At 37.6% G+C, this 70,367-nt stretch overlaps 8 protein-coding genes and 1 pseudogene across 8 annotated transcripts in view; 3 read left to right on the forward strand and 6 right to left on the reverse strand.

The window, feature by feature from the left end:
- Positions 1–6,237: 6,237 nt before the first annotated feature.
- On the forward strand, positions 6,238–7,594 carry LOC126620678 (uncharacterized). Its single transcript, XM_050288905.1, has one exon. It carries the CDS (start codon positions 6,429–6,431, stop codon positions 7,398–7,400), a length of 972 nt encoding a protein of 323 aa, XP_050144862.1. The 5' UTR covers positions 6,238–6,428; the 3' UTR covers positions 7,401–7,594.
- A 9,130-nt stretch (positions 7,595–16,724) lies between these two features.
- Positions 16,725–19,811, reverse strand: LOC126620676 (galactan beta-1,4-galactosyltransferase GALS3-like). Its single transcript, XM_050288902.1, has 2 exons — positions 18,493–19,811; positions 16,725–17,310 (listed from the first exon to the last, which is right to left on the reverse strand). The coding sequence occupies exons 1-2, from the start codon at positions 19,713–19,715 to the stop codon at positions 16,965–16,967; spliced, it is 1,569 nt and encodes a 522-aa protein (XP_050144859.1). The 5' UTR covers positions 19,716–19,811; the 3' UTR covers positions 16,725–16,964.
- Positions 19,812–25,680: 5,869 nt separating this feature from the next.
- Positions 25,681–27,954, forward strand: LOC126620679 (40S ribosomal protein S4). Its single transcript, XM_050288906.1, has 5 exons — positions 25,681–25,847; positions 26,307–26,384; positions 26,499–26,679; positions 26,846–26,943; positions 27,322–27,954. The coding sequence occupies exons 1-5, from the start codon at positions 25,845–25,847 to the stop codon at positions 27,754–27,756; spliced, it is 795 nt and encodes a 264-aa protein (XP_050144863.1). The 5' UTR covers positions 25,681–25,844; the 3' UTR covers positions 27,757–27,954.
- A 2,105-nt stretch (positions 27,955–30,059) lies between these two features.
- LOC126620677 (uncharacterized) lies at positions 30,060–32,650 on the reverse strand. Its single transcript, XM_050288903.1, has 5 exons — positions 31,755–32,650; positions 31,597–31,654; positions 31,277–31,360; positions 30,816–30,951; positions 30,060–30,553 (listed from the first exon to the last, which is right to left on the reverse strand). The coding sequence occupies exons 1-5, from the start codon at positions 32,371–32,373 to the stop codon at positions 30,281–30,283; spliced, it is 1,170 nt and encodes a 389-aa protein (XP_050144860.1). The 5' UTR covers positions 32,374–32,650; the 3' UTR covers positions 30,060–30,280.
- A 6,499-nt stretch (positions 32,651–39,149) lies between these two features.
- LOC126620675 (uncharacterized) lies at positions 39,150–44,384 on the reverse strand. The gene is made up of 7 exons (XM_050288901.1): positions 42,680–44,384; positions 42,393–42,523; positions 40,998–42,056; positions 40,291–40,885; positions 40,056–40,194; positions 39,680–39,773; positions 39,150–39,570 (listed from the first exon to the last, which is right to left on the reverse strand). The coding sequence occupies exons 1-7, from the start codon at positions 43,838–43,840 to the stop codon at positions 39,453–39,455; spliced, it is 3,297 nt and encodes a 1,098-aa protein (XP_050144858.1). The 5' UTR covers positions 43,841–44,384; the 3' UTR covers positions 39,150–39,452.
- Positions 44,385–45,926: 1,542 nt separating this feature from the next.
- Positions 45,927–48,045, reverse strand: LOC126620681 (uncharacterized; annotated as a pseudogene).
- Positions 48,046–54,083: 6,038 nt separating this feature from the next.
- LOC126620673 (disease resistance protein RGA2-like) lies at positions 54,084–59,749 on the reverse strand. The gene is made up of 4 exons (XM_050288898.1): positions 59,521–59,749; positions 58,287–59,435; positions 54,470–57,512; positions 54,084–54,333 (listed from the first exon to the last, which is right to left on the reverse strand). Exons 2-4 carry the CDS (start codon positions 59,415–59,417, stop codon positions 54,281–54,283), a joined length of 4,227 nt encoding a protein of 1,408 aa, XP_050144855.1. The 5' UTR covers positions 59,418–59,435; positions 59,521–59,749; the 3' UTR covers positions 54,084–54,280.
- Positions 59,750–62,480: 2,731 nt separating this feature from the next.
- On the forward strand, positions 62,481–65,036 carry LOC126620682 (uncharacterized). The gene is made up of 3 exons (XM_050288908.1): positions 62,481–62,647; positions 62,770–62,907; positions 64,768–65,036. The coding sequence occupies exons 1-3, from the start codon at positions 62,557–62,559 to the stop codon at positions 64,782–64,784; spliced, it is 246 nt and encodes an 81-aa protein (XP_050144865.1). The 5' UTR covers positions 62,481–62,556; the 3' UTR covers positions 64,785–65,036.
- Positions 65,037–65,775: 739 nt separating this feature from the next.
- Positions 65,776–70,367, reverse strand: part of LOC126620674 (LRR receptor-like serine/threonine-protein kinase GSO1) — a 4,680-nt gene continuing 88 nt past the window's right edge. Inside the window, exons 1-2 of the mRNA XM_050288899.1 lie at positions 66,695–70,367; positions 65,776–66,572 (exon numbers count right to left, since the gene is read on the reverse strand). The exon at positions 66,695–70,367 is cut by the window's right edge and continues 88 nt beyond it. Of these exons, the coding sequence (XP_050144856.1) occupies positions 66,202–66,572; positions 66,695–70,097 (3,774 nt within the window). The 5' untranslated portion in view covers positions 70,098–70,367 and the 3' untranslated portion in view covers positions 65,776–66,201. The remainder of the gene's footprint in view (positions 66,573–66,694) is intronic.

A 70,367-nucleotide genomic window follows, 5' to 3' on the forward strand; every position in this document is an offset into this window, starting at 1 on the left:
GGGCTTGCTCTTCAATTCGGTTGTGCCTTGCAAAAACTCAGAAGTATTTTGTGATGCGGGAGACAGTAGCAAGTGTGTTATGGCAAAAATTGGAAGACAAGTATATGACGAAGAGTGCAGAGAACCGGCTACACTTGAAGAAAAAGCTCTACCGCTTTTAATACAAAGAAGGTACAAAAATGATTAGACACCTTGATGCTTTTAATAAGTTGATTGCCGACTTGTTAAATTTAGATGAGGATATTAAGGATGAAGATAAGGCCTTAATATTGTTGAATTCCTTGCCGGACTCTTATGAGCATTTTGTTACCACTATTATGCATGGTAAAGAAACTGTGAAATTTGAAGATGTGTCAAATGCCTTGATGAATTATGAAATGAGGCATAGAGATAAAAATCATGATAGTACCTCTGAAGCTTTATTTGTTAGAGGTAGATCGTCGGAGAGGAAGTCATCTTCTAGTAGGAAAAAATCACACTCTCGACCTAGAGGAAATTCTAAAGGTAGAAAAACCTTGGAAAGGGATGAATGTGCCTTTTGTCATAATAAGGGTCATTGGAAGAAAGATTGTCCTAAGTTGAAGACCAAAGGAAAAGAAAGTTCTGAAGCCAATGTTGCTGAGGTTGAAACAGATGTTTTTTATTTTGCTTTAACCACTTCCTCATCATTTGATTGTGCTACTAAATGGGTGTTGGATACGGGTTGTACTCATCATATGACTCCTCACAAGAATTGGTTTTCAAGCTTGAAAGAGTTTGATGGTGGTGTTGTGTTCATGGGAGATGACAATCTTTGCACAACAAAAGGGATTGGTACAGTTCGTTTAAAGTTGCATGATGGCATGGTTAAAGAATTGACAGGTGTTAGGTATGTACCGAATTTGAAGAAAAATCTTATTTCTTTGGGTACTTTGGAATCCAAGGGCTTCAGGTTTCATTCAGATGGACAGACATTGAAAGTTACTTATGGTGCACTTGTTGTGATGAAAGCTCCTCGATGTGGCCATTTGTATTTATTGTAGGGAAGCACTGTGACAGGTGAAGCATCTGTAGTCTCTGAAAATATGGGCACATCTGATTCAGATACTACTAGACTGTGGCATATGAGATTAGGCCATGCCGGTGAGAAAGCTCTACAAGGGCTTGTGAAAAACGGTCTTTTAAAAGGTGCCACGACTTGTAAGCTTGATTTCTGCGAGCATTGTGTCTTGGGGAAGCAAACTAGAGTGAAGTTTGGTACTGCTGTACATCAGACGAAGGGCATTCTTGATTATGTGCATTCGGATGTTTGGGGTCCTACAAAGACTCCCTCTTTGAGTGGTAGACATTGGTTCGTGACCTTTGTTGATGATTATTCAAGAAGGTCTTGGGTCTACACTATGAAGCACAAGAGTGAGGTGTTAAGCATTTTCTTGGGTTGGAAGAAAATGGTTGAGAACCAGACTGGGAGAAAGATTAAAATTTTGAGATCTGATAATGGTGGTGAATACACATCCGATCCTTTCTTTAAAGTTTGCAAAGAGGAAGGAATTGTGAGACATTTCAGTGTTCGGGGAACTCCACAACAAAATGGAGTTGCAGAAAGATTGAATCGAACCTTGCTTGAGAAGGTTAGATGTATGTTGTCTCAGTCGGGTTTAAGCAAGTCATTTTGGGCAGAGGCAGTTAATTATGCATGTCACATCATCAACCGGTTACCCTCAGCTGCTGTTCAGGGTAAGACACCAATGGAGGTATGGACTGGAAAACCTTCTTCTGATTATGACTATATCCGTATTTTTGGTTCACCTGCTTATTTTCATGTGACTGAAAATAAACTTGATCCTAGAGCCAAAAAGGCTATCTTTCTTGGTTTTAGTAGTGGTGTCAAAGGTTACAGGTTGTGGTGCCCAAAGATGAAAAAACTTGTAATCAGCAGAGATGTGACATTTGATGAAGAAAGTATGTACAAAATCTCTGAGAAGAATGTGAAAGATGTCCAACAGGTGGAGCTTGAGAAAGTTGCTTCTGGTACTTCAAATCCTATTTCCGCTGATGTCGAAGCCACTATAAGTGAAGAAGTTGGAGACCATGAGGATGTTGAAGAAGTTGAACTTGAAGATTCTATCCAAGTTGAAGAGCAAGTTTCACCTCAAGAGTCTATTGCCATGAACAGAGGAAAGAGACAAATTACCAAGCCAGCTCGGTATAATGACTATGTTTCTTTTGCTCTTCTTATTATCACTGAAGAGATTCCATCCAATTTCGAGGAAGCCATTGAGAGTGAGGAGAAGGAGAGGTGGTGCAATGCCATGGGTGATGAGATGAATTCTCTCTTGAAGAACAAGACTTGGGAGTTAGCTAAATTGCCTAAGGGCAAGAAAGCTATCGGTTGCAAATGGGTGTATGCCAAGAAGGAAGATGCTGATGAGAAAAGCAATGTGAGATTTAAAGCAAGATTAGTTGCTAAAGGGTATGTACAAAAGGAGGGCATTGACTACAATGAAATATTTTCTCCGATTGTGAAGCACTCCTCAATTCGTATTATGTTAGCTCTTGTTGCACAATATGATCTTGAGCTTGTGCAACTCGATGTGAAGACGGCTTTTCTACATGGTGATTTGAATGAAGAGATCTATATGTGTCAACCGGATGGGTATATAGTGAAAGGGAAGGAAAATTTGTTTTGCAAGTTGAAGAAATCACTTTATGGCTTGAAGCAATCTCCAAGGCAATGGTATTTGAGGTTTGATAAATTTATGAGAGGCCAAAATTATTCTAGAAGTCAATATGATCATTGTGTGTACTTCAAGAAGTTGCAAGATGAGTCTTTTATTTATTTATTGATATATGTTGATGATATGTTGATTACCTCAAAGAATGTTGAAGAGATTGAAAAATTGAAGAAGCAAATGAAGAATGAGTTTGAGATGAAGGATCTTGGTGAAGCAAAGAAGATCCTTGGCATGGAGATCACTAGAGATAGAGAGAAGGGTTTGGTCAGTTTGAATCAAAGACAATACCTTGAGAAGTTGATTCGGAAGTTTGGAGTTCATGATTCAACCAAACTGGTTAGTACCCATTTGGCTTCTCATTTTAAATTGAGTTTTCTACAGTGTCCTAAAACTGATAAAGAGAAGCTGCAAATGAAAAATATACCATATGCAAATTTGGTTGGTAGTTTGATGTATGCAATGGTATGCTCTAGACCGGATATTGCTCATGCAGTTGGCATGGTGAGTCGATATATGCATAATCCAAGTAAAGAGCATTGGCAAGCAGCTAAGTGGATATTGAGGTATCTCCATGGTACTCGAGATGTTGGTTTATGCTTTGAGAGAGATGACTCTGGTATTGGTCATTTTGCAGTTGGTTATGTTAATTCAGATTATGCAGGTGATCTGGATGGAAGGAAGTCTACTACAGGCTATGTGTTTACTATGGCTAAAGGGCCAGTTTGTTGGAGGTCCATTTTGCAGTCGTCTGTTGCCTTGTCTACAGAGGCTGAATATATGGCAGTTGCTGAAGCTATAAAGGAGGTCATTTGGATACATGGGCTGATTAGAGATTTGGGGTTGATCAGAAGCAGGTGGAGGTACATTGTGATAGTCAGAGTGCCATTTATTTGGCTAAGTATCAGGTTCATCATGCGAGGACCAAGCACATAGATGTGCGTTATCACTTTGTTCGTGAAGTTGTTGGTGAAGGAGAAATCATTCTCCAGAAGATTTCAACTAAAGATAACCCCGCTGATATGTTGACTAAGGTTGTTGGTGTAGCCAAGTTTGTTCATTGCTTGAACTTGGCTCACATTATGCCTATATAAAGAAGGCGTTGAGCAGTAGGAGTTTTGGAGCATTTGGCTCGGCATGAGTTGTTCTCTTGCTAGTGTTTGGGAGTGATGTTGTGTGTTAATTGTGTTGGTTGGCTTATCATGGCGTTTTTCGGAACTTGGCCAAGGTGGAGATTGTTGAATAAGTGGCCAAGTGGCCAAGTGGAGAACAAAAATATAAAAAAAGCTTTTGGCTATTAAACAAATCAAAAGAAAAAAAAGGACAACATGATTATGTTTCCTTGTTTTGTGGCTTGTTTTGTGGCTTTTTCAAAGCCATAATTATGGTTTTTTTTTCGGATAGAAGAAATAAGGAAGGGAGAGCTCATTGTCAGTAAGGGAGCTCATTTTCTGCCGAGAGCAAGGAGAGTTGTAGAGAGCCCAAAAGAAAGAAGAAGTTGCTGCTTCATTTGGTTAGTAATCATCCACCAAAGTAGTTGTTGTTGTAATAGCTTTGAGCTATAAATTATTCATTATATTTCTTTCTCTATTTGTTTCTTTGGTGTGTGAGAGTTATTGGGTGTATTGGGTTATTTGGGTTGTGAGATTGCCAACACTTTGTAAACTTCCATTTGGTTGATAGTGGATTATTAGGTGAGCTCCTACTGCTCCGAGGACGTACTCCAGTTACACTGACTGTTGAGGAACGTCGTTAAAATCTTGGTGTTCTTTTATATTTTGTTCTTGCATTCCATTTGATATATTTCCTGTGGGTTAGCTTGAGTTGGTTCCATAAGGTTTGGTGCTATCCTAGCACAACACCTTGATGCTTGAATGCACGCCAGATACAAAGTGTTGGAACTTCGGAGTTTGATTATTCACATAGGTGACCCTCTCCTTATGCTAGATGAAATGATTTGCGGAGTGACCCTATGGAAATTCTTATGATTTGTTCACATAGGTGACACTATGCAAATTTTCTTCTTCACTTGCTATGCTTCTTTACTATAATGAAAAAGGAAGGTTTCAAAAGTATAAAAATGATATGCAGAGTGCCCCTAATTTATACAAATTGTACGTTATGTCATTCCAACTCTTTGCTTTGATATTTATACCCTTCTCAAATCATGAGAGTGGAAACTTGGTAATAGTTGGAAAAGGTAATTCTATTATTGTGATGCTAATTTGTGATTCTGTGATTTAGGTGAATGAAGGAAAAATCCCAAAAAATCGACTTGCTCTTAAACTGCTGGCTGCCGAAATGAATCAATGGCCTAATCTAGAGGTATTATTGTAATTCGGTATAAAATGATTAATTTTAGAGATGATTTTGATGTGTAAGTGGAAAAACAACATGAAGCCTAGGATAAAACGCCAAGCTCTGAATTCCAATTAAATAGCTTGTAAATCTTAGACAGCAAATATATGAAATTTTCCTTAGATGAATCACCAAGGCTTTTTCACCTTTATCTATGTTTCTAACTAACACTGGATATCAATTTGCTCATCTGTTCCTATGTTTTGTTTATGGTACAGGTTCAGATTACACCAGCGAAGAAAAAGCCTGGTAAGTCCCTGTATGCAAGAGCGACCGACACTGGTATTGATCTTCAAGAGGCTGCTAAGAGACTGAAGATTGATTGGGATACAGCTGCTGAGATTGATGATGGTGATCTTAAAGATGAAAATGAAGTGCCGTCGGTTTTGGTTTGTTACCTTGGCTTTCTTGTGATAAAATGATCTTATCAAGTTCTTGCAATTGTCAAATATGTGCTGCTAATTATTTTATGATTTTACACTAAATGCAATCATTTTCTCTAATTTTTCATTCCTTTCAACAAAAAAGTAAGATGGAAAAGTGTATCACCATTGTGATAAGTAAATAATGTTTGTAATTGCAATCTATCATTCAGTACTAAAATACTCCGAAAACCTTAATCAATACAAAGGCAGAAAACAGCTCATAGTTAATTGTTTATCTGCCTTCTGCAAAATGAATGCTTGATTGACATGCATATATATGTGAGGACCTTGTCAAAGTACTCATGAATTACGAGTTGCGAATAGTTTTCTGGTTTAGCTAATCCTCGGGTTCCTGATACGCAGTTTCTTATCTCGCAGGGCTATGGAGCACTGTACTTAGTCACAGCTTTCCCCGTCATTATTGGTGTATCAGTGGTATTAATTTTGTTTTACAATTCACTCCAGTAGAAATCTTGTCTCGCCGTCATATTTCACTGTAAAAATATCATTCCTTGCAATATACCGAATACCGTTCTGATCTTCACATGAGTTTTGTACGTCTAAATGCTAATTAGAAATATCAAATATCATGTAAGAATCTTGTATCTGGTGCTATTGTATATGGTGTTATGCAAGCACATCAGATCTTGTAGTTTATTTTATTTTATTCTTGTTAATAACTCTCTTTCATGAAGATTTACATATATTAAAACCGAATTATCGTATAGATTAGCAGCTTAAACTATTCTAAATACAGTATTAAATTTTGCTGACCCTTGTTTATATGGAGCAATTCGACATGGATATCACTACTAGGTTTGGATTAGTGGAGAATATGCTGATCACGTCTAAGTTCATATAAGTCTTATTTTCCCTCCTTTTTAAGTAGTCCAAATCCCAGACTTGTTCCTCAGGATTTCTGCTTTTCTCTACCATGGATTATCCGTTTTCGGGCGATATAAGTGACTACTTTACTCTTGGAGATCTAGAAAAACAGATTTCTGTAGATCCAATATCACTGAAAGAATCATCACACAGAGAAGTGAGTGCTGAACCGGTGGTGGAGGTGCCGGTTGTTGCTGCTCCAAAGCCGAATGCACTTGACCAACGACCGCCCCTGCTGCCGCCTGCAAACCCCAAGTTCTTAAGCTTCAGTCTCCCAAACTCAGCAACCTCATCGCCGCGAGTGAAGAAGAAATGGAAAGACGAAAGCCAGGCATCTCCTCGGCAGCAACTGGAGAATCTGAGCCACCTGCAACAAGAAATTGAGTTCCGGCGGAGCAAGTCGTGTGGTCAAGGGAGGACATTTGCCCCGTCAGTTGACTTTGATCTCTTGCTGATCAAACCAAATGCCGCCGAAATAGTCTCCAGGCACTACAGCAGCCTCTCCAGGGCCGAGTCCAACAGAGTTGCTCATAAAAATGGCAAGAACAGGGACCCACACGACGATGGGTTCACGTGTGGGGCCCTGTGCTTGTCCATCCCTGGCTTTAGCAAGGCAAAGCCAGTGAGAGCAAGAAAGGTAGAGCCTGATGAACTGGGAAATGTCATATCCAGGACAGTTTCCTTGGAAAAGTTTGAATGTGGCTCTTGGGCTTCAGCTATGATAAATGAGCAGGAAGATGACAACACCAGTCGCTACTTCGATCTGCCATTGGAGCTGATACGAAGCAGCGTCAACGAGGCAGATTCGCCAATTTCAGCATCTTTTGTGTTTGACACGGATCGAAAGGGTGCCCAAAAGAATGGATCAACAAGAGCACAAGGCCGGAAATCACACGAATCATCGCGCAGCGTTCGGTTTTCTACATCGTCAGATGCTGCATCACCAACTGCTTGCGTTACGCCTCGCTTGCGCAAAGCTAGGGATGATTTCAAAGCTTTTTTAGAAGCACAGAGTACATAACTTACTCTGCTTTTTGGCATAATGACTGTATTGGCCATGTTATAAAATAATGCGAGTAGATTGTAGCTATAGTTATTCAATTATTACCTGATTATCACTTATGTCCATGAATTAAGCAATTCTATGGTCCTTCAACATTTAACCGTGTATCACGTTGGTCCGTATGTCAAAGTCCGTCCATTTTTCTATCTAAATTTAGGGGCCTTGTTCTTGTTCCTATCGTCATAACATGTAGCTATAGTTCTTGAACTATACAGTGTGAGTAGGCCTTTTGCCCTTAAAATAGTAGAAAATTAACGTGTTTTGAACTTTTGATGGTATGATACAAAAACCGGGTAATAGTTCAAGGATTATAGCTACAATTTACTCGAAAAAATGCAAACACGGAAGCCAGCTATTTTGTTAAGATAGTTATGTGACAAATGCTACATTGTGCAGGTTGGAATGGCATTGGGCCAATAACCGGACACGGGCTGGGTTTGGAAGTGGGTCTGGTCGGTTCTATACTTCCATTTGGAAGCTTAGGGCTACTGCCGTTCTCGTAGTCAGCTAAACCCAAAAGACAATGTCCAATTTCCCAAAGGATTGGACCAGCAGACAAAAAGCGTGCCCCCATGCTACTCAAGGCCTTTGCTTGAGCCCTAGGCAACTGGACTCGACAAGGTTGCCCCGACGTCTTGGCAATTTTTGACATCATGTCATATTCTGGTTAACTCAGTTTGAGTTCATATAAATCTAATTTGAGCTATTTAGTAAGAGGATGGTACTTTTTTTCCAATTTTCTTAGTGGTGTTGGGTAGTTTTTTTTTTATTTTTTATGATTGTTGTGGTTATATCCTGTGTCATGTAAGTTGGTAAAAAAGTTGAGAAGAAAAATTGGGATAAGCAGCATTTTCCTTTATACATAGATTTTGTTGAGTGACTTGATTCCAACCTACTCCGTTTGTTAAATTGTATGTAGTCCCTTTTGTTAGGAATTGGCTCGTCATCGTTAGTGCCCTATTAGGAAAATTGAACGTTCATAGATTCTTGTCCTAAAAAAAAATTAAGAAAGAATTAAGTTTTTTTTGTGCAAATTTAGATTAGGAATTCCATAAGCTTAATTGGAATACGAAAGAAAGTGAATTTTCTTATCCCATATAGAGGTCGCACTGCAAATTTAGATTAGGAATTCCAGAAGCTTAATTGGAATACGAAAGAAAGTGAATTTTCTTATCCCATATAGAGGTCGCACTTGGTGCGATGGCAAGTGCCTTCGCCCATGAGCGGTAGGTCTCGGGTTCGAGACTTGGGAGCAGCCTCTCCCAGACCCTGCGTAAAGCGGGAGCCTTGTGCACTGTGTATTCTATATATATAAACAGGGTGCGGGAAGGCTGAAAAGCACAGACAGAAAAAATAGATTACAGCATGGAAAAAAGAGGGATTAGTTCTGGGGTTTGTAAAAGTACTGTGTATTCTATTATTAATCAAAGAAGCCGCGATTTCTCTACCTAGAGAAATCACAACTGGACGTATGCAAAAGTTCTGCCGAATAGTATAAGTCTTGTTTGTTTTTAGTTATTCTCTAATTTGATAAGTTTAATCTACTGCCGAATACATCAAAGAGAAAAAATCCAGAGTATGTTGTATTTGAGGGAATGTCTCAATCACCTCTCTTACCTATGTAAAACAAACATAGGTCTCATTAAGAGTATATAACACTCATCACGTTGCCTGAATCCCCCTTATACATACATTTTCCATTACATATTCCCGTCTATTGTTTTAATTTTCGTTTTATCATTCACACGTTGCTCCAAGAACTAGCTAGAAAGTGAAATTATTGGCTTCGTGTACTGATTCAATGAAACAATTCGAAAGTTACATCAATCTGCGTCAAGTCAATATGGAAACAAAATGAGAGACCTACCTTCCTCCCAACCTTCTAAATAAAAGAAAATCCTGGACTTTGGTAAATTTCGTGTTCACATACCAATGCTGCTGCATGCTTCGAAGAAAATTCCTACACTTGGTAAAATAATAGTTCATGTTCAACTTCTTCTTCCCTTCTTTTACCTAAAAAATAATTTACATGACACATGCACACTGTTAACGCACCGTTCTAAAACAATCCTATAACGCTACTGTTATTTTCTTTTTACATAACATTGGTACGACTTAACTAGCACAGTATTTGTAAAGAAACTGCGAAAAATGTGCACGCAAAATGTAAGTTTTTTCGTGTTAGCGTGGCTGCATGGGTTTACAGTTGAAGCCTGACAGGGCACAACACAAGTGTAAAACCGGACATGGGTTTGGTACGTACACCATTTCAATTCCACATGTGTTCATGTGATGCGTCTCCCCTATGCCCACCACCACCACCATTTTTAACCTTTTTTATATATAATATGGCTGTATAGTCTCAATCGGTACCAGAAATTTGTTATATCTTGGCACGTATAGAAACCGTATTTGAAATTCATGATATTGCTCAGAAGATTCACCACAAAAATTAATAAGTATTAGGGGCGCTTAGTGGTGGATTAGGGACAGAAATATGGATTTCCGTCTACTAACACCCAATGTGTTACCATATGAACACGAATCGTACATAAATATTGTTTGAATTGTTCAATCAAACAACTTTTCATACGACATGTAGTAGATCACCTTGGTGAATGGTGATGGTTTTCATGATTTAATTAACGTTACAAGATCTTATGATTACCTAACTCACAAGTCACTAGATGTAATTATTGTTGTTGTTTATTGATTAAGAAGAATCCGTTATTAATAATTGGATTAATAGTGGTTAATAATACATCATGGAATTTGAAAGCGAAGCATGCGGAGGCAGTGCCAGCTGCTATACAATACAAACAAACATCCACCTTGCTTCCTCATGGGCCTCATATTTGCAAATTGCATGGGGAGGGACAGACACACTCTCTCAAATAATTGAACAAAAACAAAAATTGTCCATAAAATACTCATGTACTCTTATATTACAACCAAAAAAGTTAATAATACAGTAAATAAAATAACCCAAAATTAATATATTGAAGGCAAACTCGCCCTCCAGCACTAACTATGAGCTTATTTGAAAGTGTTTTTAAATGACTGAAAACGTTTTTTATTTGTTAAAATTGTAGTTCCATGTAGAAAAGTTGTGTTAGAACCTCCACAGCCAGTTTCCTGTTACGTCTTTTTATATTTATATAACAAGATTCTTGTCACAGTCATGATTCACTAATAGTATTATTACTATTTGACAACTATTATCTTTCTTAAACAAAACAATCACACCCAAATCATCATATGAGGAGAGGTAAGGGGCTTTATGCTCATGCAGTGGCGGAGCAAGAATTCTGAATAAGGAGGGACCTTTCACAAATATGTATATATATGTGTGTGTATATATATATATATATATATATATATATATGAGTGTGTGTAAAAAGTTGAATTCATAACATGTTGGCATATGCAATTTATATAATCCTCACAAAACTGAAAAAATTCTGTTAAATTCAATACTAAGAAGAAAAAAATGTAAAAACCCAGACAACCAAGTAAGAGGTAGGTTGTGGAAGGCTAAAGAAAATACAAAGAAGTAGAAAAAGAAGGAAAAGGGGGAGAGGTCTGCAAATAAAGAAGGTGGGTTGCTTTAGAAAATTATAGGGTGTATATTACTGTTAGATGAGAGAATCGAACCAGAAGTGGGGTTGCTTTTTCCATTTAAAATTGCACATCTCTTTTAAAACTCCCCTGCCAAACTTATCATTTCATTAGACAGCCGAAAAAATTTAAAATAAAAAAAGTTTAACGACGTCGTTTGCTTCATCTTCTTCCATAAGGTTCACACCTCAGATTAAGTCAGGATGGACCAGAAACTACCCTAGTCCCTTGGTAGCTCCACCCCTGTGCTCATGTCATGTGGTTAAAATATTTACTCTTGTATCCGACGTTATATTTTGTGCTCGACATCATTACCCTTTGTTTGACTAAACAATAAAATCTTGTTTACCTTATAAAACACACAACATATAGGGATGAGAGCAACTTACATATAAAACAGATTCGCATGCAGCATTGCGATCCAGCAATACAAAACTACGTGTTGAGAAACCCTACATATTTCATTGTTTTATTATAATGAAATGTTGTGATAAAATGAACGCGTTTCATGTAAGTCATTCTTCATAGGACGAGAATTAAGTATAAAAAGGAATGTAACTAAGAACGAGAAGGCTTAGTAGTGAGACTAAGTATGATTAAAAAACTAGAAATTTTCATTCTAATCCTTGGCAAAGATGACTTTTAAACTAAAACCACGAGTAAGATGAAAATATAATTTTAGTCCATTGATACATTAATAACCTCATTTATTAATTACATTTTCATTTTTTAATTATTTCTCTTTTTCTTTCTAATTTTAATGTATTAACTTTATTTCATTATAATTATAATTTTCATTTCATTTATCATAATATATTTTGTTGTAAACATTTAGATAAACTAATTTTTGTTATACAATATATTTCGATGTACTTTGTCTTCTTCATTTAGGTACATTAAATTCATTATAATACATTTCGGTGCATACATTTCGGTATACATATTTTAGTACATACATTTTGATACAAACATTTAGATACATTAATTCAATATAATACATTTCGGTACAAATATTTCAGTGCATACATTTCGGTGCATACATTTAAGTACATTAATTTAATATAATACATTTCGGTGCATATATTTCAGTACATGCATTTCGGTATTAACATTTAAATACATTAGTTTAATATAATACATTTCAGTACATACATTTAGGTATTTTAATTGAATCTTTCAAGTTTGAAGAATGTTAAATAAAATTAATAAATAAAGAAAAAAAACGTTTTTTGGTAAAAAAATAAATTAAAATTTGTATATTAATAAATTTAAATATTTAATGGGAGACATTAAATAAAATGCACATTAATTATTTTGAATTAAGAACACATCAATGGACTATAATCAATATGTAATCTAGCACTAAGTTTATTTTAAATTTCAATCTTCTTGAAAGATTAAAGTTAAAAAAAACCCCAAAAACTGGACCATAGTATAATGTAGAAACATTAAGAACACCATTAATCAAGGTTGCATGTCTGTATACTTTGAAAAAGTGGGGGTTGAGGGGGTTGAGTTTTCAACTTTCATCGGCGTTACTCTTGGAGCTGCTGAATTGAGTGGGGTAGAAGCAACCCCTCATGAGTCATAATTATCTACACAAATACCAGCAACGAACTCATTTGTCTCATAAAAGACATTCTTCCTCCACCACACACACATATATATATATATATATTTTTTTTTTTTAAATACTGCGTTACTGATCTCATTTAATGTAAAATTACCTAAGGCATGCAAGCATTTGGGCCACTGGGACCCCCTACCCCACACGCCCCCACCCACCCCAATAATTCTTTTAGTTTGCAAAAAAAACCATTTAAATCTGGCACCTTCTCATACATTCTTGAGTAAACTGCCGATTTGTCCCCTGAACTATCACCCAACTTTCGATTTGCCCCCTGAACTTTTGAATTGGAAAATTAAGAACTTAAACTAATTTTTTTGGCCAATTTTCCCCCTGCTATTAATTTTTCATTCATTCCATCCAAATTTCTGTTAAATGGAAGCATATGCACAACATGTGTAGGTAGTTCGGTCACTTCATTCTTTAAAATAATTGAAAACCTTAGATTTCTAAAATATAAACCTATGCAAATATGTGTGATTCTATGGCCTTTCTATCTGAAGGTCTAGTGAAATGACGCTTTTGTCCACAAATGAGAGTTACGTAGTTTGCACATGATAAGAGTTAACGTTAATTTGGATGAAATTTATGAAAAACTAATGGTAGGGGGGAAATCGGCCAAAAAAATTAGTTTAAGTCCTTAATTTTCTAATTAAAAAGTTCATGGGGCAAATCGAAAGTTGGATGATAGTTCAGGGGGCAAATCGGCAGTTTACTCTACATTCTTAGACTCGTATGGACATGAATAATTTTTGCTTACAATTTTAAAGTGATGATGATACTTATTATTTTATTTATATTATTAAATAAGTTAAAATTTTGAAATATGTGCTATATACTACGTTACTAATCATATTTAATTAAAAATTCACAAGGGCATGCAAGCATTCGAGCCACTAGGATCTTGTACCCGACTAGAAATTTTGTGCTGGAAACACGACACGGTATACCAAATTTCATAATATAAATAGTTGAATTTTTTTTTAAGTATCTAATCACTTGTATTATGATACTTAATATACTAAACCGTGTTCTAGCACACTGAAAACCCTCTCGTACCCCAAAGTCTCTACCCCAATAATCTTTTTAGTTTGCAAAAAATATGGACAAGCCTACTCAGTTAATGTGGCATTGATTAATTAGTTTTTCTTTGTTTAAATTACAAGGACGGACGGAGGATGGAGGGGTCTTCAATTGGCACTCTGCTGCCTCCAGGAGTCATAAATGGCTATTTTTGTGTCTGTTATTTATCAATCCATGCGACTAGTTGGAGCTTCTGAAGTCCTCTTCTTTCAACCATTCCTTCTATCGTCTTCGTTATTTTTGGTATTAGTGAAATGTTGGCTACTTTCTCTTTTATCTTTTCATTCGTTTTGTTATCATTTCGTAACATAATTTGACGATTCGACCCATTTATTTGGTCATCAAATTATACTGCACGATGAGAATGAAACTAGAAAGAATAAGAAGGGAACATGATAAAAATTTACGAGTTTGATTGTTGTACACAAAAATCATGGTGCCTGAGTTTGATTTATATAGTTTTGTTTGTAGTGTGGCGTGAGTTTAATAGTTGTGAGATCCGTACTTTTGCATAATCAAACTCATAAGATCCATAAATTTCACCCAACAATGAAACACGCTCCTATTAAACTAAGATTTTTCGACTCGCAATATGAATTACGATTCTATTTTATAAGATTCCAACTCACTAAACGTTGTTGTACAAGCAAAACTAACATAATGAAAAGTCTAAAGTAGCATAGAGTCATAGATTCATTAGGAGTCCTCCAGAGAAAGGACACTCCTCCTGTCCTCCACCGGACCATTGATTCATTCTCTCCTTTCGCACTTATTTCCTTTCGTTGTCCGTTTCTTAGTTAAAGGTAGAGACATACATGAGCCGCTCCCCACCACCTCCTTCTGAGGTCGTCATTTTGATCATTCCAAAACTCGTACACGGTGTACATGTTTATCATCAAAAACACATACGCACTCTTTTCTCGTCACCAAAGCAACCATAATCCTTGTCTTGGCAGGAAAGGTCCATATACACGATCCATCTTCTGGATTCGTCTTTAGTAGACTCTATTGACCAAGAATGAGGATCCTCCCCGGATCCTCTTTGTGAGGATTTCGAAGATCTTTCAATCACGTTCGTTCAACGTATATCATGCGGTCAGTTTTTGTCAGGTACTGTTTATATTCAATTTTAAATAAAAAAAATTACAATGATTTATGACCGTACGATGTACGATAAACAGATGTGATTGGAGGATCCCCGAGATCCTCACAAAGAGGATCCGGAGAGGATCCCTCCTCGAAAAAGTGTTGAAGTTTTAGAGACAGGCCAAATAGTCTAACACTAATATTGTCTTCAACTTAACCACTTGCTAGCCTAGCAGGAGCGAAATTTTATCCTAAAAACATTGAAGTAGTTAGAAATGAAACCATGTAATATTGTCTCAGCTGACAAAGAGCCTTTGATTCTTTCGCCAAAAGATGTCACTTCATCAGTTTCCTCGGAGGAGTTGAGTGTTATGTGATCAGATATTTCAAGTTACATTCAGAGCTCAATTTTCAGACAACCAAACCGCATTTCTTTTGAGAATCTTTGCCCATACAATTTGATACCTATTCAGCGGACCTATATTTTACAAATATAGTTGATGGTGCTTAATTCGGTGTAGAAGACCTAGAACTTCACAGTGATTTGCATAACCTTGTCTTCACGTTATAGAACCAAAGGCTAAGAGTGTTCATTCATCAGCTGAAGTTCCTCAATTCAGGAGTCAACAACGCATTTCACCACATCCATCATATTTCAAGACATTCATCCGGCATAACTCAGTAACAAATTGACACGCCCGCATCAGCAAAGTCACCGAAAAACGTAGTTAACTATTAGTTATTTCAGCTTGCACGTCACATAAGCTATATAGTTTTTAGGACAACACTAACACAAAGTTATTATAATTTTCTTGAAAGCTATAGAAATTACGTGGCAGACAAATCACAATTTAACATCGGTATCCAAACTTCCGAGCATAGATAAATAAATCTTTGCATATAAAAAGTCGGACTGCGTTTAAAAGATAAATCTACCTTATCTTGGACTATGCAATATTCTACAATATGATGCTTTATAAACATTGGATGCCTCATAAAATGTAATGCTTGGAAATGTAAAAAGCTAACCATGTTTAATTATTCTGTTAATCTTGTTTTAATCCATGGATTTATCTATCTGGTCAAGAGAAAAAGGAAAATCTAAAAAAGCATCCTAAATCCAGCAGGACAAATATTAAAAGTGAGGGGTAGCAAATAAAGCAAAGCAAGGAAAGGACACTTAAAAAAGCAAATTTGCCACCAAAGCCACCTCCAATCAATGCTTGCAGTGCCCTGTGGTCCCTTCCTCCATACCGACAGTGCATCCCAAACAATTTGATTATTTACTAATTTAATTACTATAAATAAAAAGAATCAGAATATAAAAAATTAAGAGAATTAAATACTAAAAAGAATACAACATAATCTAATATATTCAAATTTTCTTGTTTTACCTTCTTAATTTCCCTTCTCATCTTGAAATATTGCTTCTTGATTGGGAACCGTTTACTTTGAATATCTCCTTTTACAGATCATTCATACAAAAAAAGGAAAACGAAAAGGGCTTGAAAACTTTAAGTTTTAATGATAAAGACAAAATAAAGGGTAAAGTGAATAGTACCAGGATTGACTTTTTAGTGTAAAAATATGATTTTTGGTTAAAGTGAACAGTACCGTGTGCTTTTCGTTAAAGTTCCCTACAAAAAATTGCTAAATCCGAAATAATTTATTCATCTAATTGGTATCGAATAAATAAAAAAATCATGTTTCTCACATAAACACTAAAATTTTACCAACGTTAATCGAACAATTAAATGACTTATAATTATGTTGATTTTTTTGCGGAGTTGACATTTAAAGGTGATCCGAAAAATGAACAATTCCGATCATTAAACAATATTATAAAATGAGTAAGAGAGCCGAGAAGGTGAAACTCGAAGGTTCATATTATTCCCATCTATTTATACTCCAAACCATGTGACATGTCTGAAAACTATTATATACCTTTTTACTAAAAACTAATATACAAGGAAGAACTCTCAACCCTCCAAAGAATGTTCTGTTCTACAACTGTAATTAAATTAAACATTAACATAGAAAAAAACCAACAAGAAAATAAAATAAATAAAAATAAAAGGAATAAAAAAAGTGGGAAAATGGTGTGCCCCTTATTGTCTGGTGTTTTGTAACCTGGATCCAATCATCCTGAGCTCAAACTTCTTCACAGAGCCAGCGACACTTCTCAGCGTCGTGTCCACAGCATAAGGTACTTTGTCAACATAGATCTCGGTCGTGTTGATCAGCCGTCTGCAGGGCTCCCCCCGAGTGGCAATGGTTCCGTGGTAGTGGAAATACTGGATCCTGCTCTCCGTCTTGTGCGTTGTTTTTCCTGCTACATTCTGCGACATGTGCACGCCCGTGGCGTACACATTGCGCGGTTGCACCGCGTATTTCCGGTCCCTTCGTATCCCTCTCTTCACATCTTTGTACACAAGTTTCTCAAACCCCCATTTCCTGCAGCATCACAACATGTTCGGATCAGCATGTGCACACAGAATATACTTTTATTAAAAAAAATGGGTAAAATATACCCCTTAGTATTTCCGTCGTGGGTTAAAACTTAAATCCCCTAATTTCTTAAGTACCAACAAAACTGTCTTAATCTCTTGAGACTATAATTAATTTAATTTTTCAATGGTCAACATCAGTCTTAATCTTACTTAATCTCTCAAGACTTCTTTGTTTCAACTGATTCATTTCTTCACTAACCATTCTTTCATTTCCGTAAACAACATCATTTGATCATCAAGATTTTCCAATTCATTATCTTAAGATTAACTAATCAACTAATATATAATTAATTTCCAAAAATTCGATACCATATTAGTATGGCTTGCTCATTCTATGAATTAGCCTAAAATCCTGACCCGTGAGCGTAAACATATTGTTATGTTCAAACATTGGACCAATAATTTTCCGTAACCAGGATTAACATATAATTTTGATAATTGGGACCATGTCACATGCATCCCCTAGAAGAAAAGAACATCAATAATTGAAGAAAATATGCTTTCACCTTCACAAAACAAAGGCAAGAGTATCAGAAAGATGGGTCAAAATGTTAATAAAAGAAATAATTGGGGTCCTCCTCATGAATAAAAAAACAATCACTTTAGAACAAAGTTCAAAGCCCCAACCCCCACCACTACGCACCTGCCCTGGTAAAAATGAATGAGGAGGAGGACTAGGAGGACCCTTTGGCAAAAGCCGAGGAATGTGCCAAAAAACATTTCATGCGCACAGACAACTTGATCAAAAATTACATTTTTTCAACATCGAAGTGTAAAAAGTTGCAGAACTGTCGACCCACCACAGGAAACAATCACCCAAATGTAATTCGCAGAAACCCCATAATTATGCTTGCATTGCAATTTACAGCAAAGGTGACAAACATCTCATGCAACTATGTCAGAATCCAACTCCCGATCACCAATTGAAATCCAGAAACTAGAACCACAGACAAATCTCACATTACATAATATGATCTAAAGATTTGAATTCGCATTCTCGTAGTTTAGATTAGAGTAATTAGAATACCGCTTAGATTAGAGTAATTAGGATATCGCTCGAATCTAAAAAATGCAGCAACCCCAATTCGGAAAATGTAAAAAAACAGAGAAATGGTGAGATGGGTACCTGTAAGTTTTGTGGTAATCTTCGAGGAGGCAGAGCTTGCTGCTCATGGGCATCTGCTCAATGGTGAACTGCGTGTAATCCGACAGCGAATCGAGCACCGACTTTAGATTGCTCTTGGGAGGCATGTAAATGTACTCATCCACATCAAAGAAGAACATCCACTTCGCCATGAATTTATACCGGAACAAGCAATCATTCACCACCATGAACTGGTTGTGATAGTACCCATCGAACCTCTCCTGGTCCCTGATATCCTGCAGCGTCACGTATCCGAGCTCCATCCACGGTTTCAGCACCTCCAACACCTCCTCATGGATCCCACCGGCGTCGTGGATGACGAAGTGGGATCTGGGCCCGAAGAGCCGGACGTGGTAAGCAATCCACTCCCTCACTCTCTGGGGACTCAGATTTCCGTACAACGAAGAGCCACAGTATATATAGTCGTATTTAGGCCGGGCGGTGAAGATTCCGGGGTTTAAAGTGTTGGGTTCTTCGGTTAAGACCTGGATTGTGTCGGTGGTGTTGAACTTCCGGTCGCCGCCGCCTTCGGTGGTGGCTAATAGGAGGAGTTTACCGCCGGAGTTGTCGGCATTTATGGGCTGGGAGAATGTGCAGTTCACGACCACGACTGTGTAGACTCGGCCGTAGCCCCAATCCGGCAGGACTTTGTACGCGATTGAGGAAATGCGTCGGGTCGAATTGAGATTCGGGACCCACTGGCACTCGTATTTGGGGTTGGAGTAGACGTGGAGAGGCTTAGAGGCCAGGCCCACAATGGCGAAAGTGTTCATGCCGCCTCTGTAAGCTCCCATGGTGATGAAGCTGTAGGCGGCGGAGCCGTACGGGTTGAAGGCCCGCTTGAGGACGCCATTTTCCAGCACCTTGTCGAGCTCAACAGATGGCGGCGGTGGCGGAGTCGGAGGCGGCGGGGAAGATGGTGTTGATGACGGTGCTGCAGCTGCGGCGGTGGCGGTGGCGGTGGCTATATCTGACTGGCCCGGTGCTTGGGCGAGGGCCTGGACTTGGGCGGAAGTGCTGACTCTGGAGATGCAGAAGCGGAGATCGGAGGTGGAGATGGTGAAGCGGGAAGGGATGAATTGGAGAAGAGTAGCTAATGTGCAGAGGATTAACAGAGCCATCAGTAGTAGCTTCAGCTCCGCCGCGTAGTTCCAGACGACTCCAACGAACAGCTTCTTCTCCTTGTCTGCTTTCTCCTTCGCCATTGATGCGTGTAGAGCTTTCGTTTCTACTGAACCGGAAAGAGAGAGGAAGAAGTTGAAGTTCTCTCTCTGTCTCTGTGTCGTTTGCAATTCCCGTGTTTTTGGGGTTTATATATACGAGTGCGTGTGTGTTTTTTCCAGCTGTGATTTTGTGAATTTTGGTTTTGTGAATTTTTGTAATAATGTTTTTATTTTAGGGAATAATTGTTTGGAGAGGGAAGGAAATAAGGAAAGGAGGGTTTGGGTTTTCTGCCGGTCCGGTGAAATTTTATTTGCTTTTTAGGAAATTGGTGATTGCAACGGCTCTCTAGACCTCCAAATAATGCAGCAGTAAAATAAGAAATAGTAAAGAAATGTAAAGTGAAAACCGAGTTAATCGCAAGTTGCCCTCTGAGGAGCGATGTGAGTTCAAACCAAATCGGCTACTTAATTTAGTATCTAATCTAACAAATATATTATTTGATAAAATTTATCTTTATTTGTAAATTGAAGATTTTAGAAAATAACATGTTTGGTAGTAAAATTATTATAATTCACCTATTGCCACTTAATCTGGATGGTAAGTGCTTTTAAAATGATTGAAAACACTTTTGATGAAAATACTTTTATATCAATCCCTTATAAAAACGCAAGTGAACACTGAAAAATCACTTCAAGTGTTTCTTTGGAACCCAAAAAAAAATTCACCAAAAACGCTTTAAGTCATTTTAAAAGCAGTTCCAAACGAGCTCTGTATTATTTGTATTTAAGACCGAACTTATTAATCAACTAGGAAAGAATAACCAAGTCCTAGTGGAATGGAAAACAAAATTATCCAACCCTAAAGCTTCCTAAAAAAGAAATTAGAAACCTCAAATTCTATCCTTTGCTTTTGGGTTGTATGCTTTTCCGAAATCAAGCATGAGGTTGAATATCTAAAACGAACTTGTTGCCTTTACTTGATCGCTCTTATTAATTGTTGAACTCAAGGAGTAATTTACTAAATTTCGTAATTAAAATTGTCTTAATTGTCGCCCTAAGACCTACTCCAACCCTGGGCTAAATGCCAAATATTTAGCCCAAAATTCCCCCCAAACACCCCCCAACCCAAGCTAAAATATTGGGCTAAAAGGGTAATGCTAAAGTTGGGCCAAATTCCCCCCCAAATTCCCCCCCCCCAGCCGTGTGGACTCGCCAGGTTTTGGGCCACTCTCGGCCCGTGGACTCGCGCACGCGCCCCACGCCCAGAACGTGCAACCGAAGCCCGACAAGAGGGGGTCCCACCGTCAGGCCCTGTCGGCCACGCTTCAGAGCCCCAACGACTCTTTTCGAAATCCAACGGGCATGATTTAAGGACCGTTGGTTGATCCAACGGTCCAGATTCAAACTTTATTTTTAAAAAATATATTATTTTAAAATACATTGAATCCAACGGTTGAGATTGAATATACTCAAATCTAACGGTAAAAAAAAAGATCTAACGGCCCAAATTTAAATCCAACGGCTAAAATAATTAAATAAATTTATTTAACACAAAATTTACCCAATATTTATCGGAATTTAATAATTTTTCAATATTTATCGGAATTTAAATTTTTTTAGATTAAAATGTTCATAAAATTAATTTACAATAATCTACATATTTTTTTTTTTAAATATTGATTTAAGAAAAAAATTAGCCTAAATTCATTCTTTAATAATTCCGGGCTAAAATTTTAGGCCAGAAGGGTTGGAGCAGAAAAGATGTTTCTGGGCTAAAAAATTTGGCTTTTAGCCCAAGGGTTGGAGATGGTCTAATCAACTCTACTGAGGGTTTATAAGTTGCTTTTACTTGGGCATCTAAACTCCTTGGTCGGTCTCCATTTTTAAAACAATGATTGCTGTTTTCGGAAACCATAGTGGAGTGATTATTGCCTTTTTTTTCCCCAAAGAAAAAAAAAACAGAATAGTCAAATTAATATAGGCAATGCGAGGAAGATCAAATTTTGTAAATCAAATTATTGAATTATTACTTAAGTGTTGATTAAATTTTAATAACAAATGATAAATATGTGCACGTAATTTACCCGCAAACTGTATTAACCAAATTAGAGTTTACAGCTTGTTTTATATTCTCTTTTATACAACCTCGTGAGTTTTTTTTTCATAGATTTTCTTCTAATAACAAATGAGATTTGTCATCAATGGTTGTCTAGTCGGTATGAAAAGGAGGAGGAAAATGGGAAAATAATGAGATGGGTGGTGTGTGGATTATGGAGGCTTTGGAAATGTAGGAATGGCTTGGTCTTTGACAAGGTAGTCGCAGAACCCATTGATGCCGTGAAACTGTGCAAAAACACTGGGGTGAGTTGGAAGATATAGGGTTTATAGAAACGAGACGGGGGAATTTGGGTGGGTGGCACGGGATTTTGCAGGAATTTTCAATGGGGAGGCGGAAGCAAACGGGCAGCATTGGTGGCCTGCGTGGCTAAAGGATTTGATGTCGTCCAGGTGGAAACGGATTCTAATGAGCTTGGTGATATGATTAATGAAAGCAACCAAATGCTAATCTTGAAGGTCTCTTCTTTTCATATAAAGTGTGTGGAATTGCAATTAAGGTCGGTAAAGTTCATTTTGGCTCTCAAAGGTTGTAATATGGCAGCGCACTTAGTGGCGTCTTTTGTATCATGTATGGATGATCTTAATTCATGGTACATTTTTGAGTCAAAATAGTTGTTTAACACTTTGACCATTGATATAAACATTTTTATTCGAGTTCAATAATATTTCCCTTTCCGACAAAAAACAAGTCATGCAGTTTTTTTTTTTATACTCTAACTAAAATTGAGGATTAATCATTTATTTAAACCTAATGATAAGTGCATGTTAAATTCCCAAAAAATACCTAATCATTATTTAAACCTAATGGGTGGGGAATTTAAACATAATCATTTATTTAAATTGATGATTACCGAACAAAAAAACCTAATGATAAGTGCATGTTAAATTCCATTTAGCTTTATCTTGCATAAAACACTTTATAAAGTTTTGACTTTTGAGTATTGAAAACACATTATGAACTATTTTTTGAGTTGTTAATATATTTATGGTTTTATTTATTTATAAAATTGGGTTTTTGATTTTTAGTTTATCTTCTCAATCTTCGTGATAGGAGAAATACAAACAGAGAAAGGAGGGATAAAGAAAGGTGAATGATTAATGATGGGAGAGATGTGAAAGAAATTCATAAGGAAAAACACACATATTAAAAGCGACAAACAAAATATCAAAACATATTTTGACTTGATTTTCATGAAATTTTGTTTTATTCATTCTTCGTCTATTTCCTGTCACCTTTATTCATCATTCACTATCTTTCCTATATATTTTCTGAAATATCAAACACAAAAAGTGCAAAAAAAAAAGAAGGTTATCACCGGATCCTTAATAATATATGTTTTTGAACATATCCCATATTGAAAAACTTAATGAATAGTTTTAGTCTTAATTATACCGTGAAAGATCCTAACATAACGTGATAAAATCTCATACCTATTAGATTGTAATTGTAATTGAGTTGAAAATAATATTGATGTGATTAGTAGTGAGTCATTGTACAGACTCTGAAATTTTCAGATGATATCATGTAAGTCAATAAGTGCCGTTTGTACTAAATTATGAGTATGATTAATGAGGAATTAATTACTGGACCGACTCTGTAGTTTGACATGTTTAATCGCCATGAAAATTGTCTAAGAAATATTGTGGGGGTTAATCACCACTGCAAAATACGAGTTAGGGGCGTCGGTGGCAAGAGGATTGAGAGGGATGGTAAGGATGTGACACGTGTAGGATTCCACAAATTTTAAATCAGTATGTCGACGCTGTCAAAAAGCCACCTATGATTGTGGCCTGTCTTCCCTTAAACGACATCGGATCGTAGGACCACGCTGGTTTTTACTGCTACAATATTTTTATTTTATTGTTATCGATTATTTTGTCATTGCGGCCTAACACGTGGCATAAACTCCCACGCGGAACGAGAATTGACAGACAAGTTTCCTTCGGTGACCAGCTACTGTTTTATTTGTTTATTTATTTAAAGATGTGTTATCCCTACACTCATCGGTGATCAACGAGTAAAGTAATAATTTAATCATTAACAAAAACATTATTTGTGTTATTAATTTTTTTTAAAAAGTTTAGTCTTCCTAACATTACGAGTAAGTTTATGAAGGAAGTAGGTGAAAGCAAGTGATATGTTTTAGACTAAAAGTTGCATTTTGTAGAATAAATTAACCGGATGAGATCCTCTCTAGATCATTTTTGCGAGGATTCTAAGGATCATCATATCTTAGCCGTTCATCGTGCGGTCAGTTTTCATTAGTTACTATATGTGTTTAACTTTAATAAAAAATTCAAAATAATTTCTAACTGCATGATGTACGATGAACGACTAAAATGTGAATATCTTTAAGATTTCTACAATTTGAATCCTAATGGAATCCAAATCTCAATCAACCATCTCAACCGCCATAACATAAGAAAGTTAAAAATAAAATAGATTTTGGCACCGTCGTCGTCGTGAACAATAAACCAAATAATGTATACAAGAACATGCAACTCAACATAATATACGTAAACCATTGCTACAGTTTACAGGTTATGAATTCTTCTTTTCACATTACTATTATTATTATAATTATTATTTAAATATAAAGAATGTTATTAGCATTTCAAAAATCTTATTTTACATTTTTCATAAATGTATTTTTCTTTCCTAATATATAAAGTTTGGACTGTATAATTAAATTTTTAGAATGCTAATAACAATTCTCTAAATATAAAGGGAATATCGTATTTGGGGAGATGTATACGTGGAAGAATTAGTTTTTTTAATTTAATTGTTTTGAATTAGAAGTTAGAAGATGAAGGAATTGTTGATGTTACATAGTATTTGAGGCTGTGACTCTGTTGCTTTCCCGGAAACCTGGCTGGTAACACAAGTCAAGGGACTTCCATTCCATGTGATGTCAATTCATTTTTCTCCACAATTCACGACTTGCCATTGCCACTAATATACATTATCACATTAATTAATAGATTTGCTTAAGGTCTGAATTTGAACTCATTCCAACTAATTAACCAATTTTTTTAATTTAATTTTATTATTATTAAGGGAAGGCGGAGGGGAGGTCTGAAACTTCTACAATAATTTAGGAGGGGAAAATATCACATCCAGAGCGCATGAATGGAAACCCAATACTCTCTCCACCAGGATTATTGGAACCCATGCAATTGCAAACTAATTAATCAGTTGTCATGTCATTTGGCAACACAATTTGTGAATGAAAAGAAACAGCTGCATATTCATTTTTTTCAAGATGGAAAACAACGCTCATATGATTTCTCAATCTAACATTGAGCCGGCCCCCCTTTCCTCTCGTTCGCCAAGTCCAAACTCCCGCTTATCGTAGATGATAGCCCTTTTCGATGCTAAAAACCGCGTTTGACCCTTTCCGCGCTTCTTTCAATTTCCTTACATTCTAGCTGAAGGAGAGACTTTACCTTTACTTAGAGAGGGGCAGCAATACTACGCTCTTCCGTGCTCGTAGGTTGACTTCCCTTATGCATTGCAACCTATTTTCTTTCTAGAAACTGATCTTAACACACATTTTTGCTACACGCACGTTCTCTGCTTATGTTTGGCCGTTTAGATTGAATATAAAACAAAACACATGTAATAATTTATAAAGTAGAATAAGTAATCACACCCGTGACGGTGCTTTATTAGAAAAATTAAGGATTTTTCTTTATTCCTCTACATATTCCTTTACTGGATTATTTATTATGTTATTGGGCCAACAATAATGGACCTCCCGAGATCCAATACCAGAAGTCCAAAGACGAATGTAATTCCAACCGGGCCTAACCCAAAAGATAAAAAAGAAGTAGAGATTTGAAGCTCAAAAGTCGGCCCATTTTCGAGCCCTGAAGCGGGAGCTCATTAGGGTTTCGTGAACAAACGGGAGGGGGTATATAGAGCTGCGACTGCGAGAGTTTGTAGCTTCCACAGATCACAGAGAGCGGGAGCGGCTTCGGACTTTGGACTCGGGAGCAGCGAAGGAGCGGCGGCGGAGGTTGGCGGAGTTCACCTGAAATCAATTTAACAACATGGTTCGTATTTCATTTTCCTCTGACATCTTTCCATGGATTTACTTTGAATTTTTCTACTGTTCGTTTCTCTTTGATTTCTGCGGTTTCTGCAACATGTTTGATGCAACGATAAATTTTACAACTTTTGTGATGTAGCACCATTGGATATGGATTGAATCAATCTTTTGAACCTGGTTCTCCTCAAAACTTTATGGGTCATTGTTTATTTTTTGACAAGAGTTAATGGATAATTGTTAAATTAGGTTCTTCGGAGTGAAAAATCTTTGATTTTTAGACGTTGTAATCTATTTTTTTTGGATTTCGTAACATGTATTTTAACCACTGTTTTTATCCGGTATCGATATGGCTATGATTGTATTGTTGGATCATCGTGTCAATGCTAATTCTTTGATCGGTACGCGTTATTGTTACGATGTTGAAGTGGGATTGTTTTTAATTTTTAGTTTTTGGGTGCAACAGGCTCGTGGTTTGAAGAAACATTTGAAGAGGCTCAATGCCCCCAAGCATTGGATGCTCGACAAACTTGGCGGTGCATTTGTAAGTTAAAATTCTCTTTGCAAGTGTTCATTTTGATCTGAATTGGTGCAATGGTTGGTATTTGACGCGGTAATTGACTAATTTGAAATATGGTGCGTTTCTTATGTTGTTTAGGCTCCCAAGCCTTCGTCCGGACCTCACAAATCCAGGGAGTGCCTGCCATTGGTTATCATCTTGCGTAACCGATTGAAGTATGCTCTGACCTACCGTGAGGTCATTTCCATTCTGATGCAACGACATGTTCTCGTTGATGGGAAAGTGAGGACAGATAAGACATATCCGTCTGGTTTCATGGGTATGCACAACACTCTCTTCTTTGATGTATTGCTACTTCAATGGGTCTTAACCGGTATTCATGTTGTTATTTCAACATTGCAACATTTATTTGAACAATCCTTTTCATCTATGACTTGTTTGTCTCGAAATGAACGATTTGTGAGCATTGTTATTTGCTTTTTCAGATGTTGTTTCAATCCCCAAGACAAATGAGAACTTCCGTCTCCTTTATGACACCAAGGGTCGGTTCCGTCTCCACTCCATCAGGGATGAAGAAGCAAAGGTCATTTCTTTCAATCCTCGTGCATTTGTCACATGGTGGTTTTTATTGTTCAAGTAACATTGCTTTTCTGAATTGATAGTCTTTAGATATGAATAAATTATTGTGGTGTACAAGGTAATTCAGCAACTAAACATCTTGTTCTTCATAGAATTAATTAATCTAAGCATACATGCTAATAAATACCATGTCCCCTGCTTTAAATTTTTTTCTTGATGAAAATACATGGAACCATTCAATGTTCACTGGCTGAAGAAATGTTCTCGATGTGGATAACTGTCTAACGAAAGTTATGCTTTAATATAATACATGCTTCCAGAGTTTACATGTTTTGAAATTCATGTGATAATGTGCTGATATTTGATTCTGTGTCTCTTGCAGTTTAAACTCTGCAAAGTCCGCTCTGTGCAGTTTGGACAGAAAGGCATTCCATATATTAACACCTATGATGGGCGAACAATCCGTTACCCAGACCCTCTCATCAAGGCAAATGACACCATTAAGTTGGACTTGGAGACCAACAAGATCACTGACTTCATCAAGTTTGATGTCGGCAATGTGGTCATGGTGACCGGAGGAAGGAACAGAGGGCGTGTTGGAGTAATCAAGAACAGGGAGAAGCACAAGGGAAGCTTCGAGACTATCCACGTCCAGGATGCCAGTGGTCATGAGTTTGCAACCCGGTTGGGCAATGTGTTCACAATTGGCAAGGGGACCAAGCCATGGATAAGCCTTCCCAAGGGTAAGGGTATTAAGCTTACCATTATTGAAGAGGCCAAGAAGAGAGCAGCAGCGCAAGCCACAGCCACTGCTTAAAGACTCGCGTCGAAAACAAGCTTTAAACTTAATTGACAATTTTCAACTATGTTTTTGTAGTGGTTTGCCTATTGGCTTTGGATATTATGCTGCAAATTTTGTTTTGTTTATTTCTACCCTTTCGCATCTTGATACAGATAACTGTAGTTGTTGCACACATTATGCTTATGTTATTTTGAAGTAATTTTTGTTTGATCACTTGGGTTGTGTCTAGATTTAGTCATATAACATTTAATATGACGCTCACTACAAAACCAAATTGTAGTTGAGCTACTGGGGAGCTACTTTCTAGTTTCTACCCTAGATCTTCTCATTGCGTTCAAAGGAATGCTTAATCCCTCTACAACCGCCTAGAATTCGTGAAAAAATGACTTTATTCGCTTATCCAGTTTGCGTTCAACTCCAGTTTTCCTGGCAAACTACTAAGCTTTCTAGGTTTGCTACTCTAGTTGAACTCGAGTTTCATCACTGCTGTAACAGCCGACACATTCTAATTCACACTAGTGTACATGCGTTGGATCCTCGAGTGATATCTATGTATTGAACATGTACTAGTGTAGGCGGTAGTGTTATAGGTATTAAACTCAAGTTGTTTGATTTCTATATATAAGCATCACTCACTTGAACTATCGTGAAATGATAAGGGGTGATGAACGTGCATTTTGTTAAGATTTATGAGTTGTATGAATTTGGAGTCTTGCACAGGGATTACCTCTTCAAAAAAGTGTATTGAGATTACCACTCCAAAAACATAGCTAGATTTTACGTGTTTTCTTTATGTATTCGAGTTCAACTTCCTTGTAGTTTAGATTAGAGTTCGATTCCTCATAGTTTAGATTAGTTTAGGCAGACAACGATTGAATAAAAAGACACATACTTGAAAAGATGGCCACAGGATAAAGTTATATTCTGTAATTTCAGGGAAACTATTTGTATTTGGGAAGCAGATTCTTCAAGAGAAAAGTAGAGAAGCAGGGAACCCTATATTGTTGCCTTGTTGGTGTGAGTTTTGGGAATTTCAACCGAACTTTAGGTCCACCCACGTCCATGGTTTTAGATTCCCATCGGACATCGAATGCCACTTTACCTGGGATTCACAGCTGCAAATATTTACAGCCATGAATTAACTGCCATCATATCATATGTGTATCCATATGCAATGTTCTGCACAAAGACAACAGAAACAGGAAAAGTAGAAAGGTACATTACTCGGCACATGGAGAAGATGCTTAAAGAGTGCCAAGGATTGAAAGGACATTAAAGAAAGAATGTTGATCCAGTGTGTCAATTTCCCTTTAAGTTGTTTAGATTAACAATAACGCTAGCTACATTCTCAGTGTTGCACGATGATCTAATTAATCTGTTTATTTACTAAGCCATCCCTTAAAGATTATCTGTTGAAAAGATTGATTAATCGTCATTTATTGGTTAACAAGTAAATAAACGGATTATTATTTTCACTTAGACATTGAAATTTTAACTACGTTAATGTTAATAGACTTCTAATTTGGTTGATTTTTGTAAATAGTTGATATGTAAAGACTGACTTAGAAACTATACGGTTTCGATTATAAGAAAACATAGCATGACAAAAAGAAGAGCCGAGAAGAAAAAATCAAAATATTCGAGTGAGAAATTTATTAACATCTCCTTTAAACTAGGTTATAATATCTAGTCAAAACCTTAATTTTGTGAAAACATATACAGATAAGTATCCCAAAAGGTCAGAATCTAGAAAAAATGAAATTAAATAATTAAAAAAAGTACAAGAACCAAGGGCATGGTGGTTTTTTTTATTTTTTATTTTTTGGTAAAAGGGCATGGTGATTGTGCTTGTGCACGTAGGCAGCTTTCATATCTCTGAGGGAAGAACTGACAATACTTGTCCACTTTAAGTGGAAAGAGAGGATTAGATAGATGGATAAATCATGGTCCTGGATATGGTAAGGACTGGGCCAAACAGTCCTACCTGCACGGATTATTCCTCACAATCCTGTTAAAAGCAAAGCAAATAATAGAGGTGGAGGTGGTGGTGGCAGCCATCCATAACCATTGAAAGCTATTTCATTCCATAGCCATACATAACCATTGAAATATTTCATTCCATAGCCATACACTTGCCCTTGGCTGCCAGCACATACAGCTTATAATCCACGATATGCCCCTATTTCATCTCACAAGCCCGCTTAGGCTCCCACTAAAAATTCTTCTTTGGACATGACGATGTTAAAAACTAAACTGTTGATGAGTTGTTGATAACGCTAGTAGATAAGATTAACGTTCATAATTAACATCAATTTACATTATCGATACAAAATTCATCATTTAACAAAAAACAAACATCATGTACAGAGAATTTCTACGTAATATGATACACACAACAACTGTATTACAAACTACAAAGCAAACATCTAGAGTTAATTAGAGAATAAGCTTATTTGGATAAGCTTATTTGGATCCTCCTAGCTATTCCATGCCATCTAAGCAAACATGTGTGTTTCCAACTTTCCATGTACTACTGTGATCAAATCTTGGGTGATGATGGTGAAGGGATGCAGTGGGGGTGTCTTGGGCAGGTGGTCAAGTGGTCATTGGTGAGGCCAGCTGCTTGCATGAAGAAGTGAATTACAGTGGGACCAACATGCCTAAACCCCCTTCTAACCATGTCTTTGCTGATGGCCTCTGACTTGGAGTTCTTCACAGGAATCTTGTGGCATGACTTGTATTGGGTACATATTGGCTTGTGATTCACAAATCCCCACAAGTACTCGTCAAATGATCCCACTTCCCTCTTTACCTGTAAAATTGGTTTAAACAGTAAAAGTTGATTAAGACATCATATTTACATCGAAAATATCTTAATCACATTCCTTTTAACTTTATTCAACGACGAATAAATAAAGTAATTTTCGTCCTCCCATTTTCACTTTTACACTGATTACTTTATCAAATGGTTAAAAAAAAGAGAAGTTGAAGCTGTTGAGCACAAAAGAGAAAGACAGAAGTGCATAAATCACTTGCCGACTCGTAAATATGAATAATGTATTAAATCAATATACCTCAAGAATTCTCTTAGCATTGTCAACAACTCCTCGAACAAGGCTAATATCTACGCCAGAATCAGCACTCAATGATGTTATCTTTTTTTCACTAAATCTAGCCACAACATCTGCATCAAACCCTGAAAAAGCCTCCCTGTATAAAGAAAAACTTATGATTAGTTAAGATTACAAACATGGCAAGTCTTCAATAGTCCGAACTACTAGGTAGTCTGGTTTTATATCTATTAGATTGACAAATAAATAAAAATAGTATTTTCTCAGTTTAATCATCCGTATTACTAAGTAGTCCGGACTATTAAAGAAAAATTGTACAAACATAGTAGCTATTGTTAAGACTTCAAGGAGACCATGAATGCGCCCAAAAAATACGAGGTTTTATCACAAAATTAATATCTCAATTCTATTATTAATATATCTAGAACTTAAAAAGAGTAATGGAATTTTGGAATCACACCCACCTCAATGCTTCCCTTTTCCTCAGGACTGAAGTCCAATCCGATCCCACTTGAGCACCAGTTAATAGTAGCAATTCAAGCAACATACTGTAAATATGAGCAAGCAAAGTTAGCTGTTTAGCTCCAAGGGAACTGTGTTCAAATAAAACTGCTTACAAGTTTTAATAAAAAATAAACTTGGAAAATTCAATCATATTTTGAATTAGAATTTATGGCTGGTTCTATTTGTACATATTTTCCGTAGCTGCAAACGTGTATGTGTGTTTGAGAGAGAGAGAGAGAGAGAGAGAGAGAGAGAGAGAGAGAGAGAGAGAGAGAGTTACTTGTCATCATGGACAGGAACTCCCCATTCTTCATCATGGTAAGCAACATATATTGGGTCTGCAAGCACACACATTTTTCAACTTTTTGTTAACTTGATAACTTCAACAAGTTGTATGTAGAAATTAAAATTTCAAGTACTTCAGCTAAGTTTTCATACCTGACTTAGGGGTGATGAAACTGCATCTCCTTTGCTCTTGACCGAAATAATTTGTAGCTGAAGAATCAAGAGGAACAACTTTCCCTTCGTACTTGGCAGACTTTGTTCTTCCGTAATGCGCAATTCGCATCTTTCGCTGTTCTTGCATTGTTGCTACTTGCTCCCTCCTTGTTGCTGCTATGCTTCCTGGTGCCTCTACTATCAAAGGCGATATATTCTTCAACACACTTTCAGCAGAAGGTGCAACACCAATAGATTTCTTCGACTTTTTCACCGAACTTGTCGATTTGGTTACGCAACGAGGCGTCACTACAACCTTCTCAGCACTAGAATTCAGCTCATTGGGATCTTTACCTTGCTTAAACGCATGCTGTCGAGGTGAAGGCAACTTGGGAGAGATAGGAGGAGAAAGTGAGGCCTTAGTTTTATTAGTTGGAAGTGGTGAAGGAAGAGGAGTTGGACCATTAGTTTCTTGGGAGCTTTTTTTAGGAGACTTTTTTTGTTCCAAGCTCGGAAATTGATTGCCGGTTGGCTGGAGAACCGGACGCCGGTTGATTAGTTTCCCTGATGTTGCAGAGACACTAACACTTCGTTGCAATCTTGGTTTCGCGGAACACATTTTTTATGATCTTATGAAGATTAACAATGAAGGGTTTGATGATGATGAATGTGAAGATGTTAAGTAGGGTTTAGGGGATGAAGTAGGAGGATTTTTATAGAAAAAAAGTGGGGACAATGAGCAGGTTTTGGCTTAAGTTGTAACGTGGGTGGGTTAGGGTATGCCATAAATAACCCTATTGCCCCATTGTGAGGGTGAAAGTGACAACCTCCTAACCGAGTGAAGGGATTATAATTGTAAATTTGGTGAAGCAAAAGAAGGGGTGTGTGGGGAGGGGATAGCGGTGCCACTGCCAGCCTTCTCAGGGACCCTTTTTTTATTTCCTTCCCCTCACTTTTGTGCTTTTACTGCTCAGACTCCATGCGTCCTCAATCCCAAGTTGGAGAGTGCGGTACATGAGAGTAACCAATCATTGTCTCTCTTTTGAGCTGGCTGAAAAGATTTCAAGATTATGATATGCTAAACACACTTGAACCAATGCCTAGCTTGACTAAGATATCAGCTGTAACTAAAAGAGATTAATGACACATTTACTAATATGCAATCAGATTGAGAGAAATTGAATTGAAGAGGAATTGAATTAAGGAGAAGTTGGATTGGGGAGGAATATTCAGAATTGGATTTTTATGAAAGTTATTTACTAAACTGTTTGGAATCAGAGTATAAATGATGCTAATTTCATAAAATCTATTGACAAAATATCCTTTATTTGGAATTAAAACCAGTATTTTTACTAAACTGCCCATGTTCTAAATAAATTAATTTATCTGTTATGTAATATCTTTAATTTCCATAGCAACATATACTTATAAATTATAGAAACTTTCTACTTCTTTATAAAATAATCCATATTTTTTTGCTCATTTTCCACCTCTTTAAAACTTGATTATTTTCCTTAAAAAATGACCTATTTCGCTGCAAACTCGCTATGCAATTAAGCCTTTCTCCAAACTGCTATAAATACATCCTAGGCAGACTTTAATTTCCTCCAAAAGGAGGAGTTAGATTCTATTTTTTAAGTGGGCCCCACACAGTCTTGATTCCTTTATACCTTAGTAAGCACAAGAAGAATTCGTAATAAGAACTGGATTCCTTATGTTCATTTCGATTGCGGGTACGTAAATAGTCATCTGTATTTGAGAGATCGTCTCCTTTCTCAATATGGCTTGTATCAAAATAGTCACAGGTCTATGAATGCATTTTGTTATGTAATTTTTCTTTTAATACAAGCAAGAAAAAAAAATGGGACTCAGATTTCAGTTCAAGTTCTTGGAACTAAAAGGGTTAAAGTTTATTATATGTTTAAGTGCATCTCTCATCACTAAAATGTATTTCTTTCGATATATTAGAAATTATATATGCATTTTCTCTTTTGATGCAAGCAATACTAGAAAATGAGAGTTCGGACACATAATCATAAATGCAAGTTAAATTCTCCTAACCACGTGAATATGTACCCCTTATATCAACAAAATGTATTAGAATCCACCAGCACTCACTTGTTCCAAATCTGAGTGATTGAAACAGTAAATTAATTATATGATTAAGGCCATTTAATTATTGTGGTTGAAGACTGATTGATACTAAGTATTGTACATTGAAAATTAATTATATGAATCATGATTAAGGCCATTTATTAATTTACTTGGGGAGGAAAAATGGCCACGAAATAGTTTAATTAGTAACTATCAACTGTGTCTAATTAAAAAATTGGATGGAAACGTGACTAAATGAAATAATAGTATGCATATGGTCACTTTGAAGAAGCTTTATTATGTCATGAGCAGTTGAATCTGTAGGCTGAAGTGAAGGGGTTCCCAACATGAACGTCATCTGCAGTTGAACTTGTAGTATGAACCCTAAACCATGCCCCATCAAAGTCTCTTCTGTCAATCCATCATATATACATTTTTTGAGAATTTTTCAAAGTCAAAACTTGTGCGACAAAGAATTTTCGAGTAGCAGCAACCTTATAATATTAATAAAAGTAAGGAGGGATGTCACACCATATGTCAAAAAAGTCATCTTTCACGTAATCTTTAATTACTCGTCTTGTAAACTTTTAATTATATACCATATTTTCAATGCAACTATTTTCCTGCTTTGATGGGGCGAATGTAAATCTAGAAATTTTCAATGGCATGCCAGATGCTGATAGATCTATTAATATTATATTTCTCTAAAATAATTAAATTATATAAACTCTTCAACCACAATCACAAGAAGATAACAAGCCATGTGTTTGAGTACCTCTAGTGATAGAGATTTGTAAGTCGACAAAAATGAGGCCAACAGACATAGTGTTATGCATTTTTCTTGAGTCACCTCTTTGTCCTATTATTAAGATAGAAAGCGCCAATACATCGTTATTTTATCTTTATTTTAAATCATACTATTTTCATATCAAATTAATTTGTCGTGAGAATATAAAGATGTAATTTGACGGCATCAGAATATCAATGTACAATACTTAGTATCAATCAGTCTTTTCTTAGTAGTAGATTACAATCATAAAGGAGTCTTATTAGCTTTTCCCATCACAAATTTGTCATGAAAAAAGGTTGGTTTTGGGCATGAAATGGTGCCAGTGTTTTATAAGGGTGAACGGAAATTGCAAATGCAAGGCAATATTCTAGGAAAGCGAAATAAAGCACACACTAATAAAAACGTCGGGTCGTTTTATTGTCCTTCGTAGCAATAGCTGGATGGCCTTCTATTTTTTGAAAATGACGTGGAATACATTGAGACATTTTCCAAACACGATTGGATCATGATAATGTGATGGGATCTTCCTTGTTATCTTTGAGAGAGAAAATCAAACCAAAAATGCATTATTGTTGGTAACAAAAATCAAATGCTGAAGTTGTCTTACCCTATCAAATAGTGCGGGTTTAGAGACATGGTGTCACGAGGACATTGCAGACGGTAACCCATCTTTGATTTGATTGGACATATAATATAGACACACACGGTAACCCCATCTTTGATTTGATTGGACATATAATACACACACATACAGGCGCTTTATACAAAGAGATTTCTTTCTTTTTTTTTTAAATGAGGATTGGGTATGGTATTGGGTCCATTTCATATTGAATTTTATCCGAATTGTTTATTTTATAAGTTTTGATTCATAGATCATCCGGACAAAAATTCAATTCAATCTGAAACTATTTGCCTATTTAATTATCAAGAAAAAATTTCATTATTTCTTATATAACAAAGTATTTGTTAATTATGTCTTAAACATTTCTGATTTGACTAATATTTTGTAAGGATGATCTATGAGGTGAAACTTAAAAAATAGACGGTTGTGATCGTCAAAGTTCGATGTGGTGTGGATCCTACGACTAATTCCTTTTTTTATAAAAAATGAGGATCTCTTCCCTTAAATGTTTATATATATACTAGGGTATAAGCACACATTTATTTTTTGTTTTTGATTAAGGAGTGTGATTTAAAAGTTTTAAAAATAGTATGAGACAATGATGATGATCTCTTAATAAGGACATATTTTTCTTAATATTACATAATTACCATTTTGCCCTCTTTACGTAAATATTATGTATCAAAAGTGAGGGTAAAATAGGAAAAATAGGGATATGATTGTCATTTTGTCAAAAGGTACAAAATTACTATTTTACATTCCTTATGTCAACATTGTATATTCACAAGTGAGGAACAAAATTGAAAGAAAATGAAGCAAAAAGTTGACAAACCCTATTTTCTTAATAGAATAGAAGAGTGTGTGTGTGTATATATATATATATATATGCCTTTCTAGGGATAGTAGTGTATATATCCTCAATGATATTTTGGACACCCTTAACTTGCTTGGAGGGAAAGAGAGCTAGCTATCCAATGTATGATTCAATGTATATGCACGTGAATAGTTGCCTAACCTCGCAATTACAAAACCATTTGATGTTCTTTTTAACATGTTCTGAGTGTTGCACCTAGTAAAAATAAGAGATGCCAAGGACAATCCCAGTGCCCGCGTGAGTGATTGTCAATAATTCATACATGCGTAATTGACCTATGTGCTTACTTGATTTCAAAATGTATTAATGGCTGTCAGCTTTCGACACGGGCTTAAACAAATATTCTTAGCATAATATTTGAAGATTATGCCCTCTACAAAGGGGGGAGGGGTGGAGGAGTGACTAAACCTCACATTGGGCTATCCATAATAATGTGGTTCAAATTCGCTTTTGGCGAGAATGACAAAAATTAAACTTAAGACCTTCCATTTACAAGTGAAGAAGAATATTACTAGGTCTATAATACTAAGTGGTATATCATCATCACTTGATCACTCTTGGTTATTACCAAGGTATTAAATATCGGTAATATCGGAAATATCGGTAGTCCGAAATCACGGAAATATCGATGGAAATATCGGGATAATATCGATATCGATAAAAATTACATGGAAACTACGGAAATTGTAAGAAAAACTTGGAAATTTTTATTGAAACTTTGCAGGATGTTTATTTAGTCAATTATCTATTAGTTTATCACAAAAAATTGAAAGGAAATGCATTGCATGATGGATTTAACATTATCAAGTTGATTATATAGCGAGCTGGCAAACATTGTGAGTGTAGAAAATATGTAGTAATTAATAAAAGAAATTTAAACACACCGTAATCATTTATATATAATGAATTAATACAATATGTAGACAACAAAATCCTTTTATATAGTAAAAAATTTAAGTGTCGTTCGTAATGTATTAATACAAACAAGTTACAACGTTCATAATGTATTAATAAAAACAAGTCTACACGTGATGTCACACCCCACTCCTAATTAAAAATAGTTTTTGGGTCTTAATTCTTGAGCCTAAGGACCCACGCGCCCTTTCTCCCGTACTCCCTCTCTCATCTCTCTTCCTTTCTCCCTTCACTCCCTCTTCTGCTCTTCGAAGCTCCCCGAGCTCTCTCTCCCTCAAGTCGCCCTCACCCTCTCCCTCTCTACCCGTGAGCAACATCCATACCCTCTCCCTCTCCGACGACACACGCAGACCACACAGACCACACACACACACGAAGACACGAAGCCCTCGCCGGAGCCACCGGCATCGATCCCCTCCATCAGATCCGACCTCCAGGGCTACACCGAACATATCCAGGCCTCCGACGAGGACGATCTGTACAGCCGCCTCAAGAATCTGAAGCCGACGTTCTGCCTCCGGAAGCCCTCGTCGACGTTCTGCCTCCGGAAGCCGACTTCTCCTTGTTTCTTCTTCGGTTCTCCCCCCCCCCATTTCTTCTTCGGCTGTCGTTGCGACGACGACGACGGAGGATCCTCGACGATATTATGGCTAATATCGCTAATATCGCGATATTATCGATATTAGCGATATTATCGCGATATTTGGCCGAAAACCACTCGGATACCACTTAGAATATCCATACCCCGAAAAACCGATAATATCGGCGATATTTCGCCGATATTATCGGCATTTTCTTCCATGGTTATTACTATAGCAGGCAGGATTGTCCAGATATTACAAAGAAATTTTGGGGTCAAAGGATATTTGGGTGATGGCTTAAATTCAAGGCATAAATTATATTTTTAGGAGCCTAATAAGAACGAAAAAAATGTTGAACAAGAAAATAAAATAATAATAAGGTAGGGCTGCCCTGAGTGATGAGTTGTTAGGAGGCAATCTTAATAACAACTGAAAAGAAAGGGTTTTGGTTGTCGACGTTGTCGACTTTGTTGCTGGGCTGCTGGCATCTCCCAGTCCCAGGGGGGGCAGCATTCTGTTTAGATGGGAACCATGTATGAAAGTTTAAAACAAATTAAAATTAAATTATGAATAGTAAGATAACATAAAGGGATGAGTGCTGAGAAAACGTTCAACAAACTTGGTTACGTCCAAGTTTGCAGTTCGATTGTTCTAATAATTTAGATTGGAAGAGTGAGATGACACAATGGCTAGTTGTAATTCAAATGATTTGAATTCTCAAAAGGAGTATTTATCAAATATAGCAAAAAATTAACCCTTGTGTGGGGGCAAATTTCTCCTTAACCTTCTATGCTTTTTAGTTTATCTGTCTACATCTTAAATACTTACCAATTACAATGCATCATATAATATTTTAAGGGCTTTTTTCCTTCCCAGTTGTAGGTTTTTTATCGCAGAATTTGAACTTGTGATCTCTTTTGACATTAAGAAGAGAAATACCATTAAAATAATAGCTATTTAGTTTCATAACTGCGCGTTAGTTTAGGCGTTTTTCGAATTTTACAGCCATCAATGATTCGAGACAACACTGATAGGCCCATAGCTGCACTATTATCTGAAGCACCAAAGAGCTTCAAAATGGTTATTGTACACATGTTAAAAGGTTAAAGTGAATACAAAATATAAAGCATATATATTATATTGTTTGATTGCTATGTACACGAAGTCCCCCAACAAGATCCTATGATTCTGATATTCTGTTTGTTTCTGCAGTGAAAACTGTTAAACAACCCTACACATCACAATCCTGCACTAGACGGTAAAAATTACACCAACTCTTTTCTTTGGCTAGATAAATAAGGTTAAAGCAGGAATTATTGGCTTTACTGATACTGATTTGAAATACATTTTGAAAATTACACCAACCTTTCATTTACGGTTTCTTAACCAACAAGCAACATCACCTGTTGCAACTACGAAAATATTTGGGTGCAATAGTCATCCCGCTAGATTGTGCTGCTGATTCACGTGTTTTAACATGGGTGAATGACAATATAAATTTGATATGAAGCAAAGCATGTTTCCAAAAAGAGGCACCTTTTCTCAAATTGTATATAGCAAGACGAATAACAAACAATAGAGCTTGTTAGTTGTGGGTCTCTCCTAAAAAAACACACACACAAGAGTATATGTGGGAAAAGAGAAACCAAGTATGATGTCCCATGATGACTTTTGACATGTACAAAAAAATTATATAAGTAAATAGGCAAAGATGAACAAAATTAGCTTCCTCTTCCAATGTTGGATGCTTCACTATGTTGAATTGTTCGAAAGAAAGACGGTCCTCTGAAGCAAGAACTCGTTCACCTGGCGCCGGTAGAGTCTAGTAATCCATCTGTGCCTTCACGACATCCACGATTGGAGCCCGACAGATTGGACATTTTCCGCTGTTCCATTGCAACTCATGAGCACACTTGAGACAGGTGCACATGTGGCCACACCTGGAAAATTCAGAAATGGCAGCTCACAAGATGAGTACTACAGCCAACCAAGAATTGAAATGAAAAGATCTATATTCACATGAGAAGCCTTGCTTGGATGGCAAGTTACCTGTAAAAAAGTGAGTCGACTTTCACTTCATGGCAAATGCAACAATTTCCTTTCTTTGGTAATCCATTTGCCGACCTCTTCCTCTCCGCTTGACCTGTAACATACATAATAGTGTACTGTCAAGAAACTGATTGAAAATAAGGAGTAATGCAGAAACTATGCAGCCACTCACAGGTTTATTCTCGCTATAGCTTTGAAAGAGTACTTAAAACTGTCCTAAAAGACCAAAATAAATATTAAAAGTCAAAACAAGTATAAGAGCAAGGATGTTTTTAGATACCCTTTCAGTGGATGCATTTGTGCAAATTATGATATTCATTTTAAATTGATCTGAGGCCCCAAATTAAGAGAAACATACAAGAAGTACAGCACGAACCTGAATGAACTTCCTGCTTCATGGATTGCTGCATTACCAGTTGCATGTCTACACAGCTCTTTATTACTTTTCGTAGCTCCGACATCTCACGATAGAGTTTCTCCATCTGCCCTCTCATGTCATAAATGAATTCCATTTCCTGAAAGTTCGGCAGAGTTAACTTAGATTCTATACTGACCAGTAACTTAAGAACTCAAAGTTAATGTAACTGCAGAGGGGAAAAAGTTAAACTCACCATTGAAGGATGATAGGGGGAAGAGACGTGGTGATGATTTTGATGGTATGATAGAGATGGTGATTGTGAACCTTGCCGACTATTTGGATAGTAAGAATGAGATGGAAAATGTCGGGGTGGAGATGTAGAAGCAGCTCGACCAAAATTATCTCCCACTTCAATATCTTGATAGCTCCACGATGTCATATGAGATGGCGATGGCTGCAATGATGTGCACTGGTAAAAATCATCACTCGCTTCTTGATATTGAGCACTAATTAGACTCCTTTCTTCTCCTCCTTTATCGTCATCACCTTCCTCATCATCATCTTCTTCCTCATCATCATCTTCTTCTGTCATGTTCTGATCTTCTTGGTGTTTTTGTTCTTGCACTTGTTGTTCTTCTTGACTGCCTGCCGGCTGCAATTCTTGTTGTTGTTGATTTTGGTGATGCTGTTGTAAGAAAGACACCAATGGATTTGTCCTATCGTGGTTAATGTCATTGTCTTCTCCTTCTTGACTGCCATCTGGTTGCGCTTGTATTTCTAAGCGAGATACCATCAACCTGTCTATTCTGTCTCGGAAATCACTAGCAAGAAAATTTGATACTGTACTTCTGCATAGATCAATGTGAAATTCATATGAGTATAACATAGACATGTGGTTGTCCAATTATGGAAGTTTACAACTGAACCAAAACAAGAAAAGTAGAAGCAATGCTGCTGTACCTTTCGATAAGTTGGCGTATCTCTCCTTTACCTGAGTTGGAGTTAAGCATCTCTTGGTACCATGCCTTCCTCAGGTCTTCCCAGTAGCTACGTGGGCGAGAAATCTCATTGATCCAGTCATAAGTATAATCTCCATAGTACTGGTAATCATCCTCTAGTTGTTCTTCTATCTCCTTCTCATGCCAACCAACCAAGGATGTGGTTGCATCTGCGGTTTCTTGCACATCAAGGTTTCTAGCCTCCGAACTTGTTCCTTGCCAGATAACTTCTGAACCCGGGCTAGCTTCTTCATGAAGATATTCACTAGTATGAGGCAAGTTGTTTCTGGCCTCTGAACTTGTTCCTTGCAAGGTGACTTTTGAGCTTGGGCTGGCTTCTTCGTGAAGATCTTCACTAGCATGAGGCGAGTTTTTTCTAGCCATTGGACTTGTTCCTTGCAAGATGACTTCTAAACTTGGGCTCGCTTCTTCATGAAGATCTTCACTACCATGAGGCGAGGTACTCCTAGCCATTGGACTTGTTCCCTGCAAGGTGACTTTTAAACTCGGGCTGGCTTCTTCACGAAGATCTTCGCTAGCATGAGGCGTGGTGTTCCTAGCCATTGGACTCGATCCTTGAGAAGTGACCTTCAAACTCAGGCTGGCTTCATCACGAAGATCTTCACTAGCAGCTAGCAAATTGTTTGTAGCCACTGAACTTGTTCCTTCCGAGGTGACTTTTGAGCTTGGGCTAGCTTCCTCACGAAGATCTTTACTAGCATCCGTTGAGGTATTTGTAGCCACTGAGCTTGTTTCTTGACAAGTGACTTTAGAACTCATGCTAACTACTTCACGAAGATCATTACTAGCACACGGCAATGGAGTCTGCACCCATGTTGCATTCTTCTGCTCAGTTATATCAATGTTACAACTAGGAGTGTTTTCGCTAGGCATGTTGGAGGTGGAGGAGTTTTGTGCATGTACACTGGTGTCCTTGACGACCTCCCTTTGAGGGATTTTTGTGCTAGCTGCATCACTCTGAGCTGTTGAGGCCTGCTCGAAACAAGCGCTGAATTTCTCCCTGAAATTAAATGATCTAAATGTTAACTTCCTTTTTCCAATCACACACAGTACTTTAACGGTTCGTTTGGTGTCTAGGATTGAATTGGATTAGATAATTCACTATATTCAAATTAATCCAATAAAACAATCTTAAGCACCAAACGAACCTAAATATTTAAGATTGATGTAACCTCATATTTTTCAGGAAAAAGTTATGACAGCTGAAATATTTAAAATTCTTTCCAATTTTGTGCAATTATTAAGCTCTTTTTAATACAAACATTCTATAGAAACATTACAACAACAACCAGAACTAGCTTATAGCTTGGCATGTTTCAATGAAGAATATTATTACCTGAGATGCATGATGGCAGCAGAGCCTTGTGGCAACTTGTTCACTTGAGATTTTGCTGGTTTCCGGCGTGGTACTTCTTGACCTGCTGCCCCTGCCATGCCGCGTTGCAGCAGTTTAAGCCGTAACATTGACTGCAAAACAAGCATAATAAGCAAAGTGAATATGTAGATGCATTGGAATTTGCACAAAAAGGAAGAAAATGGTTACATATTTCAGACAACGTAAATTAAGAACTAAGCTTGTTTAAGAAAATTTGAGTTCAAATGATTGCAAATTAATTAACGCACTTGAATTCGCCCTTTGTGTGAAAATCTTGAAACTGCTCTGCGGTCTACAAGTGTGTCAAGCTCCCTATGCCGGTCACGCTCCAATTGCATAAGCAAATCCGCAAATGCCTGCCTGCCTCTGATCATCCTCGGCGAACTTATAACCTGAGAGAACCCTTTGTGCAGCTGCTCTGTCTGATCAACCCCAAAAGACCTCTCACGATCGCGCTCTCTAGACGGAGATGCATTGGCACAGGACTGCTGATCATGATCATTATCATCGCTTGGAGATGATAATGGACAGTGTGCTGTCATTGTCAACCGTTTAATGATATCCACAACCCGAACCTTCTCTCTTTCTCTTTCTCTTTCCCTTGCATCTAAATTACTCCGGGCATCACTTGTGGCGCTTTCATCAGAATGTGTGTCCTCAATGGAATCCTCAGCAACCGGGCAAGTGTCATACCTTTCATCAACACAAACCGAGACCCCTGCTTCAGACTCTCTTGATAATTGCTTTTCGAAAACAGGTTGATTCGAAGCAACAGACTCATTGGAAGCACTGTATTCATTGAAAGTATAAAAAATGTTCTCATTCTCATTGAAGCTCAATCCAGAGTTAGACCTGCTCGTCTCTGTGCCGCCATTGGAACTCATCTTGAAACTGTTTGATAGGTTCAGCCTCTTCTCCCATATTTGAACCAGCGAAGAAGCTCCAACTCCCCGATTGGAAATATCCGCCAAGCTATCTGTCCTTGAAAGAGTCCCTTCCTTCATTGATGTCGATGTCCTCGTTGATGAAGGCGCGGAACTAGGCACTGACATAAGCTCTACCTCCTGGCTCTGCCTCTCTACCATTGCCATTGCTTCTTTCCCTCCTTGTCTCTCAGCCCATCGATCAAGAACCCGAGACTGCCTCGGGCTCATTGTCGAACAACCATCTTCGACATTCTCTATGTTTTGGTCTTGGGAGTTGTTGCTTTCCTGGTCATTAGAGGCAGAGGTTGATGAGACAGAAATGCAGGTGGTGAGGTGATTCCTCACCAAGCTATTCAAATTCTTCTGAAAAGCAGCCTGCGTGGCCCTGGCATTGCTTTCTCTGCACCTGTCTCGCCGGTTGTGATCCCTTAACACGCACCCAAAAGGCGCGGTGGAGGCCATTTCAACTTGTGATGACGCCATCTCAGAATTCAAATGGTCTGATGCAATTACTGTAATTAATTAAAACTACAGAATTTTCAGAGGAGCCTGAAATCCAAACCAAAAGGAAGAAATTAAAGAACCCATATCGAAATTCGACAGGTGGGGAGATTGAAAACAAAGAATCCAACCTCACAAGAAAAATCTTGTATGTGAAGAGAGGAAGAAAATGGAAGATCCCCAAAGAGTCTGGGACAGGAGAGAAACAAGCCACTGATTTCCCACGAGAACAGAGGAGCTTTTTTAGGAACAAAGTAATTTGTCATCCGCTAGTATAATACCTCATTCCTTGCAATTTTTGCCTATTTTTGGACAAGCTTTTTGTAGCAATCACCAATGCACAGACAGATAACACACAGAGTTGGCCTATTGCTGTTAAAAAAAAAATTAAAAGACAAAAAATTTGAGATTTTGTGTGTATTTTTTTGTGGGTTTGCCTTGGATGTACCTAAATTTGAAGGATTGGGGAATCAGAGTATGAGATTCTAGGAAGCTAGATGTGAAAACAGAGGATGAAAAACAGAGGAGGCCAGAGTTGCACTAATAAAACAGTGAGACAATTTGGTGAGGAAAAGTAGGGATTGAATAAGAGAGAGAGAGAGAGAGAGAGAGAGAGAGGGAGGGAGATGTTGGTTTTTAGTTCGTTGGGAATGTAGGGTCATATGGTTGTTTCCTTTATTGCTCAGTCGGTCTGTCTTATTTTTTCTACCCATATTAACAGAAAAGAACGATTAGATTTAATTCGATTTAGGATACACGACTGAGATTAAAAGTAAGTAATTTATAAAATATGGAGGTAATCGAAAACACTCAATGCGTGTCCTTATTAGTTGTAACAGTGATCCATTGGAGTCAATGGTTATAAATTTTTGCTCCACTGTCAATGCCATTTTTGGAGCCCATTATTCAACGCACCATCCAATTTTTACCGTTGGTTTTGTATTTTCTTACCCTTTTAGGTTGGATTTTGTGACATTTCTTGGCTTCTAGCATGTCCGATGCAATATTCTAACACAAAATATTGCTACGTATGTTGGGGTCTATTTTATTAAAGAGAGAGAGAGAGAGCGCGCAAGAGAGGCGTAGAATGGCTTGAGGAATTTTGTACATGTTATTCCTCATTTTCAGTGTTTTTATGTATAATAAACTACATAGAATTTCTTGCCTTGCAAGTAATACAATCACTAGCCTCTCAGCACGAGTTCACGCTCATGCAAGATACATTTTTGCCCCAAAGATGTGTTATTTTAGATATTCTTATATTTCTTAAGTGGTTATTTTATAAATTGTGGGTGTGTGTCCATCATAACAATTTCTTATTATTTTCAATCATCTAACTTAGTCTTTTTGCATCCGCCTTTTTTACAAAAAAATGAAATTTATAAATTGCACACTAACCATTCCACTTTTTGTTTTTCACTTGTTGTTTATTATGGTGTCATTTTTTTTTGTTTGGTTGGTAGAATTTGATTTCACGAACTGAACTATGCTGGACATTATTATCATTTTGGTAATTACCGATTAACAAAAAAAATTAAGTTAATCGGTGAAGCTAGAATTCTCTTATATCCATTAGTATTGTTTTACTCCTATATATGGTACAAGAAGAAAATCAAGAGTTAGGTTCCTTAAAATCAAGAGTTGGGTTCCTTACTCAATAAGGGATTAAAAATGGTGGATTTCATTTTCGTTTACTATGATAATCGTGTTATCGTCATGCATGCCATATTGGCATATTGCCACGTTCGTTGAAGAATTTAGCAGCATATATTCCATCCAATTTGTGCATATGTGAGTAATCTCTCATACAATTTTTACTATTTTTCCTTTAAAACAACAATGAAGATAAAATGGGAAAATAGAAACTATTTAAAAAATAGGAAAATATGATATGTAATTTCATTTCTAAATACATGCTGATAACATTTAATGTCCTTAAATCAAAATTTTCAAATTCATAAGGTTTCAGTCAAAGTTATAAACTAACTAGGGATGAACTCCTAATATATGAAACAAAGCAAAATATGGACAATATATACATATGTAAACATAGTGTCTATGTGTGAAATCAAAGCCATGCTTGCCACCCATTTGCTTGCACTTGGTACTTTAGATTTTCACGATTAATCTTCAAGCAATGATGATAAAATAAGAAGTCTAACTGATTAAGATGGGAATAATGCACAACTGATTAAGATGGGAATAATGCACTATAATGCACAATCCCAAATATAAAGGTTTTAGGCAATTTAACTTAAATACCTTTAACTTTGACAATTTTCCCATAGCAATACTTGTACTCCAGTTACTTTTAGAATACTGAAAGATAAATAATTTGTCAAGTTTGAGGTAACAAATTGTAATCATGTTTACAAAATTAAATAGTAAGAAATGTTACCTTAATCTTGTACTTCAACCTTTGTACTTTGACACACCCTGACCTGGAAGATCTATCTGGACTCCGAATTGAGCTGTGTTGGCCGACACCGGAAGTTGACGAAGCCATAAAGTGTAGTGATGTGGAAAATGTGAATAAATTGAAAACCTAAAATTGCCTAAATGAAAGAGTGCGCTTGTGAGCGGGAATGAACTCATTTCACATGTGATGTTAGAACATAAGTAAAGTACAGTAGAGTAGCTTGAGAATTATACCATCGAAGGCAACCTCCTATACCAAGATTTGCCAAGAATCCTTGTCGATACGAAAGCTCAGCTACTAAAACTTGGAGGGGCGAAAAACAAAGGTGAGTGGGCCTAAAAATAAAGTTTTGTAAAAATCTTTTAACGTAATAGTCCCTCGCCGTAAAACAAATATAGTTTCTAAAATATACATACTATGTATAGTATAAAAATACTTACCATAGCCTGCAATATCTTAAGAATTCAATACGTCACAATATTTCGTAAATAAACATATGACATTCATAAATCACATAATCTCGCACAAACAAACATATCATATTGATTGCTCATCAACATATGTTGACACACGAGTTCATGCAAAGATATACTGACACCCAGTTTTGTTCACATCAGAATATCTTTGCATGAACTCGTGTGTCAGCATATGTCGATGAACACTTGATATCATATGTTTGTTTATGTGAGATTATGTGATTTACAGACGTTAGATGTTTATTTACGAAATATTGTGATGTACTGAATTCTTGAGTTATTGCAGGCTACGGTAAGTATTTTCATACTATACTTAGTATGTATATTTTGAAAACTATACTCGTTTTATGGTGATGGGTTATTACGTTTTGAAAATATTTTTACAAAACTTTATTTTTAGGCCTACTCACCTTTATTTTTCCGCCTCTCCAGGTTTTAGTAGCTGAGTTTTCGTATCGAAGAGGATTCTTGGCAAATCTTGGTATAGGAGATTACCTTCGATGGTATAATTCTCAATCTACTTTGCTGTACTTTACTTATGCTCTGACATCACGTGTGAAATGGGTTCATTCACGCTTACAAGCGCACTCTTTCATTTAGGCAATTTTAGGTTTTGAAATTTATTAACATTTTCCACATCACTACACTTTATAGCTTCGTCACCTTCCTGTGTCGGCCAACATAACTCGATTTGGAGTCCAGGTAGACCTTCCGAGTCGGGGTGTGTTAACTTTGAGACAGGTGTGATGCTTATAAAACTGACAAAAATGCAATTTTATTTGTATTTAAAAATTGAATGCAATTTTAATTTATAGCATACTTCCATATGAATATAAGAGAAGAGTTACTGTATTTAGAAAGGTTGTTTGGTCATTATTAATCTTTTTCCTGCACCCATAATTTTTTTTAAATTTTATAATTTGAGATAATTAATTTGTAGAATGATATAGAAAATGCCATTAAAAATAAATAAGTAAGAAATGGTGTTGTACCTAATTTGTTGTATTTTATTCCAAATACGTATGATGTGAGGAGTTGTTGAAGGTTTTCATTCTTCTACAGCCTTTTTCATGCGCCACCTATATATTAAAGATATATATAATGTTCGATTTCTTGTAACAAATTTAATAAAGAATTTAGAATACATACTGCTCATGCTTCTTCTTTTTCCACTCTTTGAGAATCAGTTGGCTTAGATCAGTAATTTTTACTCCGACATATATCTCCCAACCAGTTGTAAAAATAGAGACATGTCTGTTTGGGATCTTATCAATACGTAGTTCCTTCTTCATTTTTTTTGTGGGTATTCTTGTAAATATCCTTAGAATGAAAACAAATAATTTTTTAAATTACCATAGCGCATTAAGATAATCAAAATTGAAACTCATAATCTAACCATAATTTTTAAAACACATAATGAAGATTTCAAAGGAAGATGTGACATCCCACATCGCTCAGGGGAATTGATCATGTAAGCCTTATATGTATATTCCCATTTTTACCTAGCATAAGGCCTTTTAGGAGCTCACTGACTTCAGGTTTCATCAGAACTCCGAAGTTAAGCGAGTTCAAGCGAGAGCATTCCCAAGATGGGTGACCCATTGGGAAGTTCTCGTGTGAGTTCCCAAAAACAAAACCGTGAGGGCATGGTCTGAGCCCAAAGCGAACAATATTCTGGTACGGCGAAGTCGAACCCAGGATGTGGTGGGGGCCTGGGTCGGGGATGTGACAATTTGGTATCAGAGCCAATCCCTGGCCGGATGTGTGCTGACGAGGACGTCGGGCCCCTAAGGGGGGGTGGATTGTGACATCCTACATTGTCCAAGGGAGTGGATCCTGTAAGCCTTATATGTTTATTCTCATCTCTACCTAGCACGAGGCTTTTTGGGAGCTCACTGGCTTCGGGTTCCATCGGAACTCCAAAGTTAAGCGAGTTCGGGCGAGAGTATTCCCAAGATGAGTGACCCACTGAGAAGTTCTCGTGTGAGTTCCCAGAAACAAAATCATGAGGGCGTGGTCGGGGCCCAAAACGGACAATATCGTGTTACGGCGGAGTCGGGTCCGGGATGTGGTAGGGGCCGGGCCGGGATGTGATAAAGAAGTTAAAAAAACCCAAATGAAACTAAACCTAGGAATTCATACAATTACATATTATGCTTACATGGAAATGTGTAAAATGAGTACAATCATGCATGGAAAGGAAGTGAAAACCCACCAAATCTTATACGACTGTGCTCCCATCACCATGCTTCTAGTATCCAATTAATGATAGCGCACATGCTAAAAATTGAAGGAGATGGGGATTGAACTTATATCATTTACAAACACAAAATAAAAAATATCGAAGAAATAGAACAACCTAGAGAAGTGAAGAAGACATAGCAAAAAAATGGGGGTATAGGATTTGCCCACGTAATTGAAGGAGATAGGGAGTACATATAATAATATTGTAGCTGAAACAGAAAAATGGGAATGTACGTGGGAACTGGGAAGTTACTGCTTGGTAGTGGGAGACTTCACCGTTTTTTAAAAATTGACGACAACCTCTACCCCTTTTTCTCCCATGTTGCTTCTTTTTTTTTTTTTAATATAATTTTGTTAGATATTAATATCTCCTCCTAAAATGGAGCAGTTACGTTCCTATTGTTTTATTTGTTTCTTTTTTTTTTCCAATAAAACAAATTTGAATTTTTCTGTTTAATATCTCTCTCCTAAAATGGAGAGCAGTTATTCACCATGTCGCCTTTTTTATTTTATTTTTTAATATTTCTCTCCTAAAAGGATGTTCAATACAATTATCTCTGATTTTAATATCTCATCCTAAAATGGAGGAGTTATTCACCACATCCCTTTACTTTTATCTGTTTCTTTTGTTTAATATAATTTTGTGAGATATTAATATCTCATCCTAATTGGAGGAATTATCCACCATGTTTGGTTGTGAAGGAAACAAAGGGGCATTTTAGCTGTTTTCGAATGTTTCATCATTTTGTTGCTCTCGCTTCCTAAAATGGAGGAGTTATTCACCACGTCTCTTTACTTTTATTTGTTTCTTTTTGTTTAATATAATTTTTTGAGATATTAATATCTCATCCTAAAATGGAGGAGTTATCCACCACGTCCTTTTATCTTATTTAATATAGTTTTGTGAGATATTAATATCTCATCCTAGAGTGGAAGAGTTATCCACCACGTTCCCTTGGCCAGGGATCTGCTATCTCCAAATTTGTGTCTCGTTTATGTTTCCTTTCTAATATTTCGACACGTGTCTTTATTTTTAACTCCTAGTTTAACAATGTCATTGTTAAATAATATTAAATAAGTAAATAATTAAAAGTTAGAAAGTAAAACCAATCATCACTCCCAATACCCATCAACTATTCAACATCAACACCAATCCTTTGGCCTGGAGAACCCTTCATCTTCCGAAGCCTCATTTTCTCTCTCCTCGACTTTTTGTCTGTTCAATTTCCTAGCCCATCAAACAACAAATTTCATGTAAATTTTGGTTTGAGGAAGCAAGGAAGAGATCTGATCAATCAATATCAACTCGATTTGAAACGACTCGATAACAAAAAACTGCGAGCTCTTAATCGATGGGAATGCGGCTTTGACTCAATCCTCCTATGCTGGTTCTTCGGTGAGAGATAGAAAAAGAGAGAGAGAGAGAGTGGAAAAAAGCTTCAAGGACGGTGATAATTGTCGTCAACTTCGACCCAATACTTCCAAGGGGTGTTTGTTTTCCTTCACTAAAGTTCACTGTACTAGACTGGACTAAGACTTAGTCCAGTCCCGTGTTTGTTCCCCATGGGGCTTAGAGTTAATGAGACTAGCTCTCACTCGCCCCGACTAAAACAGGGCCTAGCCAGTCTTAGCAAAGCCCCCCCCAAAAACCATGGGATTGCTAATCCCGTCTCCAAACTTAGGTAGAACGATCGCATGCAGCAAGGCTTGTGAAATGTAAATCTGCAAAAATGCTTCTGGGTGACTCTGTTTGCCAACCCATGTCTAGATCTGAAACCCAGCCACACCCACTACCTAATTCTCAACACCAAAATTCTTCCTTATTCCCGAAAATTCCCAAAAAATTTCGGAAATAATGGATAGAGAAAGGGAGATAGTAGCTTTGGGACAAAGAGATATGGAGAGATAGAGAGGGAGGGGAGAGTAGCATGGGGACGATTTGCAAGAAGAATCATTTGAAGGATGATGTGTTGCAGGAAAAAAGATGGAGAAAAGAAGTGACGGGGATGAAATTAAAGAGGAAGAAAAGGGAAGAACTCTCTAGAGAGAGAGAAATAAAAAGGAAAAAGCTTGATTTAGTAATAAAATATTATTGAATTAATAATAAAATATTATTAGATGTGTATTAGATAATATAATATTATAGTTATTAGTTATTCTGTTTTTTAGTCCAACATTGCACCAAACGCATCACTAAATCAATCCAGCTTAGTCTAGTCCAATCTAACTTAGTCCCTCAGGTTAGTCCAGTCCGAGATAATCCGATACAACAAACGCACCCTCAGTGTTAAGTTTTGTTGTGTTTATTATTTTAATTTTCTTTAATGAATTAGAAAAGTTAACACTGTTAACTTTGAGTTAAGGCAAAGGACACGTGTTCAAAAATTAAAGAGGAGACATAGACGAGACACAAATTTGGGGACAACAGATCCCTAGCCCGTCCCTTTACTTTTATTTTTATTTTTTTCAAATACAGTTCTCTGTTCAGCATGGTTTTTTTTACCAATTTGTCCTCGTTTTCTGTTTTTTTATATTTGGTTGTGAAGGAAACAAAGGGACATTTTAGGAGTTTTCTAATGTTTCACTATTTTGTTGCTCTCACTTTATATATATAGATAGATATAGATGAAATAAAAGGGATAGATCTTCTTAGAAGCTCGTTCTCTATGCACGTCCTACACTACTTGTTCATAGAAGCTAATATACCATAAACATGCATAATTGGTTGATTATTAAAACAATTAACTGGGCGCTAGGTTTATTAAATTGATTGAATCTCTCACAGGTTGATTACCACGAAACCTGTGTTAATCAACTTGTGGTGTAGGTTTCGTAGTAATGCGTGTGTGAATAGCACTATACATCCTACTAAAAATGCACAACAGGAGCATTATAAAAAATGGAATTTGCAAATGACTACTTGGAAGCAGTCATTTACAAATTCCTTTACACACCTGCTCATGTGGTGAATTCCCTTTTAACTTTATGTGATCCATTTCTTCTTCATTTTGCCTAAATGCACTGAAATTTGAAAGTTGCTCACTCGAACATACCCTAATTGATGGCAGACTCCCAGATGGAGCTAGAAACCGGTATTCAACTGCAGTTTCACAAGGAATACCTTACAGTTTCAACGATAAATCAACCTCTACAAACGAAATGGTTGCACAAGGAAGATTTTGATCTTGTCGATCGGGAACTTTTTGTTAACTCTTTTGTACAAGGATCCAATCAACTAAGTCACTGAACTACATATATGCTTAAGCAGTTTGTGCCAATATCAAACCCTAATGCTAACTGCAATAAATGCAGCTGGTAATAAAACCCTATAACAAGAATATGATCATGCATACAAACCTGAACTTGCAGTCATAACTCTCACTATAGCGGTGTCTTCCCTTCCCTTGTACACATTGCAAAATGCTCAAAATTCTCGATGGGGCAGTCTCTCTCGAATGAACAACGGTTGTGTACCGAGAAGAGGGATCAATCCACTCCTCTAATATTGGTAACCGCCTGTCCCATCAACATGGCAGTTACCATCGATTTCTTAATTAAACCAACTGCCTTATGGCTTATTTAACATGTGGCTTACTTCATTTTCCCTCCAATATGTTTTAGGTTTATCCGGATACAAACCCTAAGAAGTTCACCTTTATGTATAGCTTACTTCTAAGATTGCTTGCTGTCCAAGTCTCGATGAACTCACATGAATTCAAATGTGATGAATTCATATGAATTCCAACGTTCTCTTACATGAGTGAGATCGAGACTCTTTTACTTTATCGCAATTACTTAGTAAATGTGATCCCTAAGCTATCTTAACTAAAGAACTTCAACAGCTAACTAAAAGGTGCAGAACCCAAGAAAAAATAATACTACCATTCATGTATCAGTTCTCTAAGATTACAAAACAATATACCATAATGTGAATACTGTCACTGAGGAACATCAGTATTTGGGATCAAAATAGTACTCATGAATACGCACATATTTGGTCCCAAAGATATCATGTACCTTAACTTTTGCAAATGCTTAATTCCATGACATCAACTTATTCAACAGTTTGTACTTTAATATTATAAGTGAAATGAATAAACTTAGTACAACTTATATAAAACAAGAAAGAACGAAACTGGATGAGTACACCTTCAAGGATCCGTGTTAAATCACATATACACGATAAACTGTATGTCTTTCGGAGCCTTGTGTTAAGCAAGTAGAAACACAAGAACTAGCTACCGAGAAGAATATGAATGACTGATTTCATTAAGAGAGAAGACAAAAGGGATTACAACAGAATGGCTCTGTTGCCTTTTATATACATCATCAGTACAGTACTTCTTATTTCTTTTTCTTCTTTTCTAATTTTTATAAGAACCTCAACAATATGAGGAAATTTTATTGATATGAAAAAAAATAAGTTACACCTAATTAGGGAGATATAAACCTTACCTCTCATAAAACAAAAACAAAAACAAAAAACAAAAAACATGAAAAGTGGGGAGAATAGACTTACCTTTTTGAAAAAAGAAAATAAAAGAAAAAGAGGGGGACATAGCATAGGACCAAAACCCCTCTAAACAAAACCTAAAAGGTAAGAACTTGCAAAACAAAACAAAAATTCCAAAGGGATTAGGTAAAAAATAAAAAATCACACATCAAGAAGGGGAAACAAACATGCAAGGCCACCATGCCCAAAAATCCGAATGTAAAAAAGTAGGAATCTTTACGGGTGAAGCCACATGACAAACAAGTAAAGACGAGGGCAGCCCTAGATTTTGATTTAGTACTAGCTAACTTACTAAGCTTTCATTTAGTTACAAATTGATTCACTAATCTAATGACACTAGGCATTCTATTAACCATTGAATCTTATACCCTTAACACTTGAAACCCTTGATTACTTTGGAGATGCTATTATAAATCAGTTTAATTAAATGGACCAGAGCCACCCTAAACCCTAGCAAAAAACAAATGAATGAGTTTGACATGGACCTTATCATTTTCTCGTGTACAACATGAATTAATCCCTATTCTTCCTCTGGTCAAACACAGGTCTTAGCAATTATATACACACAAGAAATTCTATGGTTCAAATAATAGTACGTATAAAACTTGGAGTTGAACTTATAATGCTTATACTCACAATGTGAAACTTTTGAAACCCTTAGGTTGTTGTTATAACTAGGCACATCGATCTTCCTCTTCAAATGTGCAGTGAAGACCATGACTATTGTTATCCAACTGAGCTAATTTCCTTCTGGGCACACGGCTGCCATACTACTTTGAGGCGTCGCATAGCTTCAACACTCTGCACGACTCAGAATCCACGACTGGAAAAACATGTTTGCTCGATGATCAATAAAACATAAAGGGAAGGATAAACCACCTTTACTCATTTTAAAAAATTGTAGTCAACTGAATTGAAAAATGAAAACCTTTATTTCACGGAGATAAAAAATAATGTACCTTTGAAAGTAAGAATGTGAGAAACCTTATGCCATTCCGAGCCTGTCTCTGCAGTGCACCTTTCTCCAAGAAAGGGGCAACAACGAATTTCCAGATTTAGTAAGTTGGTAAGGCGTTGCATAGCTTTGACGGTAGGTAAATACATCAAATTCTTGCAGTTCACAATCTCCAGCTGCCACAGATATGTAAGGTTACCCAACCAGTCTGGCAGGGCCTCCACTCCATCAAAAGACATTATACACAAATGCGTCAAAGAAGTGAAGTGTTGAATTTGTTGAGGCAGAGACTTGAGCTTAGGCCACCCACGCAATGTTAATCTTTTAAGTCGCGAAAGAATTGGAAAATCAGGGAAGCAATGAAGCTCCTCCGAGAACCCACCAATTGTCAAAGTCTTCAAACGAGTGAGGCAGTGAAGCCCCCTTGGGAAAATTTTCAAATTCCCACAATCATAAATGGCTACCATACAGAGAGATGTGAGGTTGTCTAAACTTGGTATACTCTCTGGCTTTGGCAAACTGGTTAATTTCAACTCCTCAAGAGAGACACATAGTGAAGTAGCCCGAATCTCTAATCTTTCACATTTATGAATCCACAGTTGACGGAGAGAAGTGAAGCTGTCTAAATCTGGAATTGAATGCAGATTACTACAACTCCTTATAGACAAATACTCAAGACTGTCAAGGCTCGTACTAGTGAAGTTTTCTGATCTGCTACTCGGTAGTGGATTCGTAAGTGATAAGGCACTTATGAATGCTAGCTTCGGGCAGTTCCTTATCATCAATTTCCGAAGAGAAGGACAATATTCTAGGGCTGGGAAGCTTGATAATTCCATACAATTTTCAATTTCCAATACCTGCAAGGAGGTGAAGGGCACGCCGTTGGAAATTGGAATTGATGTTACAATTGGACAATTCCACACAGACAATTCTTGTAGAGAGGAGAAATGCTCAAGTCCGCTTGGTAGGCATGATAATCCTTCACAATCTCCAATCTTCAATATGCGGAGAGAAGAAAGGTCGTGTGTGACTGGAATGACTGTTAGATTACCGCAACCCATTATGTTCAATGCTTGAAGAGATGTACAGTATTCTAGCCCACTTGGTAGGCCTGACAGTCCACCGCAAGAATCAATATGCAGTTTGAGGAGAGAAGCCATGCCGTGTGTCATTGGGATGAACTCTAGGCGAGGGCATTCTCTTATTGTCATCTTCTCAAGCAAAGGCAGTGTGTCTATCCCATCAGGTAAACGCCTCAGCCTTTTACAATCATAGACATGCAGCTTCTGGAGGGATGTGCAACATCCAAGTACATTGGGAGCAATACAAGTCAACTTCTCACAACTTAATATCTCAACAGATGTGAGATTTTTGTTGCTCTCCAACATCCCTTTTGGCAGACTAGTAATCTTCTTATTAAGATCAATCGTGAGCGAAGTCAGACTTGTTAGTCTGCTGGTTATATTTTTTAATGGCTGGACATTGTCACAAGAAGATATCCACAAGTCCTTGAGCAATGGAAAATGACTGGGAGCATTTCTCAATTTGGGACAATTCAAGATATGCAGCTCCTCAAGGCAAGGAAACACTTCTGTTGACAATTTTGGTGCTTCCATCCATTCAATAAGCTCCCTGCACTCACTAATGGATAATTGTTTCAGTGCTGGAAACAAAGTTGTCGTCTCTTTACGTGACCTTGTTGCATTGTAAACAAGATTGTAACCATAAAAGTCAGCTCCGATACATTTTAGCTCAGCCATTCTATCAATCCGAAGGTGTTGAAGATTAGGTAGATGACCGAGTGTTGGTACTCCTTCACATTTGTTGCACCTGCGCAAATGAATCTTCTTCAAATTATTGAGCGGTAACGACCTACTCATCATCCAAGACGGAAATTTAGCACCCCTGAAATGTTCAATCACGAGGCTTTCGAACTCAGAATGTGGTTGGAGGCCTTCTAGTACATCCTCATCATTGTTGTTAGTTGTTGACATGCCTTCTGTCCATACAAATCTCAAATGGCGTAGGTTTTTCTTATCCTCCAATTTAGCTTTCCTTGCTTTATCTCTATCACGTACGTGTTCTAGATTGTAGAGAGTTAATTCACCCTTCAACTGGTTCAAGCTAGCCAACTCCTCAATTCCACGACCCCTTTCCTTTCCCACAGAAAAGTGAGGCAGTCTCCGGAGGTGAGTCAATTGCCCCATCCCAAACGGAAACTTCATACTCTTATCAAAATAAACATGTCTCAAGCTGATCAAATTGTTCACTTCGTCCGGAAATTCTTTAAGAGAATAACATCGCATTGCTCTTAGGGTCTGTAGGTTATAGAGTTTGTGTATAGATTTGGGGAGTGCTTTGAGACTAGTTCCGGAAACGTCCAGATACCTCAAGTGTTTCAGCTTGCCAATTGAACCTGGAATCTCCTTAATTTTTGCCTTGGCTAAATTTAACAAACGTAAGGTTTTAAACCGTGGCAAGATGTTACTAGGGACTTTGCCATAAGGAAATACCGATCGCAACCTCTCAAGATTTCTCCCTGGAATTCTTTCTAGTATGGAAGATGAAACCCGAGCTACATGTCGAATCTCAGTTGTATCATTTCTTTCATGGAAGTCTTGTGTCAAGATTTCTGATTTGGATACCAGTTCTGTAAGATCATGTACTAGATCATGCATCTTGCATTTGGTAACAATGCCATAGGCATCATGTGTAGCATCTTTAAACAAGGAGCTCTGTAATAGAATATCAAAATATTCATCACCAATGGCCTCCATTTCTAGATTACTTTTGTCGGAAGAAGGGTGAAGTAATCCTTGAGCCATCCAAAGTTGAATTAAGTTATCTCTTTCAATTTCAATGTCTTTCATGAACATTGAGGAATACGCAAAACATTGTTTCAAAGAAGGCGATTTCAGATTATCAAAACTCAACCTCAAGACTGAAATGATTTTATCTTCTCCTTCTGGCAAGTCCCATATTCTACTTTCTTTAATTGACAACCATTCAGCAATACTGTGTTTATATCGCAGCAGACCACCCAAAACCTATTACATGAATAAGAATTCCTATCAAATCATGTACAGGGTAAAGTTATCAACAACTAAAAAACTTTGAGCAATTTGATTCAAGTTGACTACAGCATTCTTTGTGAGGGATTTTTTTTTATTATGTTAATTATTTTCACAAAATTACACATAAAGTTGAGGTTCAGAAGGTAAGTATACATGCTAAGTTTCTTAAATTTCAGGTAGACGGGCCATTGGCTCACTCCAACAAGGCTCATAATTAGTTCGCACAAGGCCAATGGGGACCCATCCATTCACGTGGCATCTTTTGGCCTACGTGGAGCCAAGTTGGGCTCACCCATTCACGCGGGGTCAAAGGGGACCCACCCGTTCACATGGCAGTACGAGCTCATCCCCTAGTTCTAATATCATCTTAAATTTCAGGTAGACGGGCCATGGGCCCACTCCAACAACACCAATATTGTCCCCACTTGACCACATGCTCAATCTGTCAGATATGAGGTTTTAATACAAAAGACCTCAGTGTTAGTTATAGTGAGGTAATTTTATTTAAATGACTTGTTCTCAAACCTTCTGGCTGATGTGGGACAGAGGAATTCTAACAAAGTTTGTCATTGTCAAAACTGAAAGTAAAAAAGTACACAATTAAATATAAACTCTACTGGATTGGATTAGTTGGTGTGGTTCGGATTTTGCACACCCTAGCAACTTGTGGGTGGGTTATAATCTAAAACTAATCAATAGAAGCATATATAATTAAATTTAAAGTATAATCAGTATGATAGTATGTACCTTTGCTACCAGTGGTAGACCCGCACAATGTTCAGCAATCTGCCTCCCAATTTTCTCTAAATCTTGAGCCAAAGGAGCATTGTTATCTGAAAAGGCTTTGTCTTTCAATATGGACCAACAGTCATCCACTGACAAAATTCCCATATTATGTCGTGGAAGTGTTTCTGTTATTGATGCAACTTTGGCACTGCGGGTGGTGACAATAATTTTGCTTCCTCGAGCAGAATCAAGCATTGACAAACAACTTATCAACATTTTCCATTTTTGAGGATCTTCATTCCAAACATCATCGAAAACAAGTAAGTATCTTTTATCTTTCAACTCCCTTTGAAGGTTTTTAAGCAAGGCCTCTTGACTTTGTATTCCAACCTTTGTTGGGTCAAGTAATTCTAAGATCCGACTTAAAATGGAATTGGCATCAAAAGTGTTAGATACACACACCCACATCTTTTCGGCGAAAACCCTGTTTATAGAATTATCATTGTATACTAACTTGGCCAAAGTTGTCTTTCCCAGGCCTGGCATCCCCACGATGGCCATAACCGAAAGATTTTCTTGATTGACGTCCGAGTTTGTCAAGGTTGCAATTATACTTGACACAACCTTCTCCCTTCCGACTATGACTTCATCTGCCGCAACGAGTGAGTTGGTTTCTCTGTACCATCTAATTTCTGGAGCAGGTGCATCTATTGTTTTTGCAACTAGTCCAAGGAAAGATGCCTCACTCTTAAGATCCGCCAGAGAAGTGTTGATTTTCTTAATTTTGCAAGCCATTTTTCGACGAAATAAAGTGGGGTTGGATGAAGAAAGAAAACTCTTTACCTTTTTCTTCATATTGTTTCGCAGTTCCACTTGACTCCGGAGATTTTCGTAGTTGATTTCGTCCAAGACATCATCGGCGTCATGGGCTATGTCTTTAAGTTTCTTCACCCAAACTTCCACTGCCTTGCCCCGAGCTTGCGCTTGCTCGGCAGCGTCGCCTAAAAAATCTTGAAGAACGGATAAGGATTCACTGAGCTTCTTTAGTTCTGCTTTGAAGCCCCAGGCAAGACTGATTTCTTGAGCAGCAAGCGAAGCCACCTTCTCCAGTATTCCCTTGGCCGCAAAAGTAAGCAGACATTCGACCGCCATCGTAATTTTCTTATGTAACTACACAAATAAACAAGCAGAAAGTTAATTGTTATTATTGAGAACAATAGTACAAGACTGAAGACGCACAGGCACAGTACTGTACTTTCTTAGTAGCTAGAACTTAGAAGGAGATGATGACCAGTTGCAAATACAGAAGACAGCAACTACCGAACTAGCAACCAGTACTAGTAGGGCTACCCACATCCTACTAGTAGTGGTGGTAGATTTTTTTTATATTTTTTTAATTTTTATTTTCAGTACGTAGTGGTGGTAGGTTTGACAATGTTGCCTTGCTTCACAACTTCAAGAATTGCAATTTGCAAAAGTACTTATCCAGGAAAGTACCTGGTAATTGTCCAATCCCGTACTCCCTTTTCTCCTACTTTCTCTTTCTTTTTCTTGTTATTTATTGATTACGATTAAATCACGTTACCATTTTATTTTAAATTTTCTACCTAAAGAAAAAGACAAAAATAAAAGAGCGAGAGAAAAGAAGGGAAGGAAATTGTAATAGAATGAGATAGAATCCTACCACTGTTTATTCCACGGAGACCAAGAAAAATGTTGGTCAACTGCCATCGGATTTCATCCAACGGTGAAGAAAAATTATTGTTTTAATATTTTTCTACTTTTTTTCTCTCTTGGCTGAACTACTAACGAGCCCAGTCCTCTCTCTCTTATATTGTTTATTGAAGAAATTTGAGGTTTTATTGTAAAATTAATTAGTAATATGGGAAGTAACTCAACCTCTTATAAGTCCATGTAAGGTTCATCCTCCTATCAATGAGACTCATTCTTAACATGCTTTCTCACATGTGGCGAATTTTCAAGTCTAAGACGTGAACAACACAATAGGATGACGTGGTATCATGAAGAAATTTGAGGTTCCACCATAAAACCAATTGGCAATATGGAGAGTAATTCAACCTCTTATAAACACATACAAGATCATTCTTATCATCAATATATGACTCATTCTCAACATTTATCACTCCACTGTCAGCCATGCCTCTATTTGCCTTTTAGCTGGGGGCTTATAAAGAAAATAAGAACCCTATCTTTTGAAGTTTCACATATTTTAAATTATCTTACTAGGAGTCTAGGATCGGCATGACTTTTAGTTCAAGCATGCCACACTCTTGTTGTTATGAGCTTGGACATCCACAAGCTTCGACATCTAAGCTCGAACCCCGACTCAAGGAGTCATTTTGTGGATTCAACTCAAAGAGCTAAGTGTGGACCCAACTCAAAGACCTGACTCATGAACTCGACACATAGACCCACCCAACACGCCAAACCGCCTCATGTGGAGAATCAAATCATATTCACACTCACGACGAGCGTATACTCGCAACGAGCAACAACACTAGTCAAGTCGTCTTGCAACGAGCATAGCCTCTAACCAAGTAACCACCTCGTCGCGAGCATAATCTTTAGTTCGGCAGCCTCTTAACGTTCACTACCTTTAGGCGAGTATGGCCTCATGTTGAGCACCGCGTACAGATTCTGTAAAAGGGGAGAGAAACCAAATCCTATAAAAGAGAGGTTATGCTATCTACACATTATTTGTTAATTTGTATCCTTTGATCTTCTTCAATTCATCCGATCCGACAACTAAAAATTAGAAGAGTGTGTGAGAAATAAAAAGTGATGGTGTAGAGATCACACCCCAAAAGAGATCCTTCTCCCTCATATTAGAAGGGGGCCTCTCATTCTAAACTCGAGTCACTTTATTCTCTCAAAGGCACAAGCCTCCTTGTAATTTGTTAAGTTTACAAAGTGGAAACTGAAGACTACACCAACATGGATGGAGCCCCATTTCGTAGTGAACCATGATACATCTTTATGTTCTTGTAATTTGCTACGTTTACTCTTGTCCCTTAGTATAAATAAATATCGTTGCACAAAAAAGTTTACATGGCAAGAGTATATAGTATCCAAATTGGAATGGGTAGCATGTTATTTGGTGAAAAACTCAAGGTCCTAAATTGAATTTAACTCTCAAAATGTCGCCTGAATTTGTGATTGATTACAATACTTACATATGTTTAAAAGGTGTGATATCCACACACCCATTTTTACTTCTCACACACCCTTCTAATTTTCGGCCGTCAGATTAGATGAATTGAAGAAAATCAACGAATAGAAATTAACAAGGAGTGTGTGGATAGCACACCCTATGTTTAATATAATTACCATCTGACGGTCAAATATTATTCATACGAATATTGTATTTAGTACAATCACCATATTAAAACATATAAGTACTGTAGTCAAATTTAATACTAAGAAAACTAAATTTCTAACTAAATTTTGTAAGAAATAGGAGACTCTCTGAAAAGTGGGGTTCTCCATGGACTATTTGTCACCTCATGTTTTTTACACAATATTTTATAATCTTGACACGGGAATTGATGTTAAAGTGTGAGGTGGTAGAGAGTCCATAGGGAGTCTCACCTTGAGAGGGTTTCCTTAACATTTCTCATTTTGTAAACTAAATAATGTGGTTGTTAATGATTAGATTACTATTTAAATGTTGGTTAACGTGTTTATTTCCTATTTGTGACACATCATTTAATTTGCAAATTTAAATTTAAAATTTAATCTCCCTAACATTATCATTTCTTATTCTAATTGCAGCTTGACACTTGAAAAGAAAAAAATGAAGCACCATGTCACCTAAATTTACCAATAAGTTGCGAAATGCCACCTACATTTAACTTAATCAGTTCCACTTACTACTACGGTCTAGTGGTATTCCTCTTCACTTTTGCTAGCCCAATCTGAGGGTCTTTCCCAAGCTCTATTATATCCAACAGGATCCTCGCCGGATTCTCTTTGTGAGGATCATGGGGATCTGTGAATCGTATATTGTTTGATTAATTTTTGTCAAATAATATTAATGGACACGATTCACGAATTCCTTGAGAGAATCCAAACTCCCATTATATCGTCCGTTAAAAAAAAAAAAAAAAAAAAAACCAGTCAGTCGATAGGTTTTTTCATTATTTTGAGGTGACACAATTGCAATTTGGTAAGAGGTCAGGTGTGAATTTAAAAAATTTCCCAATTTCATATATTTTAGCTTGTCACACAGATAGAGCAGCAGACAGTAAGGAGTGAAGGAAAAGGTTTGAAGATGCCGATAACTTCAACGATGGTGGGAGCTCTATTGGGGTTGGGCACCCAGATGTACTCCAACGCCCTCCGCAAGCTCCCTTACATGCGCCGTAAATTTCATCTCTCTCTCTCTCTCTCTCTCTCAATTTCTCCTTTTATCACTAATCATTTCTCGGGTGATTGAATTGACTCATGAACACTAACCCCCAATTTGTCCAATGATCCGATTCAGATCCTTGGGAGCACGTTCTGGGCATGGGATTGGGCGCAGTGTTCGTTAACCAGCTCGTCAAATGGGACGAACAGCTCAAAGAGGACCTCGATAAGATGCTTGACAAGGCCAATGCCGCCAACGAACGCCGTTACATAGGTATATATTTCCAACCCAATATCAAAATTCGATTCATTTCTCAATTTCTCATGATTCAAAATTGTATCTTTGGACAACCCAACAATCCCATTTGTGTTTTGGCGTCTCAGTCTTTGAGCTTGGTTTTGATAAGTTCATTTTTCAGATGATTTCCGAAATATCAAAACACACTATGATTAATCTGAGAACCCCATGTCTCGTTTGAGTGTTATGATGGATCAGAATACTGTTTTCATATCGAATTTGCTTGCAAGTGTGGTTTGGATATTGTGGAAATGCTGAATTGAAACATTTTAGGTGAAATTCTGTAGGATATAAGCATATTGTCACTCTTTCTCTCTAGCTCAAATTTGCTTTTTTATTGTGCGACCTTTATAGAAATGTGAATTAAGAAGACAGTTTCGATTTTCCTAACCAGGAAATCCCGGTCTTCCGGATATAGGGCCATCTGAGCTCTGAACGTCATGCCAATGTCGTATTAGCCTATCAGCCTACTAGATTATCTTACTGAATATGGATTGAAAAGAGTCATTTTTTTCTTCCTTTCAAATTTCAATATGGCAGTCTAATCCATCCTGTGTCTTATTATATGGTTGAAGGGCAAAGATTAAAAAATTCATGCATGTGCTCTTACACCCTAAATAGTTTTCCTACTTGCATTTTTTGGCCATCTTATTGTTGCATCTTCGTCTTAATTTTTTTATCTTACATAATGAGCTGAAACCTTGGGAGCAGCCTCTCCATAAATGGGGGTAAGGCTAGCCGACATTCACCTCTCCCAGACCCTGCGTAAAGCAGGAGCCTTGTGCACTGGGTACGACCTTTTTACATAATGAGCTGAAACGTTGGGGTCTTTTTGTTTCATCAAACTGATTGTGGATTTGAAATCTTGTCAGGAATACGTTTTTAATTCGTTGAGCTGTGCATTAACCCTAAATTACAAAACAGTTATGACTTAAAAAGGTTACTATGCATACTACTTGTGCAGTTTTTCCTTAAGTTATTAACTGATGGGCAAAAATAAGCTTTTACGAGAGGATGAAGTGGTGATTGGGATTATTAGGAGGTTCATCTTCTCGTGCTAATGACTTGGATTCAGGTTTAAGCTTTGTTTTGTTTGACTAGACTATGGTTGAATGATATGTACAATAAGCTGTTTTGGGTCTTGGATAAACAGATTTGCTACCTGTGTTTCAAACCCCTTCATCCCTTTGTTTTCCTGCAAAAGAATTTGGGGAGGTTCCTACAAGAAAGTTCTCAAACATTGTACCCATGAAATGATGGGGATATTACTCCACGTTGTTGCACATTTTATCTTTCAGATCCCTATTCATCATGTATGATTTTTAGTATACCATAGGCCAAAAGTTGTGAATTATATATCTATGCTTCCCAACTTGCAAAATCTGCCTCAATGATTACCGATTTGTTACTTTAGGAATCAGGAGTACATTACAACATCTGGAAGCACCCTTGCAATGGAAAGTGTTTTTCTCTTACCAAGTCATGATTGGTTATGGATTATGTTTGTTTTCTCTCTTTGAGAAGTAAAACTGTATTAGGAGATGCCAAGGGCTTGTAACTTATTGCCTACTTATATTTTGTGGAGCACTTGAATTGCTTTACCGGTTTTTGGTTTGGTTTTTAAATTTTTTGTACGAAGTATGTATCGTACCTTTAGTAGATTCATTCGTTGGTTCACTGTAGCTCTTTTTTTATTTCCTTAATTGACCTTTATTTGTGAATGAATTCAATTCACGAAGTAAAGCGAACATATAGTTTCTGTGATTTAATCTCAGAAAATGTATCTGTCATCCGACTCCTTTTCTTTCCTCGCTTAATGTTTCTTCTTCATTGCAGATGAAGATGATGACTAGTTCGCGTCTGAGCTTGTTGAGGCATTTTCATACAGGATCCATGTTCAAAGAGACGGTTCGGCCTCAAAGTTTTAGGCACTTTTTGTTTTTAAATTAATGTTGATATGTTTGCAAGGCTGCTGTAAAAGCTTTCCCAATTTTCTCATCTTTTTGTGATGCATAAGCTTTGAAATACTTTCATATTGCAAAGCTGAACGGCGTGTCTTGTTCTTTAATAATACACTCCGTCTTTTGCGACGAAGATTCTTCAAATTGGTTGCAAAGAGTTGTCCTCCTCGTTTGTAAAGTGGTTTGGCGTATTTGTTTTTGTGAAGTGGTTTGATCACGCACGAACCTGAACGAATCTGCTTAGCTTAAAAATGTACGTCTGTTAGTTAGAGCTTTTAGAAACAGTTGGACCAACTCTTCTCTTTGTTTCTAGGTTTTGGTTCTGATCTGTCTACTCTGATGAAAAGTTTCTAGATCCATAAGCATTCACTTTCCGTCTTGACAATGTCGTATTTTAAACTACTCTAATATACGAAATCTGGGATTCGAAGCATTGTGCAAAGGGGCGGGTACACTGCCCTGCCCAAATGGGGGATTCAATTCAAACTCAGATACTACGGTTGATTAGGGATGGCAATTTGACCCGTCAAACCTGTTTCCCGTAGGTAACCGATCCGAACGGTTCGGTTTTGGGAATTAAATTTCGGGTATTTTACGGTTATGGGTAATCGTTGGGTAAATTTTTCGATTTCGGATTTGGTTATGGTTATTGGGGTATCCGTCCCGAACCCATACCCGAAACCAAACTATTTTGAATTAATAAAAAAATATCAATATTTATTATATAGAGAAGAGAGTTATCTATAATCATTAATAATATCAATTATATTCTTATCAATTATTAATAGTATTAATCTCGTTTTTAACAATATTTATCACATGCATTTTTTGTATCAATTGTATTAATAACACTATTTAGTATTTAATATATACTGTATATGCATTGTATCGGTAATCTATTTAACTTTTTTTATTTAAAATTTACTATTTAATTAATAATATAAAAATATTATAATGGGAAAAACCGTTGTCCAATAGAAAATCCGTTACCCAATGGATTCGGTTATGGGAAAACCCGTTCGGGATTCTACGGTTTCGGGTTCCGAACGGGTTCGGGTATGGGGATGGCACATCCGAATCCGGTCCGCCCCATTGCCTTGATTCATAGATGATAAGATAACATAAACTCTCACAAACCCAATTCGCATCAGTAGCACCCCGCAACAAAATGCTGCATTATGGTTGCTAGCCCAAACCAAACAGAATGAATAAATACGCGACAGAATTGATCCTAGTTACTCTTCGGGATGGAGTGGAAAATTATACTAACAACAAATTTTCGTCAATCCTCTGTAACGCGGTTCATTACTTATGCATAAGAGTCTAAATTCTTCTTCTCAAACTCCACCGTCCGATGATTTAAGACATGAAGTAGTTGATCACACGCCTGTCGTGACGAAGGCCTCTCTGCTGGGCTGGTTTTCGTGCACTGCAGTGCAATTTCAAGAACCTGGAATGCGGCATTTTCTTCTCCGGATAATAGTGGTTTCAGTGCAGGGTCTATCAACGCTTCACGAGTAGAATCCTGCATTTCGATATGCCTCTCGACCCATCTCACCATGTCTATGTCCATGCCGAAAGATGAATCTGTCGGCATTCTCCCGCTAACAAGCTCCATAAGCACAATCCCCATGCTGTAGACATCACTCTTTTCTGATGCCTTGAGTGAATAAGCATACTCTGAAATCATATGAAATGTTGTTAGAATCAATCGCATAGAACATCCATGTCGAAATCAAACTCGAAATTCAGTATCCAAAATAGCAAGAAAGAAGATTATTCATAGTATAACTGATTAGTACCTGGTGCTATGTAACCGTAGGATCCAGCGAACCATGTATTCGATTCTGTGTTGGACTCATAAGTCTCGTTAAGTGTCTTGGCAAGGCCAAAATCCCCAAGATGTGCTTCCATGTTGGAATCTAGCAGGACATTGCTCGACTTAATGTCCCTGTGAATGATCTTTGGCACACAGTCATGGTGGAGATACTCCACTCCTTGAGCTAATCCAACCGCAATCTTTAGCCTCGCCTCCCAATCAAGGCTCTTCTTCTTGTTACTTTGTTGTTGGTGTATCCAATCATACACGCTTCCATTCTCCATGTACTCGTAAATCAACAGATTGGAGCCTGCTCCTTTGTCGCTGCAGTACCCCATTAACTTCACCAGATGCCGGTGTCTTATCCTCCCAAGCGTCTTAATCTCCGTCGTGAAGCTTTTATTTGCCATAAGATCGTCTTTATACAAAATCTTTTTTACTGCCACAGTTTCTCCAGTGCGCAGTTCAGCTTTGTAGATTACTCCCGACCCTCCTGAGCCAATTACAAACTCGTTGCTCAGATTCTTCGTGGCGTCCATGATGTCTTTCCATTTGATATCCGGCTTGACAGAATTATTTGCGAAGAGCAGTCTTCGCTGAGCATGGGAAGAGCTGGTCGAGTACAGGCAGTTCATGTCACTGGCTTTTCGAAAATCTTTTCGCTTGTGTTTCAAGAGAGAAGCAGCTCCAAATATCAGCAGAGCGATTGCAGATAGAGTACATATGGCAGCAATGGCTACCACCACCGATTCTCTAGGCCCCGTCTGCTTCTTCCTGCCAATGCAGCTTCCAAGAGGGCTTCCACAAAGATGAAAGTTTCCTGCGAAGGCATCAGCTGGCCAGTGCGAGAGTTGCTTGCTCAACTTTCCCTGTAGGTTGTTGTAAGAGAGATTAAGCTTTCCCAAGCTGATCATCCCACCAACCGGGGAAGGAACTTCTCCAACAAGTTGGTTGTGAGATAGATCGAGGGCTTCAAGTTTCGACAGTGATCCAATAGAGGCTGGAATCTGACCACTCAAATTATTGTAACTGAGGTCTAAAATGCTCTGAAGATTTTGCAGTTGTCCAACCTCATAGGGTATGTCACCATCAAATCTGTTCTGTGAGAGCTGAAGCTCATACAGCTTGCCTAGTTTCCCAATAGCTGGAGGAATTGGCCCCGAAAACTGGTTGTGGTCGAGGTTTAGGACGTTAAGCAATTCCAGGTTACCAATCCCAGCAGGGAGGGTTCCATTGAGAGAATTCTCACTCATAGAAAGCACTAGCAGTTTAGAACAATTGAACAATTCATTAGGAAGAGGCCCGGTGAAGCGATTCGAGGACAGCTTCAGCTCTCCTAACTGAGGCAAACCTCCAAACCACCACGGAACTGTGCCCGAAAGAAGGTTGTTGTTCAAGTCAATGTGGGACAGTTTCATGCAGAATGAAAGCTCATCCGGTATTGATCCAGTGAGCGAATTTCCGGACACATCCAGCAGTGATAGCTCACTGATATTCCCCAATGCGTATGGGATTTTACCAGTAAACTGATTCTTCCCCAATCTCAACCTTTCAAGAGATTTCGAATTTCCTAGCCGGGAAGGAATCTCATGATCAAATGCATTGTCAGTCACATCAAACGAAAGAAACGAACTCGAGCCACACAATGCAGCAATGCTCCCATTCAACTTGTTTCTCGACAAATTCACTCTAGTCAAATTTGCCATATAAGCCAATGTATCAGGAAGATTACCTTCAAGCGAGTTGTTGTACAGCATGAACTGCTCCATTGCTTGAAGGGACCCGAAAGTTATCGGTATCCCACCGGATAAACGGTTATCCGCCAAGTCCAGAATAGTCAGCTTGTGACAGTTCCCCAATGTGGCGGGAATCTCACCCACCAGCTCGTTCTGCCTGATATGAAGAAAGTTCAAATCTTTGAGCCTCCCAATGGTAATCGGAATCTCCCCACTAAACCGGTTTCCGAAAAAATCGATCATCTGCAAGCTTGAACAGTTGCCAATCTCCATTGGGATTTCTCCGGAGAGCTGGTTGTCGTACAGATACAGAATCTCAAGCTCCCCAAGCATTCCAATCTCGTTCGGCAGAGGACCCACCAAATTATTGTGGTACAGAACAAGTGACTGCAGATTGCTGAGGTTTGATAACATTGGAGAAATCGAACCCACCAAGCTGTTGTTGTGGAGCAATAGATCAGTCAGCTCCACCAGCCCATAAATATCATCTGGGATTGACCCGTTGAGCAAGTTATTGGACAAGTCGAGCTGCTTCATTGATCGGCATTGGCCTAATTCTGCTGGGATTTCGCCGAAAATTCTGGAATCCGAAATCATCAGGTGCTCCAAACTTGTTGTGTTGGAACATAGATTTCTTGGTATGACACCGGAAAGATTGTTGTTTGATAAAACTAAGGTTGCCAGCTGGGACATGGTGCCGAATACGTCGGGAACTCCTCCTGTGAGCTTGTTCATGGATAAATCAAGACTCTGAAGATTGCCCAGTTGAGATATGGACTTTGGGACTGGACCTTCAAGTTGGTTCCCCATGAAATTCATGTATTCGAGTTGACTCAGTTCACCGAGTTGACTTGGGATTTGGCCAATGAGGCTGTTGTTGCCGAAATTCAGGAGCTCGAGGTTGCTGAGACGGCCGAGCTCCGCGGGGATTGTTCCGTTGAGTGTATTGTTAGCAGCTGTGAATACAGTGAGGCTGGAACAGTTCCCCAACTCGGCCGGAATCGGACCCTCGAGCTGATTGAGCTGCAGGATTAAGTTCTCCAGTAGGCCGAGTCGGCCGAGTTGGGGAGGTATTGTACCGTTGAGGCTGCATGAGGCCAAACCAAGCGTGACCAAATTGACAAGATTGCCCAAAGTGGCGGGAATGGACCCAGTGAGCCCATTGTCGCCGATTCTCATGACTCGGAGACTCGTCAGCGAGCCGAGCTGAGACGGAATGGGTCCACTGAGCTGGTTCGAAAAGAGAAGTAAAGATTCCAAGGACGTGAGGTTAGAGAGGGTTGGCGGGATGGGACCCGAGAGGCCGTTAGAAGAAAGATCAAGGTGGAGCAGGTTTTGCAAACTACCGAGTGAGGGAGATATCAACCCGGCGAGTGACGAGTCGGAAAGGTTGAGCCCCACCACTTGGACCGAGTTGTCCACCGAGTCAAACCCACAAGTCACACCCCTCCAAGTACAAAAATTTTGGTCGCTTTCGGACCATCCATGCAAAACAATTTTTGGGTCTTCCTCAATTGCCCTCTTCACCTCCAAAAGAACGCTCAAAGTTGTATTTCCGTCGAGCTTTCCCTCACAGGACATAAGCCCTAATGAAAGATGCAGAAACAGAGCAAGAAAAAGCGGCAAAATTGCATCTGTTACTAAAGCCATTTTTTTCTTGACAAAAACAGAGCAGCTCGAAGCTAGATTATGAACTTGTTGGAATCAACTGTTTCATTGATGGGTAAGTGTAAAGCTTGCATCTTTAATGTGGGTGTGCTGATAAATTTTTGGGTAGTTGAATGTTGGTCTTGGGTTTTGAGTGCTTGCATGCGAGGGTGTGCATGGAAGATTGAATTGGGTGGTAATTGCATGCATTGGAAACTTGGGTTTTCTTTTTCTTGCAGGAGTGTGTTTATGATGGGGGCCTAAAAACGAGTG

The sequence above is a fragment of the Malus sylvestris genome, chromosome 5 (assembly GCF_916048215.2).
Source record: "Malus sylvestris chromosome 5, drMalSylv7.2, whole genome shotgun sequence".
In the NCBI taxonomy this organism is placed as follows: Eukaryota; Viridiplantae; Streptophyta; class Magnoliopsida; order Rosales; family Rosaceae; genus Malus; species Malus sylvestris.

What these genes read in the sequence shown, in the direction of transcription:
- LOC126620678 (XM_050288905.1), top strand. Translation starts at nt 6,429, where the DNA reads ATGGATTATCCGTTTTCGGGCGATATAAGTGACTACTTTACTCTTGGA.
- LOC126620676 (XM_050288902.1), bottom strand. Translation starts at nt 19,715, where the DNA reads ATGGCGAAGGAGAAAGCAGACAAGGAGAAGAAGCTGTTCGTTGGAGTC. An exon ending in GATTACCACAAAACTTACAG is followed by an intron (nt 17,311 to 18,492) that starts GTACCCATCTCA and finishes GTGATGCTGCAG; the next exon opens with GAAATGGGGGTTTGAGAAAC.
- LOC126620679 (XM_050288906.1), top strand. An exon ending in ACAAACTTGGCGGTGCATTT is followed by an intron (nt 26,385 to 26,498) that starts GTAAGTTAAAAT and finishes TATGTTGTTTAG; the next exon opens with GCTCCCAAGCCTTCGTCCGG. An exon ending in TCAGGGATGAAGAAGCAAAG is followed by an intron (nt 26,944 to 27,321) that starts GTCATTTCTTTC and finishes TGTCTCTTGCAG; the next exon opens with TTTAAACTCTGCAAAGTCCG.
- LOC126620677 (XM_050288903.1), bottom strand. Translation starts at nt 32,373, where the DNA reads ATGTGTTCCGCGAAACCAAGATTGCAACGAAGTGTTAGTGTCTCTGCA. An exon ending in GTTCCTGTCCATGATGACAA is followed by an intron (nt 31,361 to 31,596) that starts GTAACTCTCTCT and finishes TCATATTTACAG; the next exon opens with TATGTTGCTTGAATTGCTAC. An exon ending in AGGAAAAGGGAAGCATTGAG is followed by an intron (nt 30,952 to 31,276) that starts GTGGGTGTGATT and finishes TTCTTTATACAG; the next exon opens with GGAGGCTTTTTCAGGGTTTG.
- LOC126620675 (XM_050288901.1), bottom strand. Translation starts at nt 43,840, where the DNA reads ATGGCGTCATCACAAGTTGAAATGGCCTCCACCGCGCCTTTTGGGTGC. An exon ending in CACACAAAGGGCGAATTCAA is followed by an intron (nt 42,524 to 42,679) that starts GTGCGTTAATTA and finishes CTTGTTTTGCAG; the next exon opens with TCAATGTTACGGCTTAAACT. An exon ending in GTCGACTCACTTTTTTACAG is followed by an intron (nt 39,571 to 39,679) that starts GTAACTTGCCAT and finishes TGAATTTTCCAG; the next exon opens with GTGTGGCCACATGTGCACCT.
- LOC126620673 (XM_050288898.1), bottom strand. Translation starts at nt 59,417, where the DNA reads ATGGCGGTCGAATGTCTGCTTACTTTTGCGGCCAAGGGAATACTGGAG. An exon ending in GTCTACCACTGGTAGCAAAG is followed by an intron (nt 57,513 to 58,286) that starts GTACATACTATC and finishes TTCATGTAATAG; the next exon opens with GTTTTGGGTGGTCTGCTGCG. An exon ending in TCACATTCTTACTTTCAAAG is followed by an intron (nt 54,334 to 54,469) that starts GTACATTATTTT and finishes ATGTTTTTCCAG; the next exon opens with TCGTGGATTCTGAGTCGTGC.
- LOC126620682 (XM_050288908.1), top strand. Translation starts at nt 62,557, where the DNA reads ATGCCGATAACTTCAACGATGGTGGGAGCTCTATTGGGGTTGGGCACC. An exon ending in CAAGCTCCCTTACATGCGCC is followed by an intron (nt 62,648 to 62,769) that starts GTAAATTTCATC and finishes GATCCGATTCAG; the next exon opens with ATCCTTGGGAGCACGTTCTG.